We start from the raw sequence: 69,821 nt of genomic DNA, 5'->3' as shown, positions 1-69,821 counted from the left end.
GTGTTGACACCCAGGTTTGGCCAGCATCTCCTCCCCATGTGGCCCTGGGCAGGGTCCTTCCCCACCTCGCTTCAGTCTCCCCATGGGTACATTGAGGGGTTTGGATCTGAGCAGACCCCTTCCCTTCTAGTTCTCTCTCGGGGACCCCAGTAGATGAGGTGGCCCCATGGTACAACACCCAGTGTTTCTAGGGATTTGAGATGCTGGAGCCAGGCCTGGCAGGTTCCCTCACTTTGCCATAGACTCTTCACGGTCATTCCCCACCCGAAGGGTGCCACATCCGAGCTGTCAGCCCAGAAGTCCCGCCTGTGGCGCCTCCTGCCTGGGCCAGCAGGTGTCCCCTGGGTAGCCCCAGGCTCCCTTTGTCCCCTTACATTAACCAGGCTGTGCGTCATGCCTCACTAAGAGCTCACGAGCAACGTCAGTTTTGCAAAAAAGAAAACAACTCAAGACTCCTGTTCTCTGGTAAAGAGTCTGGTGGGGACCCAAGCACTGCTGGTGCCCCTTGGCAGCCCAGGGCTGAGTGGTACTCAGATGCTGCAGTTCAGATGTAGAGTGGAGGCACTGTTTGAGCAGGAGTCCATTAAGCAGATCAAATCTCCCTCCTCAACCCCTAAGACTGTGGACCATCCTGAGCTGTGGCTCTCACACTGGGTTCTGGGGAGTCCTGGGACCAGCAGGTCAGCTGCTGTGAGCAGTGATGGGGAGGTATCCCTGAGTGGTCCAGCTGGCTCTTTGATGTATTTTGTAGCTCAAGTGGCTTCTCTTTCAGGTGCTTGAGATATTCGTCTTTGGTAAAGAGTTTCACGTCAGAGAAAAGATTCTGCTGATAGAAAGTTTGCAAGTTTGCAAACCACTGGGCTAGTGGGTGGTTCTCGAAAGGGGTTCCCTGAACCTCAGCATCAGCATCACTTGTTAGAAATGCAGATATCAGGCCCCCACCCCAGACTCACTGAATCTGAATCTCTAGGGGTGGGGTGGGATAGCCTTTGTTTTAGGAGCCCTCCAAACAGATTTCATTTTCTTGGGCTCCAAAATCACTGCGGATGGTGACTGCAGCCATGAAAGTAAAAGACACTTGTTCTTTGGAAGGAAAGCTATGATAAATCTAGACAGCATATTAAAAAGCAGAGACATCACTTTGTTGACAGAAGGTCCATATAGTCAAAGCTCTGATTTTTCCAGTAGTCGCATCCAGTATGGATGTGAAAGTTGGACCACAAAGAAGGCCAAGCACCAAAGAATTGATGCTCTCGAACTGGGGTGCTGGAGAAGGCTCTTGAGAGTCCCTTGGACTGCAAGGGGATCAAACCAGTCAATCCCAGAGGAAATCAACCCTGAATATTCACTGGAAGGACTGATGCTGTGACCGAAGCTCCAATACTTTGGCCACCTGATGTGAAGAGCTGACTCATTAGAAAAACCCCGATGCTGGGAAAGATTAAGGGCAAGAGGAGAAGAGGGTGACAGAGGATGAGATGGCTGACTGGCATCACCGACTCAACAGACATGAATTTGAGGAAACTCCTGGAGACAGTGAAAGGCAAGGAAGCCTGGCGTGCTGCCGTCCGTGGGGTCACAGAGTCAGACACGACTTAGCGGCAGAACAAACAATGACAAGCAGGTGATCCTAAAGCTCACCCGAGGCCGAGAACTCACGGGAAGATGATTTCTGAAGGCCAATAGTAACAACAACAACATCTGCTCTGTGGGAGGCACTGAGCTAAGCTCTTCATGAGTGTTTTGCTCCCTCCATCCTTACCACAGCGCCCTCCAGAGTGGGGGTGCTGGGATTCTGGGCTTGAAGAGAGGAAGCCTGTGATGGTAGAAAGTGGGGAGGGGGCGGGGTGGAGATGGGGGTTAGTTCCCGACACCTGAGTTTCTACCCCAGCTCAGCCTCAGGTTTGCTGGGTGACTTAGGCAAGCCACACCCCATCCTGAGCCTCAGTTTCCCCAACTCAACACTGTCCTGTTGGGCTCCCGTGGTTGTGTGTTTCCCACACGTCAGGGGCACCTGGAGGTCTGGGAATGCAAGAGGCTGGGCCCCGGCCCTGACCTCCTGCGCCTGCAGGCCCAGGGTGGGCCCCCGGACGATGGTGCGGCTGGCCAGGACCACTTTCAGAGGCCCCTGTGATCTCAGGGTCCGCGCGCTCCACTCTCCACAGGCGAGCTCAACCAGACCGAGTGTGACAAGCAGACGTGCGAGTGCGACAGGAGCGTGGTTCTGTGCCTCCAGAAGCAGACATACAGGGAGGAGCACCGCAACTATCTCAACATCTACTGCCAGGGCCCCACGCCCAACTGCAGCATCTACGAGCCGCCCCCCGTGCCGCCCTAGGTCCCCTGGGGCTGGCGGAGGAGCTGGGAGGAGGCTCTGGCCCTGGGGGCCAGGCGGATGGAGCAGGTGGAGGTGGGGGTGGATCGGGAGCCCCCGGTGCATCTGGCCGCCTCCCCCCGGGAGCCTTCCGGTGGTCCAGAGGACTCAGAAAGGTCTGGGCCCTGGCCCTGGCCACCAGGCTCCTCAAGCCCAGCCCTGGGTGTGGCTTCATCCTGGATGCAGCAAGGGGGCGGTGCGTGCCTTGTTGGGGTCTCCCCCAAGTGTGGAAGGGATCGGGGGCCTCTCACTGACTGAGCCAGGCACGAAAGGGTGGATCCCAGAGTCTTCAAGACCTGCAGCAGCCGCATGGGCCCAGAGCTCAGTGTGTCCTAGGGCAGCTCCCAGGCAGACGGAGTGCTGGTCACAGGTCTGGGTTCTGGGGGCCCCTCGCTGCTCCTGCAGGATGAGTTGGGGTGATCCATGCTTTGGGGGGAGCAGGATTGTTAAAGGGGCTTTGTTAAAGAGCAGGTGGCCCCATCCTGGCCTTCATCGTTGGCACATGAGTCCCGGCCCAGATCGGATAGTCACAGGGCTTGGGTCCCAGCCCTGAAGTCCAGCCTCAGTGACCCAAAGAGCCTCTAAGCAGGCTCCTGGGCCCTGAGAGAACCCACATGCACCACCCCCACCCTGCCCCAGGTCCACAGGGACCCAGATGGGGGCACACACAAACGTGCACCCCCAGGCAGGCCTTCCTGCCTCTCCCGCTGACCCACTCAGCTCAGAGGAACAGCCTGGCCACGACTCTGCAGCCCTGAGCACTCTGAGGAAGCCCCAAACCCAGCGTCCCCAGTCTCTGACAAACACACAGGCCAAAGGGTCACGGTCTAGACGGCCAGGCCCTCCCCCGCGCCTCCCCCTACGCAGCAGCCAGGCCAGGGAGTGGAATGGGCCAGAAGCCTCTCTCCCTGGACGAGGAGGGACAAGGCTGCAGCGTCAACTCAGAATCCCGCTGCATGCGGAGGGCGCCGAGAGCTGGAACCCAGCTTGAGGAGGAGGAGACAGAGGCAGGAGGGACCAGGGCCAGGCAGGAGGCCGTGGGGAAGATTCAAGAAGGGGTAGACGGGGAACAGGATGAGGACAGGGAAAGGAGGGGGGAGCGGGGAGACACGGCGGGGGGACCAGACTCCAGACCAGAGCGGTCTTGGCAGGAGAAGGGGACGGAGGAGCCTTGGGGACAGGGCCCCGCGGGCCGGGGGGCCACCGGCTGGGGAGGGCGGAGGGCCAGGCCCGGCAGGCCGCCTCCCGACGGCGCCAGCATTGATGTCTTCCCAGGCGTGCCCAGGCGTCAGCAGCCTCCGGGTGCCCAGGGCACCCCGCCGCGTCCTGCCTTCTGTCTTTGTCTGGCATCAACCCCTAAGGCCCAGTGGTGCAGCACTGTGACCCCAGGGATGCTCAGAACATCCACCAGGAACCTCGGCCCTCCCGGGGGCCCCGAGGACTTACAGTCCCCAGGGGAGGGCTGTGGGAGTGGCGAGAAGGTCTACAAAAAACCACGACAGGACTGGACCGAGCCCCGCAGAGCTGCAGCTTCTAGGATGCCTGCCCTGGGGGCTAGGGTCAGCACTCACCGAGTGCGGGACCACCGCTCACCCCCTGCTGTCCTGCTGGCCACAGTGGGTGACGGCTGTGGCCCCCCGCATGCCCTGACCCCACGTGCCCAGTCGCCAAGATCCTCCCGGGAGCCCACCTTTTCCTCACCGTCCCGGGCTGACCCCCGACTTCTCTGAGCTGAATCTCCACCCCCGCTGCCCCCACAACCCAGGCAGGGATGGAGTCAGGATGGGGAGTCCCCCAGAGGAGGGGACCACAGAGGCCTGGGCCCCTTGCCCATGGAAGCCCTAGCTGGGCCCCTCCACACACAAACACACCCTCACCTTCCTGAAAGTCTGGGTGTTGGGAGGCATTCTGCTGCTAAGGGGTTCTGCCTGCCCCCTCCCTCACCCCAGACTCTCCCAAGTGCTGCGACCCCAAGAGACTGTTCCCAGGACTCGACGTCCCCTCCTCAAACTATTAAAACCCTCCTTCCTCAACTCCTCGTCGCTGGATCCTCCCTGGCATGGCACCCACTGGCCAGGCGTCAGGGGAAAGCACAGCCGTTCCCTCCTGGGTCTCCGGCTCTGGGGAAAACAGGTTCCTTGGTGCCTAGCGGTGGGCATGGCCTGCTCCCTCCCTGCCTCTGGCCTGACAGAAGCAGCCGCCCTCCAGCAGAAGTGCAAGTGTTGGGAGGGTTGGAAAGTAGGGCTGTGGTCCAGCAATCGGACAACACGAGCAACCAGTGGGCTGAGAGCTTGCCGGCGTCCAGTCCACGACACTCTCCATCCATCCCATCTTTTTTTTTTCTGTTGGAGAACTGAGGCCCAGGGAGGGCAGGTAACTTGCCCAAAGTCAGCCAGGCCATTAGTGATGGTGCTGGGCTCTGAATCCTCAGCCTCTGACTTTTCATGTCACCTCTTTGCACCTTCTTAACGAGGACTCGGGCCGCTGGGGCCAGTGGGACAAGTGACTGAGAGCCCAGCAGGGTGCCAGGTCCTGGGTCCTGGCTTGACCCCTTGCCTGTGAGGGGCGTCGGTTTCCCCAAGTGCGGAGACCAGAGCAGCTGTTTCAGAGGCTCCCCAAAGCTGTGGATTTTCCCGCGACACCCAGGGGTGACCTCTGGGGAAGGGGAGGCTGAGCAGACAGGAGTCGGAGGCCTCCTACTCATCCTTCCATGAGCAACCCTGCTTTTCCTGCAGTACCTACTGCCCCTTCACAAGAGCTACTGCAAGGAGAAGAGGGACTCTTCGGTCAAAAGGTTGAAAAGCCCTGGTCATGGTCATCCATTGATTGGTTCATTCATTCAGTGAACCTGTCCTGTTGGTCTCCTATGGACCAGGCTGGGCTTTACAGTAGACACTGCTGATCAGACACAGCTCCTGCCCACAGGAAGCCCACAGGAAGCCCACAGTCTGGGAGGGGGAGGCAGACATGTGGACCGACATCCTTGACATATGGGGCCAGGTGGTGTCAGGTTGGAGCCCAAGCATGTCTCTGCCAGTCCCGGAAGTGGCCCCGGAGTGGGTGGGGTGGAGCTGGAACGGTGTATTAGATGCCTCTGAGGTGGCGAGGGAGAATGGGACCATGGATTTTGAGGAAGGACTCTGCTTAACCCAGTCTGGGTGGTCTTTCTCTCCTCAGGTTAGTGAGGCCTTTGATGCTAAGGCTTGAGGAGGATGAGGGACTTCCTTCCACTGGTCTGAGGGCGGCCACCGACAAAGACGCTCTCCTTGACCACAACTTGGGCAGGCTCTTGCGAGATCTTTTCTCAACCAGGGCTCCACATGTTTTAGCAAGAATCTTGCTACGTCGGTTCACTGAGCACCCCCACCCACCCACGGTATCTGATCAAATCTCTCATCCTCCACTCCTCCCCCCACCAGTGACATCAGATCACCCCCATGCTCTTTCTCCAAGAATCCTGTTTGGTCAGTTCAGCAGAAATTCCCTACCCTCTCAGGAATTTTCCATCCCCACCTCCAACTCCTGCTGTAAATCCCCACTTAAGAAAACTCAGGATCTCACAGTGCTGTACAGTAGAGGTTAACACAACATTGTCAAGCAACTATACTCCAGGAAAAATATAAAACTGAAGATTTGAAGTCATATTTGGAATTGAGCCCAAATCTATACTGGCCCCTGTTGCGAGAGTTTTTGAATAAAAATCTGTTTTGGCAACTTTACTATCCATCTCTGGTTTTCTAGGAGCTGTGACTCAGATGGAGGAGTCAGACTCACCACTGGACCCTGGGATCTCTGCCAACTAAAAACTGTCACTTGCCACGTGCTTCCATAAGAAGGAAGCCACCAGACACTGCAGCCGCTGACTTTTGACACTCCCTAAAAGGAGTTCGGGGTGGAAATGAGCCTCAGGAATGAGGCTCTCTGTGCTCTGGGAAAAAGTGGCAGAACAGGTCTTCAGATAGCTAGATACTTTCAGGAGAAGATTTTATGAGCCCAATTTCTAGCATCTTCTCACATATAGAAAAGCGTGAAAGTCACTTATGGAGACATCTGCTCCTCATAACTAAACAGCAACCTTCTTGACTCACGGGCATCTTTCGTAAAATGTGTGCTTGGTGGTGCATAACTCCCTTCACCAAAGTCACATATATTCTGACACCTTCCCTCTTTAACTCTTTGGAGCATTTCCTCAGCACTATTTCAGACACTATAGTTCTCATTTTGCCCCCAATAAAACTTAACTCACATCTCTCACACTGTGCCTTTTAAAAAATTCGACACCTCTCACTTTCAGTGGGAAAGCATGGTACATCCTCCTGGGTTATTACATCATAGTCCTATTCATGGTCTTTGAGCCATTTTTCACTTCTTGGTTAGACTCCATTTGCCTTTATGCTTTGTTATCTGCCTTTAAACCCGAACAGATTCTGCCATCCTGCACATTTTATTAATTCTTCTAGTTTTCTCCAGAAATGTGGCTACAACTCTTTAAATTAATGTTTCCAATTTTTGTCCCTTCCCTCTTTGTTGTAGCCACACGTTCCAGGAAACAAACTCACTCAGAAGGACAGTGCAGATGGTGGAGTGCAGTCTATTACACCGGCGGGCCCAAGGCAGAGTCTCCTCTTAGCCAAGGACCCTGACCAGCATCTGTGAAAATCTTTTATACCCCATGTGCACGTGTCTGAACCCACCACTCCAAATTCCTTGAGACTTACATAAACCAAGGAAAATACAATCCCAATAACCCCATCATTCACGTGCTATGTGCTCATGTGGTCAACAGTTAAACAATTAGCCAATAATCAATAAACCCGAGGTTACACTCTGATAGATACAGAAAAATTTATGGCCTGTCTGGAGGAAGGGGTGATTAGTGTATGTTTTCTCTTAGGCAATGAGTAACCTAGATACGATCTTCAAGGTTCCCCTGTCTGGAGGGGGTCTTATCCTTCTGTTGTTGTTTTCATGGGCACTAAACACAGAGTTCAGAGTCCATTGGAAAGGTGGCCGAGCAGGATCAGCATGAACAGGCCTAAGATGGAGTCCAGGCCCTGTGAATTCCTTCTTCATCTTGACTTGCAGTCACTGGGAACTAAAGCCAACTGTCCAGAAACTTATCGGAACTTTCTAAAGAAACCCTGGGACCTGAAGCTGGATGCGTCTATGCTCTTCTCCAAGACGCAAACGTGACTGTGACCTTAATGTCTGTGCCATCAACAAAGATGCTTCAAACTGCAAACCAGGAAGACCAACAGGTTGCCACTGCTCTCCTCACTTCACCATCTACAGATGCTTCAAGTTCAACATCTCAGTTGGCTGCCCTCTGGACTTAGAAACTAAGTTTAATTGCTCTACTCATTAATCTCTGTTTTTCTTCTCTTTTTTTTTCCTAGAAATCCCCCTCGTTTAAAAGTTTGATGGTTCGTTTACACCATCCAGAAAATACCCTTTACTGCCAAGTCTCAACAGATGGTTCCACTGGTCACTAATGAACAAAAAATGATCAATTGATAAGTGAACTGCTGAAAAAAGTTTGCTATGACTAATGTGTTCTCTTGGCAGAACTTTATGAGCCTTTGCCCTGCTTCATTCTGTACCACAAAGCCAAATTTGCCTGTTACTCCAGGTTTTTCTTGACTTCCTACTTTTGCATTCCAGTCCCCTATAATGAAAAGGACATTTTGGGGGGGTATTAGTTCTAGAAGGTCTTGTAGGTCTTCATAGAACTGTTCAACTTCAGGTTCTTCAGCATTACTGGTCGGGGCATAGACTTGGATTACCGTGATATTGCATGGTTTGCCTTGGAAACGAACAGAGATCATTCTGTCATTTTTGAGATTGCATCCAAGTACTGCATTTCAGACTCTTTTGTTGACTATGATGGCTACTGCATTTCTTCTAAGCGATTCCTGCCCACAGTAGTAGATATAATGGTCATCTGAGTTAAATTCACCCATTCCAGTCCATCTTAGTTCACTGATTCCTAAAATGTCAATGTTCACTCTTGTCATCACCTGTTTGACCACTTCCAACTTGCCTTGATTCATGGACCTGACATTCCAGGTTCCTGTGCAATATTGCTCTTTACAGCGTCAGACCTTGCTTCTATCACCAGTCCCATCCACAACTGGGTGTTGTTTTTGCTTTGCCTCCATCCCTTCATTCTTTCTGGAGTTACTTCTTCACTAATCTCCACCGACCTGGGGAGTTCATCTTTCAGTGTCCTATCTTTTTGTGTTTTCATACTGTTCATGGGGTTCTCAAAGCAAGAATATTGAAGTGGTTTGCCATTCCCTTCTCCAGTGGACCACATTCTGTCAGACCTCTCCACCATGACCCACCCATCTTGGGTGGCCCCACATGGCCTGGCTTAGTTTCATTGAGTTAGACAAGGCTGTGGTCCGTGTGGTCAGATTGGCTTGTTGTCTGTGATTGTGGCTTCAGTCCGTTTGCCCTCTGATGCCCTCTCTCAGCGCCTACTGTCTCACTTGGGTTTCTCTTACCTTGGACGTGGGGTATCTCTTTACGGCTGCTCCAGCAAAGCAGTCGCCACCCCTGACCTTGGACATGGGGTAGCTCTTCTCGGCCACACTTCTGCACTGTCGCAGCCACTGCGCAGTGCCAAGAGAATGCACTGGTCATAGCAAACACCCTCTTCAATAACAACACAAGAGAAGACTCTACACATGGACATCACCAGATGGTCGACACCAAAATCACATTGGTTCCATTCTTTGCAGCCAAAGATGGAGAAGCTCTATACAGTCAGCAGAAACAAGACCAGGAGCTGACTGTGGCTCAGATCATGAACTCCTTATTGCCAAATTCAGACTTAAATTGAAGAAAGTGGGGAAAACCACTAAATCAAATCCCTTATGACTATACAGTGGAAGTGACAAATAGATTTAAGGGACTAGATCTGTTACACAGAGTGCCTGATGAACTATGGATGGAGGTTCATGACATTGTACAGAAGACAGGAATCAAGACCATCCCCAAAAAAAGAAATGTAAAAAAGCAAAATGGCTGTCCGAGGAGGCCTTACAAATACCTGTGAAAAGAAGGGAAGCACAAAGCAAAGGAGAAAAGGAAAGATATACCCATTTGAATGCAGGGTTCCAAAGAACAGCAAGGAGAGATGAGAAAGTCTTCCTCAGTGATCAATGCAAAGAAATAGAGGAAAACAATAGAATGGGAAAGACTAGAGATCTCTTCAAGAAAATTAGAGATACCAAGGGAACACTTCATGCAAAGATGGGCTCAATAAACGACAAAAGTGGTAGGGACCTAACAGAAGCAGAAGATATTAAGAAGAGGTGGCAAGAATACACAGAAGAACTGTATAAAAAAGATCTTCATGACCCAGATAATCACAATGGTGTGATCACTCACCTAGAGCCACACATCCTGGAATGTGAAGTGGGCCTTAGGAAGCATCACTACAAAGAAAGCTAGTGGAGGTGATGGAATTCCAGTTGAGCTATTTCAAATCCTGAAACATGATGCTGTGAAAGTGTTGCACTCAATATGCCAGCAAATTTGGAAAACTCAGCAGTGGCCACAGGAATGGAAAAGGTCAGTTTTCATTCCAATCCCAAAGAAAAGCAATGCTAAAGAATGCTCAAACTACTGCACAATTGCATTCATCTCACACTCTAGTAAAGTAATGCTCAAAATTCTCCCAGCCAGGCTTCAGCAATACGTGAACCCTGATCTTCCAGATGTTCAAGCTGGTTTTAGAAAGGCAGAGGAACCAGAGATCAAATTGCCAACATCCAATGGATCATCGAAAAAGCAAAAGAGTTCCAGAAAAACATCTATTTCTGCTTTATTGACTATGCCAAAGCCTTTGACTGTGTAGATCACAATAAACTGTGGAAAATTCTGAAAGAGATGGGAATACCAGACCACCTGATCTGCCTCTTGAGAAATTTGTATGCAGGTCAGGAAGCAACAATTTGAACTGGACATGGAACAACAGACTGGTTCCAAATAGGAAAAGGAGTACGTCAAGTCTGTATATTGTCACCCTGCTTATTTAACTTCTATGCAGAGTACATCATGAGAAACACTGGGCTGGAAGAAGCACAAGCTGGAATCAAGATTGCCGGGAGAAATATCAATAACCTCAGATATGTAGATGACACCACCCTTATGGCAGAAAGTGAAGAAGAACTAAAGAGCCTCTTGATGAAAGTGAAAGAGGAGAGTGAAAAAGTGGGCTTAAAGCTCAACATTCAGAAAACGAAGATCATGGCATCTGGTCCCATCACTTCATGGGAAATAGATGGGGAAACAGTGGAAACAGTGGCTGACTTTATTTTTCTGGGCTCCAAATCACTGCAGATGGTGATTGCAACCATGAAATTAAAAGATGCTTACTCCTTGGAAGGAAAGTTATGACCAACCTAGACAGCATATTAAAAAGCAGAGACATTACTTTGTCAACAAAGGTCTATCTAGTCAAGGCTATGATTTTTCCAGTAGCCATGTATGGATGTGAGAGTTGGACTATAAAGAAAGCTGAGCACCAAAGATTGATGCTTTTGAACTGTGGTGTTGGAGAAGACTCTTGAGAGTCCCTTGGACTGCAAGGAGATACAAGCAGTCCATCCTAAAGGAGATCAGTCCTGGGTGTTCATTGGAGGGACTGATGTTGAAGCTGAAACTGCAATACTTTGGCCACCGGATGCAAAGAGCTGACTCATTTGAAAAGACCCTGATGCTGGGATAGATTGAGGGCAGGAGGAGAAGGGGACGACAGAGGATGAGATGGTTGGATGGCATCACCAAGAGAATGGACATGAGTTTGAGTAGTCTCTGGGAGTTGGTGATGGACAGGGAGGCCTAGCGTGCTGTGGTTCATGGGGTCACAAAGTGTTGGACATGACTGAGCAACTGAACTGAACTGAACTGAAAAAAGTTTGCACAATGTGAGAGTTGCAAGTTAAGTTTTATTTGGGGCAAAATGAGAACTGCAGTCTGAGCCTTAGTGTTTCATCTAGCTTTGAGAATCTGCTTTGAGAAGGCAAGGAGAGAGCTAGGTCTGTATCGGAGTTTTGCAACAAAGGGCAGGTAGTGAGAAACATCAAAATTTTATTGTAAATGAACTAAAACCAGGTATCCCAAGTTAAGGAATTTAGTGCTTTTCTATGTATGGAGAGATGCAAGAGTCTGGCACACTGAAATCATTCCTTCGATGGGCACATCACCTATCTGGGTCTAGCATCTTGTGTTTTCACACCCTGAGTCTCCCCAGGGCTCACCGCAGGGAGTGGCTGCGGTCTGATGGCTGCGGTCTGATGGCTGCTAGGTGGCAGGCATTCTTTCCTTCGGAGTTCCCGTAGGGCTCAGCGGCTCACCATCCTTAGGGGCTGCAATCACTGAGGACTGTGACATCCTTTGTCTACTGATCTGGCAGGAAATATTCCATTTCTCAGAACTCATAGGGTTCAGGAGAAACACAATCTCCTCCTTCCCTGAACGAGAGGAAGGAATGGCAAAGACTCTCTCTTCGACCAAACTTCAGTCAGGCTCCTCTGAGACCTTTTATCAACTCACCCGCCACCTGTGGGCTTCTGCATTCATCTCTGCATCATTCCTGGGTCTTAGCAATGCATGCAAGGTAAGTCTCTTCAGTCGTGTCCAACTCTGTGCGACCCTATGGACCATAGCCCACCAGGCTCCTCTGTCTAAGGGATTCTCCAGGCAAGAATCGTGGTATATCAGTTTAGTGAAGATTCCCACCTTTCCTCAATATCTGATCAAATTTCTCACCCCACCTCCCCTGCCCCCCTACCCAGCTCACAGGTGATATCTGATCACAATGACCTCTCTTTAGGAAGAATCCTGTTACGTCAGTTTAGTAAAAACCCCCTACTCTCTTAGCAAGTTTCTATCCACTGATTCCCCCCACCCTTCTCCTTAGTTAGAAATCCCCACTTTTCTCTGTTCTGTTAATAACTGAGCCCAGGGACCTTCACTGGTGGCCCAGGGGCTAAGACTTCACGGTCCCAACGCAGGGGGCCAGGGTCCGACCCCTGGATGGAGAACTAGATCCCACACGCCACAGCTGAAGACGCCCATGTGCACAACTAGGACCGAAGCTCCTGCATGCGACACCTAAGGCCTGGTGCAGCCAAATAAATGGAAAAAGAAGAAGAAGCCCTGAGTCCAGTTCTATACTGTCCGTTTCCCCCTGTTGCAGTAGTTAACAAAATCTACTCTCACCACCTTAACTTTTGTCCGATTTTCTACATCATCTCTGCCCAGAGCTTGGTCAGCTTCCATTTTCACTCCTGTTCTTCAGACCCTTCCCGGGAGTGGCTGTCAAGCCTTTTCTAGAACTTGGGTGACACCTAGTGGTCATGATAGATGATGATGCTGTTTGTAGCTCAGTTGGGTCAGACTACAACCCCATGTTACCCGCCAGGTTCCTCTGTCCATGGAATTCTCCAGGCAAGAATACTGGCGTAGGTAGCCATTCCCTTCTCCAGGGGATCTTCCTGATACCCAGGCTCTGAACCTGGGTTTCCTGCCTTGCAGCTGAATTCTTTACCGTCTGAGCCACCAGGGAAGACAACGGATCATGATCAGTTACCTCCTAGGCTTTGCTCCACACCTGTTGCCCCTCTGGGTCTGAACCCAAAGTGAGACACGCTGCCCAGGCTGGCAATTCCCAAGAGAGCACTAGGAAATCATTACTGTCCCTGCACCTTATCACCGCCATCAACACCACATCTCACAAGGAGCAGACGGGGCTCAACATGGGCTCTGTGGTTCAAGGGCCACTTGGCCGTGGGCTAGTCACCCCACCCCTCCCAGTCTCCATCTCCCCTTCCTGTAAAATGCGGGCAATAATGACGAGCATCGTGGGGTCTGAGAACCACACGAGGCCATGGAGGTGAATGCTCCCAGCACAAGGCCTGGTGTCGAGACTGGAAAATCAGTGCTGGAGACTGGGGCCCTGGGCTGCGTGTTGGGACAGAGGTCCTGATGGCCAGCTCAGCAAAGGGCGGCAGGTGGAAGGAAGGAAGATGCTGATGGGGATGGATGGCCTGTGACCTTCTCTGGCAAATGGAAACCTGGCAGAACAAAGCTGTGGTTTAGCCAGAAAATCTGGCTCTCTGCACAAGACTGCTGGGGGTCAGGGAGGGGAATGATGAGGGAGAGGCTGGGGGACCAGGCAGGGGAAGGATGAGGGAGAGGCGGCAGGAAAAAGAAGGAGGCAGCTTGGTGCCCTAGATCCATGGCCAGGCGCCCGACGCCTGCCCGTCTCTGACCTGACCCAGTCTGCCCAGCTCTCCATGCTCGGGGCCGGCCGTGAACGCAGGGAGGTGGCCCTGTCCTCCCCGGAGGCTGGCACAGCAACACTGCTGTCAGCTTCCCTGGCTACGGCTTCTAAAGAGCAGCTGATGCCGCCAGCTGTGACAACCAGCAAAGCTGCGCATGGGGAGGCAGGGGTGTGTGCACGAGCCTGGAACCCTGCTGGCAGTTTGGGGTCTCAGGATGTTGGGGCCCAGGGAGCAGAGCAAAGTGTATTAAGCACTTACTGCAGCCAGCACTGGGCTCAGAGCTCTGTGTGTGCCAACTCAGCTAACCCTCCTCGCAACCCTATGAGGTGGGGGCCATTCGTAGCTGTTTCTAGGAGGAAACAGGCCCAGAGAAGCCAAGTTAGTTACTCAAGGTCATGCAACAGAAGCAGGGTTTGAATTCCAACTCCAGAACCTTAGCCTCAGAGAGTAGCCCATTGACAACCCCCTCATTGTGAGAAAGGGGATGGGAAACAAGAAAGAAGACACGGGTTCCCATTTCAGCCCCACGTGCTGGCTCAGACCCTCTGCCTCCATCTGTGAAATGGGAATGAATATGTCCTGAGATCCTGCTGCTGACCAACAACATGAGGACAGGTGAAAAGGGGCTTCAGAAAGGGTCAGTTCATTCAGTTCAGTCGCTCAGTTGTGTCCGACTCTCTGTGACCCCATGAATCACAGCACGCCAGGCCTCCCTGCCCATCACCAACTCCCAGAGTTCACTCAGACTCACATCCATCAAGTCAGTGATGCCATCCAGCCATCTCATCCTCTGTCATCCCCTTCTCCTCCTGCCCTCAATCCCTCCCAGCATCAGAGTCTTTTCCAATGAGACAACTCTTCGCATTAGGTGGCCAAAGTATTGGAGCTTCAGCTTTAGCATCAGTCCTTCCAAAGAAATCCTAGGGCTGATCTTCAGAATGGACTGGTTGGATCTCCTTGCAGTCCAAGGGACTCTCAAGAGTCTTCTCCAACACCACAGTTCAAAAACATCAATTCTTCAGTGCACAGCTTTCTTCACAGTCCAACTCTCACATCCATACATGACCACTGGAAAAACCATAGCCTTGACGAGACGGACCTTTGTTGGCAAAGTAATGTCTCCACTTTCTAATATGCTATCTAGGTTGGTCATAACTTTTCTTCCAAGGAGCAAGTGTCTTTTAATTTCATGGCTGCAGTCACCATCTGCAGTGACTTTGGAGCCCCTGAAGATAAAGTCTGTCACTGTTTCCCCATCAGTCAGCACCTGCCCTTCTCCTCCCAAGCCCTAAGGTAAGGCAAGGGCACGCCACGCTGTTCCTGGTGCCTCCAGGCGTGTCACAGTGCTGAGCCGCGGGAGTGAGGACCAAGTGCATCAGTGAGTTAGACCGCACGACAAACCACACCAAAACTTAATGTAAACAGGGCCTTATTTAGCTTGCACTTCCACAAGGTGGTGGCTTCGCCAGGGCTCAGCTGGGTGGTTGTTTTGGCCTCACTGAGGTTCTCTGTCTGTGGTCATCTGTGAGCTGGCTTTGCAGATCCTTGACGAGCACTCTCACAGGTCTGAGGTCTCAGCCCAGACAGCTGGGCGGATGACCCTGACCCTGGCGGTCTCCCATCCTCCTGCAGGCCTCCCTGGGCTTTTTCTCTTGGCGGTGGCAGTGTTCTGAAAGGGGGTGTGCCCCGGGCCTCCTGAGTCCTCGCTGGGGAACTGGCGGACCACCGCTCTCATCGTGTTTTATGGACCATACTAAGTCACAAGGCCAGCTCAGAGTTCAGATTCACAGTTGGTGGGGAAGCAGACTCTACCTCTTGATGGGAAAAGCTGAGCATTTAGGACAAGGAAGCCTGGCGTGCTGCACCCCATGGGGTCGCAAAGAGTCGGACGTAACTGAGCGACTGAACAACAGACCGAGAGGTGAGGATACAGAGAGGTAAGAACAATGGTGGCTTTTTTTGTTTTTAACCAAAGAGTCTTCATTATTTTTTTTAATGATTTGGCTCCCTCAGGTCTTAGTTGCGGCACATGGGCTTAATTACCCTGTGGCTTTGGAGATCTTAGTTCCCTGACCAGGGTCGAACCCACATCCCCCGCACTGGGTGGCAGAGTCTTAACCACTGGACCCCGGGGAAATGTCCAGCTGTGGTCATTTTTGCAATCTCCCCTACAAGCTGGGCGTCAGAATGATCAGAGTCCACCCAGACTGGCTCGCTTTAATATTTATTAGAATTTATGTCTTGTGACCAGGGGCTTCTAAACGTGACCAGCAACCTTGGATCCCCCTGCCTCACCCGCCCCAACTCTCTCTCCATCACTTCAGCGTCTTCCTGGCCGTGACATCCGGTGGCAGCCGTGGGCATGGATGTTCCCAGGCTACGTGTCCTGAGAGCTGAGAATGGCACTGACGTTTTCCTACCTTGGGGTTTTCAGAAGGCGGGACTCCAGCAAACGAGAAAAGAGTCCAGGTGCACCTCTCAGGGCCTTGGCATGTGCCCAAGACCTTGGCTCCAGCTGGATCTGGGATGTGGGTCTGGTACCCAAGTCTGCCCAGCATCCCGATCTTGGGGTGGGGATGAAGGGAGTGCTTAAGGCAGATCCTGGGGCCTTCTCCCCTTTTGGAATCTTCCTGGGGTGGGGGTAGGGGCCATCTCTCTACCTTGTCACTTTGTTTTGTAGCTTCTTAGCCCTTACTGTGGTTGGAACATGTCATTTATTTATATTTATGGTCTGTCTCCCTCCATCGAAGGCCCAGATTCCGTCTTTTGCACTTTTGATCTCCAGCCCTCTGATGCCGAGTGACAAAGGAGTACCCGGGCCTGACCAGGGGCCCTGTGGCCTCGCTAGCACTGGGGCCTGTGCTTGCCGCAGTGGGGCCGGCTGGACAACTGCTTGAAGTTCTTCTCGTAGGTGGGCAGGTTCTCTCTGAAGCAGTAGGCAGACTGAGTGTCACACTCGCAGGCCCGCAGCCCACAGAGGCAGCTGACGCCGGGACCAAGGGCACACTCACCTGCAGGGAGACAGTGGGTCACGGGGGCTTCCAGCCACCCCCAGGGTTGGTTCTAAGGTTGGGGAGAACTGGGAGCTGGCGGCAAGGGGTCAAGGGTTGAAAATTGAAAGGAAAAAGGAACTGGGAGTCCTTCTCCTGCATTTCAAGCCCTTCCACCATCACAGCTGGACATGCCCTGAAGAGATACCTGGAAAGAAACAGGAGATGGGGCAGGTGTGGGCTGCACGTGAGGGGGGGAGCACTGAGTCAGCGTCCCCAAGCAGCTCCCAGGGCAAGGACACAGAACCCATCTTCTCAGAACTCAGCTCCTATTTCCAGCAGCTTACCTGGCATCTCACGTGGAAATCACTAGCATCTCCAGTATAAGATGCCCCAAAGGAAGCTCTTGATGTAAGTGCCCCTGCCCTACCCACTGATCTGGCCCTCCACCCACACTCTCAGCTTAAGAATCAGTACCACCTCCAACTCAAGCCAGAAAACAAGCAGCCAACCTCGATTCCTGCCTTCCTTTCACTTCCACATTCCATCCACCCAAAGTTCCATGGATGTCTCTACGTTTAAAATATTTCACGCTGTGCCCTCTTCTCCCCGTCTTCTTGGCCATGACCCCCTCCCTGCCATCACCAGCTCTCCCGCCCTAATGGAAGGAAATAAACAGGGACTGTCTTGGAATGAATAAGGTTCACTCTCTTGCTGAAAGCCCTGCTGTGGTTTCCTACTGTTTGAACCAAGACATCCCAAATCCTTGCCACGGACTCTGAAGCAGGCTTGCCGTAACAGGGCCCCTGCCCGCCTCTCCACCCTCACAGCCCTCACGCTCACCTTCCCTCTGCTCCGGGAACACTGGCCTCTGGGTTGGTCACATGCTTTGGTTGGTCTTGACCCAGGGCCTCTGCACTTGTACTTGCTAGTTTGTCTGACACACTTCTCTCCAGGATCTTCAAGTGGCTGGAGGCATCCCACCTTTGGGTCTTGGTCAAATTTCCTCTCTTCAGAGAGGATCTCCCTGACCACTCCAGCTAAACTTCTCCAGCCTCTCTCCCTCGCATCCCCGTTTGTTTGATACCCCGTACTTTTCACATCTCTCACTCCTCTGATTTGTTTACCTGGTTGTGTCTGTCTCTCCTGGACTAAGTGTAAGCTACGTGAGACTGAGGCTTTTTCTGTCTCGTCCCTCCCAGTGTCCCCAGGGTGCAGAACAAATGCTGGCCCACAGTATGTGCTCAACTAACAGTCCTTCAGTGAATGAAGGAAACGTTAATGGGCCTTTGGGATGGAGTGTCTGCACTGCGGCCAAATGACCACTAGGTGGGGATCTTTTATTTAGCAGTCAGAGTTGTCCGAGCTGTGGTGCTGTGTGTGCGTGCGTGTGTGTGTGTGTGTGTGTGTGTGTGTGTGTGTGTGTGGTGTTCAGTTCAGTCGCTCAATGATGTCTGACTCTCTGTGACCCCAAGGACTGCAGCATGCCAGGCCTCCCTGTCCATCATCAACCCCCAGAGCTTACTCAAACTCATGTCCATCACATCGGTGATTCCATCCAACCATCTCATCCTCTGTCGTCCCCTTCTCCTCCCACCTTCAGTCTTTCCCAGCATCAGGGGCTTTTCAAATGAGTCAGTTTATCAGATGGCCAAAGGACTGGAGTTTCAGCTTCAGCATCAGTCCTTCCAATGAATATTCAGGACTGATTTCCTTTAGGAGGGACTCGTTGGATCTCCTTGAAGTCCAAGGGACTCTCGAGAGTCTTCTCCAACACCACAGTTCAAAAGCATCAATTCTTCTGTGCTCAGCTTTCTTTATATTCCAACTCTCACATCCATACATGACTATAATTCCCAATCTCTTTGGCACCAGAGCCCAGTTTTATGGAAGACAATTTTTCCACGGACTGGGGGTGGGGGAGGAAGAGATGGTATCAAGATGATGCGAGGGCATCACACTTATTGTGCACTTTATTTCCATTTCTATTACATCAGCTCCACCTCAGATCACCAGGCATTATTAGATCCTGGAGGTGGGGGACCCCTGGCATAAGGGATATCTAAGGCAGCCTCCTTCTGGATAACTCCATTCTCTTTTGAGGGTTTGGGGTGAGGAAGTGAGGCAGCCAGATCCCCTGATGTGTTGGCCTTGGGCAAGTTAGTTTCAGTATCATTTATAAAACGGTGATAAAAACAACAGCATCAAAAATAAACAATGCCGTCTACTTCAGGCATCATGAGGACCTTCATTGTTGTTACAGATGGAGAGGTCTGGATACGCCTGGAACACAGAGGCTGCTATTACGCTGTTACTATGACGATGCTGCACATGTTGGAAGAGGAAGGCCCCTCTGAAGCTGGGCCAGTGCTGGCTACAGTCTGCTTTCTTTCCTCCTCCCTCTCAGAAGTCCACAATTCCTGCAGGAAGCTGTCCTCCTCCAGTTCGATGGAGCCTGGGCTTCTCAAGACATGTTGACACCCACCTCATGCCTCAGTAGCTCTCCACTCACCCTCAGAAAATGCACCAGGAATGGTTCCTGCTGTTCCCACTGCTCCTGGTGCCTGGATCACCTCTGCCCTCGCACATGTGTGACAATTCTACGACACCCACGGGGCCCCAGCTCCCCTGGGGCTCCCCGAGAGCCCCCGTCCCATCCGTGTCCAGGTCTCTCACCTGTGCCGCGCACAGCTGCCCGCTGGATTCCCTCCCCAGGCAGCCGCCGGGTAGGGGCTGCCGGGTCATGTGGCTGCTGCACGCAGTGGGGCTACTTGGGTGCAGGGCTCCAGCCCATCCAACCTCTCTTTCCTCCCAAAGGAAGGTGTCTGGTGCCTCGAGCTGTCCATCACCCGGGTGCTGCCTCTCTGGAAACCAGAAGGGAGTCACGTTTCCCACACTTTCCTCTTTCTCCCCCTTCTCTCTTTCTGTTCCTCTCTTGGTCTCCTTTTCTTTCCCATCTCTTCTTTCTTCCATCTCCTTTCAGCAAGCCTCCCTCTTCCTTTCTCACCACGTCCCTTTCTTGCTTTGTCTTCTGGTCCTTTCCAAAGCATGAAGCGTAAATTCTCTCCTGATGATCAGCTCTACGTCTAATGACTGGCCCGGTCCCCAGGCCTTGGGGACTGACAGGGAGCCGCAGTCTATTGCTGTGGGCATCCCACAGCCGTAGTAGGGTCAGGCCTGCCACTGTCTAGAAGAGGCAGCCCTGGGCCAAGAAATGCCATGCCGGGAAGTCATCTTTTAACAACAAGCCCAAATCCAGACCCAGCATCCTTCAGTTTGTTGATGAAGAAACTGAGACATGAAGAACGGAACTGATAATGCTTTCTCATTCCATGAAACAGACTGAAATACTTCCAGCTGGGCTTCCTAGGCAGCGCTAGTGGTAAAGAACCCGTGTGCCAATGCAGGAGACATCAGAGACACGGGTTCCATCCCTGAGTTGGGAAGATGCCCTGATGGAGGGCATGGCAACCCACTCCAGTATTCTTGCCTGGAGAATCCCATGGACAGAGGAGCCCGGGGGGCTACAGCCCATGGGTTGCAAAGAGTCGGACATGACTGAAGCGACTTAGCACACACACAAGCACACACTTCCACCAATGAGATGGGAAGGTCTGTGCTCCTGAGTGGGCTAACCTAGGCTGCCTGCCAGGCCACTCCCTGTTTGCACCTCTGCCCTGGTCTCTAACCTCTCTCCTTGGGTGCCCCTGTTTTAAAGCCCAGGGCTTTAAATACCGCCTGAGCACTACCCACTCCTCACTTCTCCCCGCAGAGACTCCCCAGTTCTCCCTGCAGCCCTTTGAGCTCCAGACACCAGTACGCGTGTGTTCACGTGACCCCCCCTCCCCACCCCCCCACCCCCGAGCGTCCGATGTGCATCTCAAACCCAGCACGGCTCATCTAGGCTCTTGCTGTGATTGCAGAGTCTGTGCTCTGCTATGCGCACGAGCTGGTAGACGCACGGTTACTCACGGATGCTCAGACCCACGATGTCAGAGTCAGCCTCCCTCGCCTCCAAGCCTCACACCGACCCCGACAGCAGGTTCTGTCGGTTCCCCTCCCAAGTGCGCCCAGCGTCTGACACTCCGCCCCAGCTACCGAGCCACACAACGGTCACTTCTCCCCAGTGCAACGGAAACAGCCCACTAGTGGCTGCCCCTCTTTCTTCCCTTGCTCCCCAACTTCTCTGGGCAGGGGCCAGAGTCTTCTTTCTAAAGGAAAATTTGAGCTGATCACTGTCTGCTTGAAGGCTTCCCCCTGCAACTGAAGGAGCAGGGGAGCCCCTCACCCCACGGCCAGGCCTTGCCAGACTCGTTTCTCATGGGACAGGCACCCCCCCACCTCCTCCGGCTAGATGCCACCTCCCTCGAGAGGCCTTCCTCCACACCTGAAGGAGCCATCCACCCCCCACTGCCGCCCTCATTCCGTAGCGTGTGGCCTTATTTTAGAGGTGTCACAGCACTGTCGCTACCCGAGTGTATCTTTCTTTCTGAATATTTCATGGACTGTCTCCCTGCCTGCACACAAGCTCCTTTCGGCCACGGAGTTTGTCTCTTTCTTGCAGATCTTCGGTGCCAAACACGCGGTAAGGGCTCCATCACCGTATGCTGCCACCTCGCTGGCTGGGCTTAGACACAGACCGCTGGGCAGTGAACAGAGCCCCCATCCCAAGAAACAGGGAGTCAGGTTCTGGATCCAGATCTGCCGCTTGCAAGCTCTGGCATCTCAGGGAAGTTGTTCCTCTCTGAATCTCTTCCCTAGGCTTTCAAATGAGGGTACAGGTTCATGTACAGACTATTTCATGAATTTCTGCACTCATTCCATCATCAAACAGATATTGAGTTTCTAACATATGCCCGGCCTTTGTCCAGGAAGCAGGGGGACAGGTCTGAGTGAGTGGACCCCACAATTGCATGGCTTCGGGCATCATTCTCTGTGGCTTTATGAGAGTGAGCACCCACCCCCTCCCCGGGGCTCCCCAGAGGGTTCAGCGGTAAAGCCATGTCTCTCCCCCAGTGCAGGAGACATGGGTTTGATCCCTGGGTCTAGAAGATCCCCTGGAGGAGGAAATGGCAACTCACTTCAGTATTCTTGCCTGGGGAATTCAAGGGACAGAGGAGCCTGGAGGCGGGCTGGCTACAGTCCATGGCGTCGCTAAAGAGTCAGACACGACCGAGCATGCATGCACCCCACCCCCACCCCCAATAAGTGCTCCCCAATCTCCTGGAGCTCAAACTCCAATTGAGGGGAGAGTTGATCCATAAGTAAACAAATAACTGAGCAAGATGAGATGGTGGCAGGTTGAGCCAGATTCTAGGAAAGGAAAAGGATGATGCGTCAGTGAGTGGAGGTGTTGTTGTGAGCAGTAAACTCAGCAAAAGAGAAAGATCTTTGCAAACTAAAAACTCCAGTGGTTACCTGGTTCACCCTCTGCCTTGGGCAGAGGGCAGAATCACAGGCTCAGAGATGGAGGTGACAGAGGGGCCTCGGGCTGGAACTCTGGCTCTGCCACCCACGGCCGGGCCCCTCTCTGCCCAACAGATGCGGGCACACATGGGTGGAGGGGGCATCACCACTTAAAATCCCTCGCGAATTCCAAGTGCTTATGCAAGCCCACTCAAGACAGGACTAACGGCCTCCCCGATTGCCTGAGGGCAGCCGTCACCACTCCGCAAGTTGGCCCCAGGGCTTGGGTTCCAGGCCTTTCTCTGCACTGCTCTCCCACTGACATTTCGAGACATGGACAGACCAGGCTGTTTTTCTCCTTTCCCTTCGCTGCTCACACCAACCACATCCAGGAGCAGCCGCTGGTTGCTAGGCAACCTGGAACTAGGCTTGGGTGCCAGATTTCAGAACTGGGAGGCTTGGGAGGTGATTAACCCTTGCAGGGCAGTTCTTTGAACTGCAGTGTAACTGAGGATTGTGGTGGGGGCAGGGGGAGAGCTTTCATCCTATAAGGGGTTAATGACATTAGTTCAAGGGGAGACCAATGCAGAAATCTCAACGGTAATAAAGAAAATCCCAGTGCTTAACTACGATGTAAAGGGGAAAAGGAAACTAGGGTTAAAAAAATAAAAAGAAATCTCAACTTCTGAAAGGAAAGGTATTAATTACGCACCCGCTCTGGGTCAGACCTCTGAGTTGGGGAGTTTTGGGGAGTGCTCAGTCTTTTGCAACCCCATGGACTGTAGCCTGCCAGGTTCCTCTGCCCATAGAATTTTCCAGGCAGGAATACTGGAGCAGGTTGCCATTCCCTTCTGCAGGGGATCTTCCAGACCCAGGGAGGGGAAGTCTCCTGCATCTCCTGCCCTGGCAGGCAGGTCTTCCCACTGGTGCCGTCTGGGAGGCCCCTGCGTTGGGTTACCTCAGTCGATTCCTTAGTGACCTTGGTGGCGTCGCTTAGCTGTGTCCAACTCTTTGCAACCCCATGGACTGCACCTGCCAGGCTCCTACATCCATGGGATTTTCCAGGCAAGATTACTGGAGTGGGTTGCCATTTCCTTCTCCAGTGACCTTAGAGACCTTAGAGACCTTCGGAAGTACTGATTAGTACTTTACAGAGAAGGAGACTAAGGCCCAGGGTGGTCATGCAATTAATCCAGCTGGAAAAGGTGAAGCTGGGATTCAGGCCCGGCTCTGCCTGACTTCAAAGCATTTGCTGTCTCTGGGCCTTTCAGCGAAGTACACGGAGCTGGAACAGGAAGATCTGGGGCACTGCAGGGCGACAAGCTCCTTCAGCTTTCCTTTGCCCCCTGGGCCGGAGCCGAACATTCTGACCTGCGTGCTTTAGATAACAAGATTTGCATTTGTGTGAGCCCCCCAGTCCAGCCCCTCCCAGCAGTCTCACGCCAGCGGGGAGGGCGGTGGGAGGCAGGAGCACCAGCTGGGGTTGGACGACCTGGTCTGAGTCCCAGCAGTCCTTTCACCGGCTGTGTGGCCTTGGTCATCTCACCTCACTCTCTGAGCCTCAGGGTCCTCCTCGACAACGGGGAGGACAGCGCCCACCTCAGAGGCTTACTGTGGACTCGTAGAGCTGAGTGCCAAGCCCACTTCAGCTGCCGATGGACTTCAGCTACGGCGAGTGCACCTGCTTTACAGATGCAGAAACAGGCCCAGAAGACTCCGGCCAGCAGTGTGTTCCCGAGCACTGGACAGTCTCAAGACACATGAGACTGAGTCTGCATGGAGCCTGGGTCAGCCCTTCCCCGCCTCTGGGCCTCAGGCTCCCCATCACTGCAGCGAGGGGTTGACTGGGCTGGTCTCCAAGAGCACTGGCAGCAGGGCCCCGGGCTGCCTCTCTCTGTGCCCCTGGCCCTGGCACAGTGCTGGCCCTGCTTGGGTACCCTGGGGGTACTCAGTTGATACTAGGCAAGGGAATAGATGTGCTTGGGGTTCACTCGGGGTCTCAGCACACCAGCAACAGACCCAGGATTAGGAGCCGGGCCGCCCAGCTCCCAGCCCTGTTCCTGGAAATAGGGACTTGGCAAGCTGAAGCTCCAATACTCTGGCCACCTGATGCGAAGAGCTGACTCACTGGAAAAGATTGCAGACGGGAGGAGAAGGGGACAACAGAGGACGAGATGGTTGGATGGCATCACCGACTCAATGGACATGAGTTTGAGTAAACTCTGGGAGTTTGTGAAGGACAGGGAGGCTTGGCATGCTGCAGTCCATGGGGTCGCAAAAAGATGGACGTGACTGAGCGACTGAACAAAGGTGGGGCTGGGAACAACAGGGCTCAGCCTGGTACTCACTGGATAGCGCAGCTGCAGAAGGGGTTGCTAGTGCCCTGGTGAGGATGGGGAAACATCCCTCTTCGCTAACTCTCTTAGACAGGCGCTGGACTCCGGGATCCCTGGCCAAGCTTCAAGAACTGGCCACCGCGAACATTCCAGTCCAGCTCCGAGACCCTGCCTGCACCTCCCGCCACCAGAGTGATGTGCCAAGCAGGCAACACTTCCTGTGCCACATACTGGGGCTCCGGCCTCTGCTCCCGGGTCACCTTCCTCCATCTCCCGGGGTCCCTGGCTGTGGCTCCGGTCCCCACGGCAGAAGGTGAAGCGGGTTGCTAAAGAAGCTGCTCCAGGTGCAGAGGACCCAGGCCCACAGGCACTCTGAGTACGGCCCACCCACAGGAGCAGAGGGCTTGGTCTGGGGCATGGGACCACAGCGCAGGAAGAGCCTTGGCACCTACTGAAAACCTGCTTCCCTCTTCAGAGCTCTGTTCCCCTCCCTCCTCAGTCCCTGTGCTTTACGGGGCATGGGGGAAAGAGCTCTTAGAGCGTATCTTCTCTCCAAAGGATGCCTTTTCAACCACTCTAAGGTGACACCTGACATGACAGAGGTCAAGGTCAAGGTCAAGGTGAAAAGAGATGAGAAGAAACCACGTGAAGGCAAGACCACCAGCCAGACGGAGAGGAGTCGGGGCAGCTTTTCTGCGTGCCCCTCCCCAACCAAGCGACAGCCGGGCTCACCCCGTTTCCTACCCCCACCCCCAACATGTGGGGTCGGGAGGGACGAGAAACTCGGTGCCACCACTTGCGGAAGCAAGCCATCTCTGAGATCATCCTCCTCCAGTCCCCCCTCGCCCCCCATCCCCCAGACCATGATCCCGCCCTGTGTCCTGGATGTGGCGTAGGGGCCTCACAGTGGAGACACTTTGCTTTAGGCTGGAGGGTGGTCAGGAAGGCTTCTCACGCTCACATGGGAAAAACGGGGTCCCTTCCCCGTCGGCAGTCGCCCGAAGAGGGGAGAGCGGAACAGGAGACTTGGCTGAAGCTGGGCCTCCCACACACTTCCAGCTTCCTGCTACTGGCACCGGGCAGATCAAGCCAACCTGACTCCGTGAGTCCGGAGCCTGAGCTCTGGGTTGGGGGAGCTGGAAGATGAAGGCAAGGGAGGTGTTCTCCCCACCTTTGGAGGGGACAGGTGATCTCCAAGACACACTCACAGCTCTGAGTAAACACGCAAGGGAGGACAGTGGTTCCCGCGACTCCACAGGGCTGAGCGGAAGGTGAGTCACACACGCAAAGGGGCGTTCAGACCACCCGTCCTGCCGAGCTGAACAGCGTCTGAGACAAGTCTGTGGCCTGCTGCCTGCAAGTGAGCTTGCGCTTTAGATCCAGCCTGCCCTACCCAACCCCACCTGCCCCGGATCACACTCTGAGAGGTTGGAGCCCCTCCCTGCACGCTGGACACTCAGCGCTGGCCCACCCTGTCCTTTGTCCTCCTCCCTGAACGGCCTCGATGCCAGGTGGGCTCCCTACCCTACCCCAGAGCTTGGCACGCAACCCCCTTCACAAATATTTGTTCAACTGAAAGACAGCCGAGCCGCTTTGTTAACACACAACAGACATTGGGAAGAAGCTTCTCAATAGCAACAGCTGCCAAGCGCAGCCGCAAAATTCAGTGTAATCTTCAGTCAACAACTACTTATCGAGCCCAGGAAGGAGCCCGGGTGGGCAGCGGGGACTGTGGGCTGAAACCCGCACTCCAGGGGAGGGAGCTGGGGACACAGCTGTGAGCAGGGACCCGGGGCAGGGGGAACCGGGGCGGCGGGGGGGGGACCCGGGCTGGACTCTCAGGAAGCACAGATGCTCAGAATTGCCACTCTCCCTCCCAAAGCACTTGGGAAAAAAAAATCTCCTTTTCCCAAAGTTCTCTGGGTCCACGAGGCTGAACTTTGAGAAAGGCCCAGATTCAAGGACATTCTGTGCAGAGAGGACTACTCACAGATCACGGTCCCGTTGACCACACGGAACTGGTAGCCGTTCAACACGGGCTGGCAGCCAAGGTGCTTCACCCTCTCGTAGCAGCAGTCATGGGCCAGGCAGCACCTGCGGGCCAGACAGAGGGAGACGGCGGCTTTCCTGAGGACGGCCCTGGGAGAAGGCGGGAAAGGACTCATCCACCTCCTTCCCAGATGACAATGTACAGAAGGCAGGGAGGTGACTTCCTGGTGGTGTTAAAAGTCATAGAAAGAGCCCTTCTCTACCTACTGCTGGCTCATGAGCTCCTCATAGTGACCCTAGGAGGCGCAGTCCTTGTCCCCATTCTGTGCGGGAGGAAACGATGTTCAGAGGTGAATTTCCCCCAAATCTAGGCTCCCGTGATGTATTCATTCATTTAATGACTTGCCGTCGCTATTCAGTCCCTACGTCGTGTCCGACTCTTTTCGACCCCATGGACTGCAGCACGCCAGACTTCCCTGTCCATCACCAACTCCCAGAGTTTGCCCAAGTTCACGTCCATTGAGTCGGTGATGCCATCCACCCATCTTACCCTCTGCCGTTCTTTTCTCCTTTTGCCTTCAATTAGTGACTGAGCACCAACTACGTGCCCAGCCCTGGGAGAGGCTCTGAGCAGACAAAGTTCAGCACATCAGATGTAATCCTTCAGTCTCTGCGCACTTGAGGCTGAGAGCCGGTGCGGCGGCAATGGGGTAGATGGGGCGGGGGTGACACTAGAGGAGAGAGAACAGCTGGGGATGGCCCCCGCCCGCCTCCCCAGCCAAGCCAGGGCGGCAGGAACGCAGAGACGGGGACTGGCCGATCCGCTGGGCTGGACGCTCAGTGTTCCTCCGTCACCATGTGCATCTACGCGTGGGCTCCTGGTTGTCATCTTTGGCTAACGGTGTTGGAATGCTCATCAGCCTTAGGACTTGGAAGGGGACGCACAGAGCATTAAGGGGCCTGGACGTTGAAACAAGAAAACTCTGGTGCAAATCCTGACTCCGCCACTCAAGGGGCTGAAGGTCTTCCGGCTCTGTGGCTTTGTTCAGTGGGCCCCTCACCACTGTCCCCTGTAAAATGGAGATGGTGGTCTGGCCTCGACCATGCGCTAGGAGGAGTCAACCAGGCCCTGCGTGCAGACCACCAGTCCCAGGGCTCAGCGCGTGCCGGGCATTTCGTCAGTGTTGGACTCCCTCCAGGGCTCTGGGGTCTTCCTGGCTAGAACAATCTGTGGTCTCATGAGCCCAGCCCAGAGCACTCGAGCTCCAGGGGTGATATTCAAGCCCTACTGTGGGGCTATATTCATCCACATTACGGTGAACATGGCCAGGAACATTTTGCTTCTCATTTCTTTAAATAAAAAGATGCACAGACCGTCCTGTTTTCTACTTCCCTGTTCCCTCCCCAGATAACACCAACCTCCACCTTTTATGGGAACTCACACCCCCCCCTCCCCATCCTGAGAAGTAGGCCTGGCAGCCGGGTCTGTGCCACATGTCCTCACCCAGATGGACAACTTCTCCAAACTGGGCCACTCAGATTCTCTCTCCTTCCTGCAGAATGGAATCAGGATGGGAGACAGCGGGTCAGTCCTACTGCACTGATAATCCTAAAACGTGAGGGCCCAAGAAAAGACGGCATTTGCCCTGAAGACTGAGAGCTCTGGGTTGCCCACATTTTTCTAGAGCTCTGGGCAGGGCTGACCATACGATCTGCAAAGCCTGGTGCAACATGAAAACGAGAGGGTCCCTTATTCAAACACCGTCCAGCATTTCAAGATGGTGACAGCAGAGCAGTGAACCTCCTGCAGGCCCCAGACCACAGGAAGCCAGCCCCAGCCCTGGGCTCCGCGAGACCTCCCTCCCACTCCCATTCAGTTTTGTCCTTCTGCTCAGGCTCACCCGAATCAGTTTGCTCCTTGCAATTTGCAAGTCTGAACATCCTCTCTGTCTTCAAGAAAGGATTTCGATGCGAATCAAATGACAGAAAGCCTCAGAGCCTCTGCACCCACCTGTCAGTGTTATCCACGGGGGTCCCCTTGCCCCCAAGCCCGCAGTAGCAGCCATATCCGTAATATGAGAAGAAGGCGCTCCGCCCTGTGATGTGCTTGACCATCCTTTGAAACTGCCAGAAGCTGCTGTGCGTGGGGGCCATAACTGACAAGAAGCAAATAAGGAAGAAGGGAAGACGTGATGAGAAAGATTGCTTTCACATCCCCTAGCCAGAGCCCCCTAAACTGGACACCAGCCCCTTTAATGGGGACGAGAGAGGGTCAGTCGGCCACATCACACAGCTAGTTTCTTGCTAACCCAGGAGGAGAAGCCAGTTTCCAGGATGTTCAGGACAATGCTGTCAACTACAGTCTTCTTCCCACAGTGAAAGACCACCATCCCGTGCAGAATGATGTTAATCATTAACAAGAAAGGTTCAAAGCCAGAAATGCCAGCAAATACAGGTGGCCCAGTAGTAAAGAATCCCCCTGCCAGTGCAGGAGGTGCAAGAGATGCAGGTTTGATCCTCGGGTAGAGAAGATCCCCTGGAGGAGGAAATGGCAACCCACTGCAGTATTCTTGCCTGGAAAATTCCACGGGCAGAAGAGCCTGGTGGCCCACAGTCCATGGGATCACAAAGAGTCGGACGTGAATGAGCATAAACATACACACACACACACACACACAAACTCAGTAATTTTTACTTCTACAAAGTGCTTAAGAAAATGAGGAGTATATATACATATATATATAGAGAGAGAGAGAGAGAGAGAGACAGAGAGGAATGTTTGCTGCAGCATTATTTGTGATATCAAAAAATTGGAGACTACCCACATGCCTACTGACAGGGAGATAATAACTAAATGATGTCTTGAAAACATGCTACTTTTAATAGCAATATCACTAGGCAGTGGGACTCGGAAGTAGGTGGAGAAAAAAACAGGCAACATTTATCTTAACTACTTTTATGCTGCCTGATTGATATATATATATATATTTTTTTTTTTTAACAACAAGCCTGTATTACTTTTCTATTGAAATGTTGGCAACATATGTATGCAAAGGCCTGAGTGTATGTCAGTCTCTCAGTCGTGTCTGACTCTTTGTGACCCCATGGACTGTAGCCCGCCAGGCTCCTCTGTCCATGGGATCTCCAGGTACGAATACTGGAGTGGGTTGCCATTTCCTCCTCCAGGGGATCTTCCTGACCCAGAGATCAAACCCACGTCTCCCACTCCAGGGGATTTTCCAGACTCAGGGATCAAAGCTTTGCCTCTTTCGTTTCCTTCACTGGCAGGTGGACTCTTTACCACTGCACGACCCGGGAAGCCCAGGGCCTGAAAGGATGTTTATCAAACTCTGAAGACTGTTCACATTGAAACGCATAAGGGTCTGTGAAAGATGAGAAGGGATTTTATCTTGTTACTCCACCCTAATGTACTTTACATTTTAATTACGAGTGAATCTTAGTTTTACAATAAAAATAAAATAAAAACATGAAGAAGAAAACCCAAAATGGGAGGTTTAGGGAGATTTTCCCAGGAGCCCTCCCATCTCTTCCTGTGACTTTGGATGCCTTGTGGTCCCACACACTGCGGAGGGGGCCCAAGCCCGGGGGCGGTCTCTGCTGCCGGAGCAGTACCTGGAGAGAGGGTAGGACCATACTGAGACTCCGCTCTTGGGGTACACGGAGCAGGGGGCAGGGGGCGGTGTGCAGCAGTGGTCCTGCCTGCACACAGACCCCCTGCCTCTAACATCATGATCTTGAAAACTGACTTCCACCACTGACTAAGTGAACCAGGGACCCCGTTTTTGACATTTTGACTTGGGAACCCAAAAGTGATTGTTTCACAGCTGAAACGGATAGAGAAATGGATTTGGGCAAATCTCCACTCATCTAATCAAAGCAACAAGTCAGAGGGTTTTCCAGCAAACCCAACACTGCTTCCCAGTAAGTTCTCTTTCACTTTGCAGAGATCTGTAATCCAATCTCCTGAAAGCAATGACTTATAATTACCCATTATTCCATAAGTCACCATAAGAATGCCTTTCTGAGGAGAATTAATCATTCCTATGGTGTTGGAGAAGACTCTTGAGAGTCCCTTGGACTGCAAGGAGATCCAACCAGTCCATTCTAAAGATCAGCCCTGGGTGTTCTTTGGAAGGAATGATGCTAAAGCTGAAACTCCAGTACTTTGGCCACCTCATGTGAAGAGTTGACTCATTGGAAAAGACTCTGATGCTGGGAGGGATTTGGGGGCAAGAGGAGAAGGGGACGACAGAGGATGAGATGGCTGGATGGCATCACTGACTCGATGGATGTGAGTCTGAGTGAACTCCGGGAGTTGGTGATGGACAGGGAGGCCTGGTGTGCTGCGATTCACGGGGTCGCAAAGAGTTGGACACGACTGAGTGACTGAACTGAACTGAAACTAGCTAGATGTATATCCACGCTTTTGTTCTGGAATCCATAGGACTTTAAATGAAGGCAACTTAAGATGCAGAAAACAAACTAGGGTTACCAAGGAGGCAAGAGGAGAGGGGTAAATTGGGAGACTGGAACTAACACATACATACGACTGCATATAAAACACATAACTAATAAGAACCTACCATACAGCACTCTACTCAATACTCAGTAACGACCCGTATGGGAAAAGAATCTATACAAGAGGGGACATGTGTACACACGTGTAACTGTGCTCTGCAGGGAAACTAACACAGCACTGTAAATCAACTCTACGCCAATAAAAGTTAATTTAAAAACAAGTACATAAAGGCAACTAGCATCCAAAGACTCCTGAAAGGTATGTGTGTGGTACAACAGTGCTCAGATGCCCTCTTTCTTAGCAAAACCTTTGATTTTCTAAATGTTCTGTGAGATCCCAGCACTGGGCTGAATGCTTTTTGCAGGAGACGCAGAAGCAGGAGGACTTCGGTGGGGGCCCACTTCACTCCAGATTCCCCTTTGGGCGACGTTTAACTCCACTCACCTGACGCCACCTGAGAAGGGGTCGCCCCAGACACAGACACAGACAGACAGTGGGTGACACCTGGGAGCTCACCCCGCTGCGACTACTTACGGCAGGAGGCAAAGACCACGAGAACCCCGAAGACCTTCATTCCTGAGGAGCTCAGGCGGCCCGAGGCGCCACGACCACACCTTCCTCTGTTGCCGAGGGCTCTGCCCGATGAAGTCCTATTTGGGGAGAAAATGACCAAAATGCAGGGTGCCACGTGGTGGTGAAACCCACAAGTCCGGTGCAGGTCCTCAAAGACCCTCAGTGGGGGCTCCGAGCAGACAGACTTTTCCAAACCTAATCACCTCTGAATACGATACCCCTTTGGGTATTTAGACCTAAGTATAAAGATAAGAATGGTTCAGTTGTTTGAAAAGTCCAAGTTTTTTTTTTTTTTTTTTTAATTTCTTTCTTTGGCAACACTAAGCCTTCATCCTTTTTCAGTTTTCTTTTGAAGAGTCAATATTTCCTGAGGTGCCAAGTTGACAAGCAATGCCATACGGCTCGTGATGGAAATCCAGTGTGGGAAAGTCTGGCCCCATTTACAGGGCAGTCCTCCTGGGTTTTCCTTCCTTGATGACCAGGAAACTTATCCAATAAACGTAGCCCCTCTGAATCCCAGTTTCCTCTCCTAAAGAGACTAAAATTGCCTATCAGTCATTTCAAACATTTATGAAGAAATTAGTTGGAATCTTAAAAAAGTATACAAATGAACTTATTTGCAAAACAGAAATAGCCTCACAGTCATAGGAAACACAGTAATGACTGCCAAAGAGGGAAGTGCGGGGTGGATGGATGAATCAGGAGCTTGGGATTAACAGACGCACACTATTGTAAATAAAACAGACAACCAACAAGGACCTTCTACACGGCACAGGGCGCTCTACTCAGCACTGTAATGACCTACGTGGGGGAAGAAGCTGAAAACGAATAGATATATGCATAACTAGACGGGGCTTCCCTGGCGGCTCAGACGGTAAAGCGTCTGCCTGCAGTGCAGGAGACCCAGGTTCGATCCCTGGGTCGGGAAGATGCCCCAGAGAAGGGAATGGCTATCCACTCCAGGATTCTTGCCTGGAGAATCCCATGGACAGAGGAGCCTGGAGGGCTGCAGTCCACGGGGTCGCACAGAGCCGTACATGCCTGAGCGACCAACACATACACGAGTCACTCTGCTGTCACCTGGAACTGAGGCAGCACTGTAATGAATTACAGTTCAATGAAAAAGAGAAAACACTCAGCAGATCACTGTCACATCTATTATTCCTAATACAGTAAATTCTTTGTAAAGAAGAAATAAAAAGAAATTAGTAGATGCCAGGTGCTATCTTCCTTAAGGGCTTCACGTGTGTTCCATCATTTAATCCTCGCAATAACCTGAGAGACTCCATTATCAGTTTCGAGATGGAGAAACTGAGGCCCAGTGAGTTTGGACAACTTCCTCCTGCTCACACAGCCCCCTACTGCACAGACTTGTGGAGATCAACTAAATAAGGCAAGTGAAACAGATTGGCACCATAAAATGCTGTTCCAGGTGACCACACCCTCTTGTTACCATTAGCAATGGTGCATGCGTACCTGCTCAGTCATGCGTGACTCTTAGCAACTGCATGGACTGTAGCCTGCCAGTCTCCTCTGTCCACGGGATTTTCCTGGTTAGAATACCAGAGTGGGTTGCCATCCCCGCTCCCAGGGTGGGTCTCCCAGACTTCGGGATCGAACCTGCATCTCGTGCATTGGCAGGCAGATTCTTCACCTCTGAGCCGCCTGGGAAGGTCATTAGCAACGGTAATGGTAGCCATAGCTGGCACACTTCTCCCAGGATGGCAGAGAAGAATGTGGGCCCAAGGTCCCATGTCCTCACATAGAGTCCTGTGGCAAAGTTTCCCAGAAAATTTCAAACAAGCGTCCTGCTCGAGCATCCTGGGAGAATTTGTTACTTTTGCCCTTACTGGCAAGATTCGGGTAGATGTTGAGAGGCTGGGCCCTGACCGGGCCTGGTCCCAGCCAGCCTTCATCTCAGATGCTGCAAGGGATGTTTTTAAATTAGGTTCCATCTTACAGGCTGACTTCGTTTCTTTTGAGTGTGAAAAAAAAAATAACTGTGTGATGGTTTAGCCCATGATGAAGCGACTCATATGTTTCAAAAGAGCGAGTGATGACACTTTGGTGAGAAGAAGAAAGGGACCTGGGTACATTTCTGGTAATGAGATAGTACAGGCTCTTAATAAGCATCAACTATTCCCTGGTGGCTCAGCGGTAAAGAGCCACAATGTAGGAGGCCTGGTTTTGATCCCGGGGTCAGGAAGATCCCCTGGAGGAGGAAATGGCAACCCACTCCAGTATTCTTGCCTGGAGAGCCCCATGGACAGAGGAGCCTGGAGGGCTACAGTCCATGGGGTCTCAAAGAGTCGGACATGACTGAAGCAACTTAGCACACACATGCCTTCTTCTAAGGAGACAAGATTGTGGCCCCAGGAGGGCCTCCAAGCTGGTTGGAGACCAAATAGGTAAATACAGACCATATCTGGATCAAAAGCACCCCACGGGAAGAGAGTCTGCTTGGCTCTCCATTGCTTCCGGAATGCTTGGCACAGTCTCTGGCAGGCCCCCTCTTTAGGGATGGGCTATCAGCTGCTCCTGACGCTCTCACTCACTCACTGGGAATTGCCTCTGTCTGCTCCAAGGTTGTGACCCTGCCCGACCATGATGGGAGGAGTAGCCCCTGGAGGAGATGATTTAAAGGGCCAAGTCCCCAGGATGTGGAGAAAAGGGGATTCTTGGGCACTGCTTGTGGGAATGTAAATCGGTGTAGCCTAGCCATGCGGAGGTTTCTCAGAATGTTAAAAACAGAACTACCATCATCAGTTCAGGTCAGTTCAGTCGTTTCTCAATCTCAATCAATCTCAATCTGAATCTCAAATGAGATTCAGTCTCAGTCGTGTCTGACTCTTTGTGAACCTATGGACTGCAGCACGCCAAGCTTCCCTGTCCATCACGGACTCCCGGAGTTTACTCAAACTCATGTCCATTGAGTCGCTGATGCCATCCAACCATCTCATCCTCTGTCGTCCCCTTTTCCTCCCGCCTTCAATCTTTCCCACCATCAGGGTCTTTTCCAATGAGTCAGTTCTTCACATCAGGTGGCCAAAGTACTGGAGTTACAGCTTCAGCATCAGTCCTTCCAATCAATATTCAGGACTGATTTCCTCTAGGATAGACTGGTTGGGTTTCCTTGCATCACTACCATACAATCCAACTATTCCACTTCTGCGTAGTTATCCAAAGAAAACAGAAACACATATGACCTTTATAATCAGTGCAGCATTATTCACTATAGCCAAGATATGAAGCAACCTAAGCATTCCTTAACATGTATATGTAATGAAATATTGTTGTTCAGTTGCTAAGTCACGTCCAACTCTTTGCAACCCTATGGACTGAGGCCCTCCAGGCTCCTCTGTCCATAGGGTTTTCCAAGAGAGAATACTGGAGTGGGGTGCCATTTCCTTCTCCAGAATGAACTAAATTGTTTGCCATTTGCAACAACATGGATGGGCCTAGAGGACATTAGGCCAAGTGAAATGTCATACAGACGAAGACAAATACCATATGATTCCACCAAATGTGGTATCTGAAAAACAAAACAAATGAGCAAATAAAACAGAAACAGAGTCACAGATACAGAGAACAAACAGGTGGTTTCCACAGGGAAGGGAGGTGGAGGGTTGGGCGAAGAGGTGAGGGCATTAAGAGACATGGATTTCCAGTTATCAAATGTCACGGGGATGTAATACACAGCATAAGGACTATAGTTAATACTACTGTGATAATTTTGTGTGGTGACAGATGGTTAACAGACTTATCATGGTCACCATTGCACAGCGTGTTTCATCAGCCACTACGGTATACTCCTGAAATTAACATGATACTGTATGTCAACTATACTTCAATAAAAAAATAAATAAAGGGCGGCCCTATTGTCTCCTTCCGGACATCTCCAAAGGACAGCCCAGGCCCTGAGCGCCCTGGGGGACCACCTGTGGCCTCAGCAGCTGCCTCCAGGTGTCAGCTTCTCCTGCTCCCCAACTCTGTGGCATCCACTTTTGCACAGGTGTTGTCTCCAGGGAGCCTCCCGGGGCTGCACCCCTCCACCTGAGCCTGGGTCCAGGGAGGCCAGTCTAGGAGAGTGATGTGTGTGCCCTCTAGTGGCTGAGTAAATAAATGCCTTTGACCTCAGAGAAAGGAGCCCTGGACTCAACTCCAAAAGGAAGGAGGCTTTAGGGGGGCCTTGAATGTTCCAGTTGAGCTATTCCAAATCCTGAAAGATGATGCTGTGAAAGTGCTGCACTCAATATGCCAGCAAATTTGGAAAACTCAGCAGTGGCCACAGGACTGGAAAAGGTCAGTTTTCATTCTGATCCCAAAGAAAGGCAATGCCAAAGAACGCTCAAACTACCGCACAATTGCACTCATCTCACACGCTAGTAAAGTAAGGCTCAAAATTCTCCAAGCCAGGCTTTAGCAATATGTGAACCGTGAACTTCCTGATGTTCAAGCTGGTTTTAGAAAAGGCAGAGGAACCAGAGATCAAATTGCCAACATCCGCTGGATCATGGAAAAAGCAAGAGAGTTCCAGAAAAACATCTATTTATGCTTTATTGACTATGCCAAAGACTTTGACTGTGTGGATCACAATAAACTGTGGAAAATTCTGAAAGAGATGAGAATACCAGACCACCTGATCTGCCTCTTGAGAAATTTGTATGCAGGTCAGGAAGCAACAGTTAGAACTGGACATGGAACAACAGACTGGTTCCAAATAGGAAAAGGAGTTCATCAAGGCTGTATATTGTCACCCTGTTTATTTAACTTATATGCAGAGTACATCATGAGAAACGCTGGACTGGAAGAAACACAAGCTGGAATCAACATTGCCGGGAGAAGTATCAATAACCTCAGATATGCAGATGACACCTTATGGCAGAAAGTGAAGAGGAACTAAAAAGCCTCTTGATGAAAGTGAAAGAGGAGAGTGAAAAAGTTGGCTTAAAGCTCAACATTCAGAAAACGAAGATCATGGCATCTGGTCCCATCACTTCATGGGAAATAGATGGGGAAACAGTGGAAATAGTGTCAGACTTTATTTTTCTGGGCTCCAAAATCACTACAGGTGGTGACTGCAGCCATGAAATTAAAAGACGCTTACTCCTTGGAAGGAAAGTTATGACCAACCTAGATAGCATATTGAAAAGCAGAGACATTACTTTGCCAGTAAAGGTTCATCTAGTCAAGGCTATGGTTTTTCCTGTGGTCATGTATGGATGTGAGAGTTGGACTGTGAGGAAGGCTGAGCACCGAAGAATTGATGCTTTTGAACTGTGGTGTTGGAGAAGACTCTTGAGAGTCCCTTGGACTGCAAGGAGATGCAACCAGTCCATTCTGAAGGAGATCAGCCCTGAGATTTCTTTGGAAGGAATGATGCTGAAGCTGAAACTCCAGTACTTTGGCCACCTCATGTGAAGAGTTGACTCATTGGAAAAGACTCTGATGCTGGGAGGGATTGGGGTCAGGAGGAGAAGGGGACAACAGAGGATGAGATGGCTGGATGGCATCACTGACTCGATGGACGTGAGTCTGAGTGAACTCTGGGAGTTGGTGATGGACAGGGAGGCCTGGCGTGCTGTGATTCATGGGGTCGCAAAGAGTCAGACACGACTGAGTGACTGAACTGAACTGAAGTGAATGACCTCAAATTTGTTTTCTGCATCTATTTACTCCTCACTGCAACCCTTCCAGGTAGGACCTATCATTTCTTCACTTGAGAGTTGAGAAACCAACTCAGAGAGGAGACATGACCTGAAACAGATCCACGCGGCTTACCAAGTTGGGGGTGGGGGTGGCGTGCAGGACAAGCCCATGGTCCCAACTCCAAATCCATGTTCCTTCCCCCTCGCTTGGCGCCCCTGCCTAGACCTCTTGTCCGTGAGGCCTTCTGGAGGCTACAGAGCTTTTCCACAGACACTGACCTCCACAGCTACAACTTAGGCAAGACAGACGTGGTCCTCTCCCTTTGACTAATCATTTACGGGGGATTTGAAGCAAAGCCAAGGGCACAGGATCAGAGGCACAGAGACTTGATGAAGGGGGAGACAGAGCAAGTAGGCGGGTCCCTAAGAGCGACTCTCTCAAACCCATCAATTCATCTTCCGTGGGCAGTGATAAAACATTGCTCGGTTTTTTCTCCCCATGGAGAACAGAAGGAGGAAGGAGCCTGCAAGGTCCGTAAGGGTCACCATTATGCTGTTCACCTGGAGTCCAGCTAGCCCTGTGCCGGGCACTGACTAGCACTAAAAATACGGCTCACGTGTATCACGTTGACTTTCTACGTGGCACAATTCTGAGCACTTCACATGTATTTAAACATTAAGTACTCGTATCTAGTCCTCAGCTAGATAAGTACTGTCATTCTCTTTGTTTTTCTGATAAAGAAAACTAGACGTGGAGAGATGTGCAGTAATCAATATTGGATCGAATGAATGAATGGTCTGAGTCCTACCATGCTTCAAGTCTCATAAATAAAAGCAAAGCTACAACCATGGAGGACCAGAATGAGGCCAAGCCTGGCACACATGATCAACCGCAGTTCACGGACAATGGGATGGAGACTGGCAGAGGTTAGGTGTGTTGCCCTGCAAACTGACAGAGCCAGGGCTTAATCCAGGTGTGTCTGAGTCTACTTTGTTTTGGTTTTGTTTGCCACATCACGAGGCTCATGGGCTCTTAGTTCCCCAGCCAGGGATCGACCCCATGGCCCCTGCATCTGACCATCAGGGAAGTCCCCAGGTGTGTCTGACTCCAATCTCAGCACCCCGAACCCCCTTAGCAGTTCTCTTGCTCACCCGTGGGTCACTGAGCCAAGCCCTCTAAGTATCCAAAACACAGCTGAGAAAACAAAACTGACAACCCTGAGCATCCAAGCACACGGCACAAGGCTCTTACGGCAGACAAAATTCTAGCAAGAGAATCAGCCTCTTTTTCTCAGACCCAGAAGTAGGACAGGCATGACAAGCAGTGGCTGCTCTTAGCAGGAGGCAAGGGAGAGAGAGGAGTGATTAAAAGGATAACTGACCGAGCCCGTGAACCTGGGGCTGTGAGCGCGGGGCAGATGGCTGCAGTCACGTCAACAGTGTCTCACCTGGGGTGTAGTTAATGTCTTCCAAGCCCCAGGAAGACGTTGCATTGTGCAGAGTCGGCCACTTCTTGGCAGAGCCACTGAAGCTCCCCGAGCCTTGGCGTCTTCATCTGTGGGGCGGAGACAATAATCTGGCCCCCCATGGACTGCCGGCAAGACTCAGCAAGCTCCCGATGGTAAAAGCACTTGGTCAACAGTAGCCAAGGTGAGTTACCATGTCTGGTATGCTTTGCTGAAGGACACTGAGAAGCAGGCGATATATTTTTGGATATTTTCCAACCATATGGCAGAAATAATATTAAAAAAAAAACAGCAGCAGTGCTTCAAGGGGCAAATTTCATTCTCTAGAAACTTCTCTTGCAGTGCCCTCAGGAAGCTGATTCATCGGGAGGCACGACTGACTGTGCCAGTCTCTTGGCCTCTTTACCAGAAGACCCACCCAGTGGACCTTCTGCTTCAAGGCTATCTGTGATCTCAATAGACATGTCTAATGAGATGGAGGACAGACAGAGTGGGACACGGGGGCACAGACACCAAAATCCACAAGTCTCTACTTGAAAAACAAACAAACGAAAAGGCCAATTGGTCTCTGGGAACAAGCTGCTAAGGAACCGAAGCTCCTGCCTTCAGCCCAGCCCTGGGAGAGGCTATTCCCACTTCAAGCCACATACCCTCAGTGGGGGTACCAATGGGCAACTTGCAGGATCTCTCATAGAAAAGTCAGTTTGTGCAATCAACATGACCACTGCCGTTACTCTAATTCCCATTTGCTACACACCTACCACAAAGCAGGGGACACAGACACAGGCAACTTCCTGCCCACAGGGAGCTCATAACCGACTGAAGGGGAGGTGCCCTGTGAGACGAGAACCACAGGGCAATGGACTTAACCCTCACCGAGCATTTACTGCTTGCCACACACTGTGCACTGTGCTAAGACCTTTACATGCATTATCTCATTTCAGCCTCACAGCAATCCTATTCTTATCATCTCCACTCTAGGATGTGAAACTGAGGTCCAGAGAAGTTAAAGCATTTACCCAAGGTGGCCAGCTAGCCACCTAGCTGGTGGCTGGAATTCAGACTCAAGTGGTGGAGCTGGAATTCAGACTCAAGCCTTGATCCCAGAGGTCACGCCTGCCACCTCTCTTCCAGCACAAGAGGCGGGTACAGGGCAAGTGCCAGGTGGGAATGCCAGGGGGGGAGATGAGGCTGCAGGGTACACAATGGGCTTCAGAATCAGCCAAACTGGGGTTCAACACTGCTCTGCCAATCGTTAACTTGGGGGGCTCTGAGGCTCAATTGTTTTTTGCAACTACATTGGTAAGGAGGAGAGTGATGAAGATCAGAGGAGCTGACCTAGTAAAGTCCACGGTGCCATCTTTGGCATGTTCCACTGGACTGAAAGGGATTAGAGAAAGCACAGGATGGCGTGGGGGGGCAGGTATGGTCAGGAAAGGCTTTAAGAAAGTGGTGATTTTTAAGAAGAGTCTCGAAGGGTCAGTGAATTTGGATTAACTTCAAGGAAGGGACCAGGGTCAGGGCAGGCAAGCATGAAGACCCTGAAGATGAAAAAGCTGAGGGTGCATTTGGGGAACAAGCTGGCTGGAGCCCAGGAAGAGGGCTGGGGAGCAGAGAGACCCAGGGCTGTAAAGGAGGTGAGTCCACATGCAAACCCACCGGGCAGTGATCCGTGGCCATGTTTACTGAGAATCCACTTTGTTATGTGTGCCAGAGACCCGGCATTGCAGGGTTCATCCTTTAAAGACATCCTCTTCAAAGAAGGAGGTGAGACAAAAGCACAGAGTCAGCCTTCTCTTTAAAAAGCAGGCAGACACAGCAACTGGTTGGCCGGCCTCCCCTGCTTCCCTTCCCTGCAGCCTCCCCCACCAGAGCTGTGCATTCCACGGCCCCTGCGAGCAAAAGGCACAGGCCGCTAAAGATGAAACAGACCCCGGGCATAAGCACGGTTTCCCTGTGCGCCCACACGGGGACACATCCACACCCACAAACACACTCACTCACACACACACAAACAGGGTGAGAAGCCAATTTGATTTTCCAAAGGATTGCATAATCCTTAGGTGATATTAAAATAGCTGATGAAGAATCCACTTTCATCTTTTTTGGGGTGGGCGTTGAAGGGCTGAAGAGCCTGGCTTAGATATTTTCTGACAGAATCATTTACAAGAAGCAAGCCAGCAGCACAGAGCTGCAGAACCATCGGCTCCAGAAACCTCCACCTTCTGCACCCTCGTGGGTCCTTAGATGCCTCCCTGCGTGTGCAGGGCGGGTGAGGGGGTGACCCGCACAGGAAGCCTACCCAGCCCAGGCCCCTCTCCAGCTGCTCCCACAGATCAGGTGCTTCTTTTCTGAGATGGGACGAGACACCTCTACTGAAACAACCCCCCACCTTCCCCAGGCTCCCAGAGAACTTCCGGTCCCTGCCAGTCACTTGGCTCATAATCACGTCCGGCCTGCACTGCTCTTCCAGCCTTGACTCAGACTGTGCTGAGAAGGATCTGATTTGTAACTCCTTATGGCTGTGCGACTTGTCTTCTCAGCCAAGTGTGAACACCTTGCTGGAGGGTCGGGGCCGTGCTCCATTAGAGTCCTGGGTCCACATATCCGAGCTAGCCACAGCAGCAAATGTATCGCCATCAGGCTGCACAGTGAATCTGAACTCCTTCTTCTGATGATATACGGCTCTTGAATGTCTCCTAATAATATCTTCTAATAATCTGTGTGAAAGTGTTAGTTGCTCAGTTGTATCCGACTCCTTGTGACCCCGTGGCTTGTAACCCACCACATTCTTCTGTCCATGGAATTCCCCAGGCAAGAATACTGGAGTGGGTTGCCACGCCCTCCTCCAGGGGATCTTCCCAACTCTGGGATCGAACCCAGGTCACCTGCATTGCGAACAGATTCTTTACTGTCTGAGCTACCAAGTCCTCGGATGATACAGTTGCTAGTCATTCCTTTGGAATTTCAAGAGTCTAGAACAGGGCCTGGCAGACTAAAGAGTCCAGGGAGGATTCCTTCTGAGGCTCCCTTAGTTCCATCTTGGAAGAACACTTTCATCTATTAAGTTGGGATTTGAAGGCTAGGTGGGCATGAGGCAAAGGAAGGGGATGAAGGGTTGTGGAGAGTGGCGAAGAACGTTCCAGGCAAAGGATACAGCAGAAGCGAAGGGCTGGAGTGTGGCGAAGCTGCGGACCGGTGGGGACCCGCGGACAGGGGGCAGGCTTCAGGGCAGCCCTGGAGCAGCCGTTGGTCTTAGAATCAGAGGACGGGTCCCCTCTCACTGGAACCAGAGGGAGAGAGAAAAGCAAGGAGACAGAAGTAGGCGAGTCTGCGGCTCTGAGGGCAGAGAGCTGAGGAAGCTTCCATCTGACGGCTTCTATTTTCTCTCTGAAGAGGGAGAAAGGTTACCTTCTGAGCAGGCGGAGGAATGGGGAGAGGTGAGAGATTCCAGGAGAGAGGACAAGGTTTGAAACAGCCCGTGGGAAGAAAGGAGTCAAAACTGAGCTGGAAGGATTTCTGTGTTAAGGCTGAGGGTCCAGTTGAGGTTGGAGACCGCATATGTCCATGACATCACCGCCTGTCAGGATTTCTTCAGGACCTTGGTGTGGGTGGACTGGCTGGGATTTCATCTGGTGGGAGTGATGGAAAGACCACAGGACGGGGCACGGACTCTGGCGAGGGAACAGCTGAGGCAACGGAGCTGGGATTCGACAGGGTAGGGAAGACGCAGGGTGATGGGGAGAAAGCAGAAAAGGCCATCAACAGGCCTCTGGAAGGCCTTGGAAGACAAGCATGGTAGAAGTGGCTGGAGTTAACCAAAGCTGAAGGAGTGGTCAGGAGGGTCAGCCGGCTGCAGATGTAGTTACAGGAGGGTTTTGGATGTGGCCTGGGAGTGGCAGGCTGATGGGGAAAGGAGGTCAAGAGGCAGGTGTTGGCAGGGCGACACTGAGATAAGGCACATACATCAGGCGGACAAGGGGTACCAGACCCAAACAGATGCCCTTACAACAGCGGCTGGGATTCGCGGGTTCCCAAGAATCAGCCAGTTCAGCAGCTTCATCTGAAAACCCGGGACACTGAGGTGGGTCAAGGCCTGAGCCACTTCTCACAAAAAGGGTTTGAGGCAGGCAGGAGGCCGCTCCCAGCCCCAGGCCAGGGCTCCTCTCCCCTGGTGCCCTCTCCCCCTAGGAGATGAGCAGCCAGGCAAGCCACGTGAGGAGAGGAGACAGGGGAGGCCAGGCACGGGTCCCAACCCCCTCACCGCTACCGCTACCGCACCCAGCCCCTCCCCACCCGCTCTGGCCGGTCAGACCGGAAGCACGTGGCCGCCCAGCCGCGTGGTTGCCCGGGAGACCCGGGCTGTTTACCCGCGGGCTGGGCCCTGCCGCCTACAGCAGATGGAGCCGCGCGGGGAGGTGAGCGCGGCCGGCTGGGCCGCTGGGCGGGCCCCGGGGGCTGTCTTCTGCCTCCCCGGGGGCCTGGAGGGGCCAGACTCGAGCCCCGGAGGGCTCGTCCATCCCCCGACCCCGGGGAAGGCCTCCCCAGAGCAGGGCCCAGGGGCAAATCCCGGGAGACAGGCTGGGGTTCCAGGACGGAAGGGGCTACTCCCCAGGGGCAAAGCCAGCTCAGCTGGCCAGAGCTCACCGTTGCCGGAATGGGACGGTTCCCGGGCTCTGCTGAAGCCGAGGGGCCTTGGAAACCGTTGGGCCATGTCCTCCTGGCTGGGCAGTACAGACCGGACGCAGACTGAGGGACAGGCGGACGTCCTGTGACACGGGCAGAGGCCGGAACCCGCTCTGAGCCTCCCCCAGACCAGTGCTCTTTCACCCAAGTCAACTGGCACTTTCTAGAGGCTCTTTCTTGCCCCTCCTCCCACATTGCTCCTGCTGCCCAAGCTAGCTTCCTTCTGGAGCTGCCTGTACTTGGGAAAGAGTTGAGCTCTTCCGCTCCACCAACCCCTGATCCCTGCTCCTCACTGCTGTTGGAATCATCCCCAATTCCTTTTCCAAACCTTTGATCACTTGGTGGCCCTGTGGTCCTCTTTCTCCACTCCCCCCTTTTGAACGTGGCTCTCTGCACAGGACAGTGTATTCTAATCATTAGTCCCCGGCAGAACTGGGAATGGTACCAAAGTGTTCTCATTTTCAGGCCAACTGTCCTCTCCTGATTCTTCTGAGTGTTTTCATCCTGAAATCTTCACAAGGAGGGGTGGGAATTGGCAGGGGAGAGTATTAACTGATAAACATTTTTAGAAGACCAATTCAAAACAAATGTATGTATTCTTGGTATATACCAGCAGATGGTATGTGGGTGCTTATTATTTTATTGCATTTATCGTAGGCTTAGATTTGGGTTGTGAGTGATATAGGGTGGTTTGACCTGCTAGGGGGAGGTCGGAACCTTTGGGAAGCAGGAATATGACTTTAGCTTCTCCAGTCAAAATTCTCCTTCTTTCCAGCTGATTTGGTAATTAATCCTAAGAAATGGGCACCTGTCCTTTGGCGGTTCCTTGGGAACAGTTATCAATGTTTGTTTTCTGACTCCTAGCAGGCCTCTGGGTACAGCTATTATGTTTTAAGTAAACAGGCCACTTGCCTATTCAGCTGGCAGCTTGACGGAAGCCTACGCCTAGATCCTGTCAAAAATCACTTTGTGGTTGAGAATGTGCCAGGCCCAGAGGTGGTGAGCTGAGCTGAGCAGGGTTGACGACGGCTGTGGCAGAAGCCTCCCAGGTAGAGTGTGAGACCCAAGGTGAGACTCTAAAGGCACCGCTGGCCCAGGTCCCCAGACACCTGTCTCCCCCACCTCCCCTCTCCCTGCGGGGGAAGCTGGGGAGAGCTGGTGTTCCCTCCACGTAGCAGATGGTCCCTGCACTCGCGAGGAGGCAGAGGGTTATGAAAGCAGGTTCGATGGAACGCTTTTACCTGAAGGAGGTGTTAATCTCTAAATAACCATGAGTGGGCTTAGAGGAATTAGTCATAATTGAGGATTTTTTTCCCTCTGAGATAGCTCAAAGTCATGTTATCTTATGACCAGGGTGTCTTGACTATGACACCCCCTGAACATGGATAATTATATAGCACCAAAAGGTATAGAAAGTGCATGCACACAGTCAAGTTTTACTGTTAAAAATAATCCAGCAGAGAGCCTGCGAGAACACATGACTTTCCCCATCAAAGTTGTTAAGGAAGAGGTTTCTAAGTTACCAAACTTACTGACAGTTAAACCTTCCCCAGGCATGTGTGGGAGTTAGAAGCCAAGTCTGTGATAATTCTGTAGAAGCTGTGGCGAATTAATAGCCCTTCCTTGAGTGGGGGAGGGTGGGCAGAGAGAGGGAGTCCGCTTCCCAGTTGAGCTTCTCTTTGGCAGAACAGTTGGGCAGTTCTGACCTTCCTGTGCCGCCCTGAGTTCAGCTGCAGAGCTGCTTAATTACAAGCGAAAGGCTTTAAAATTGAAGGGGAAAAAACCCCACATTCTTCACAGTTGATCAGAAAATAGATTAAATTAACAAGGAGTTGGGCAGGCATTTTTTTTTTCTTTTTTTTAATGCCGAGAAGGCTCCCAAACTCCCCAGCAGCCAGATTGAGTGTGAAAGACGAAGTGGGAACTTGGGAGTGTGGAAAGGCTCAGGCTGTGAGCAGAGTGGAGTACACACAAGGGCCTTGCAGTTAAGACAGAGAAGACTTTGAGCTGAGTAGGACTTCAGGAATACATAGGAATGTTGCGTGTTTGTTTTAGCTGTGGTTTTAGTAGCGAGGAAGGCCAGACACCCTCAAATTAGGCAGTGATAGTAATATGCACAGAATGGGAATACTGGGGTGCAGAACTAAGAGGCTTGAGTTGAATCACTCAGGGTTGTGTGATGAAGGCAGCTTGGAGTAAGTCAGCGAGAAGTAAGTATATGATTAAAGTATGGGACTGGGAGGACTCCCTGGTGGTCCAGCGGTTAGGACATGTGCTTTCACTGCTGAGGGCCCAGGTTCGATCTGTGCTCAGAGAACTAGGATCCCACACACCTTGTGGTGTGGCCACAAATAAATAAATAAAATGTGGGAGAAGAAGGGACACATGAGAACACTTTTTTGGAGACAGTTGCATATGCAGTAGCTCGTTGGAGTCCACCTTTTGGCATTTCTGAGCAGTGAGGGGGTAGACATGCGTCCCGTGAGTCACCCAGCTAGTGAGAGGTGACTGGGAGGGGACCCACCGCAGGACCCCCTGGAGAAGAACTCTGAGGCAGCTGGTAAGACTTTGAGACCTTAAATAATTGAAAGCACTAAACAAACAGGAAACCAAAAGCAGAAAGCCGAAGCCTTTACAAGTCTGGTTTTTACAGCCTTGCCTACTCTGCCTCATATTACCGTCCTCCTGTTGCAGACAAAGAGACTAAGGTTTAGAGCTAGTTACATAATGTTTTCAAGGTCACGCAGCTACTCCTATAGATGAAGAAAGCAATGTACCAGAAATGTCAACAGCTACCAAAGAAACAGAACGTGATCGGTGGTGGGGGAGAGGCCAAGCTTGGTCCTTGAGAACTGGGTATTACGGACCTGGGTTCTGTTTCTCAGGCTGGCTTGATGGCCTTGGGGCTTCACTCTTCCTTTCTGTTTTGTTTGTTTGTTTACTTATCTAGCTGTGTCTGGTCTCGGTTGCATCATGTGGGATCTTTGATGCGGTGCACAGACTCTGGTTGCAGCATGCAGGCTTAGTTGCTCCATGGCATGTGGAATCTTAGTTCCCCAAGCAGGGATGAAACCCACATCCCCTGCGTTGCAAGGTGGATTCGTAATCACTGGACCACCAGAGAGAGTCCCCACACTTTGTGTGGCTCATGAGCTAACAGGGCTTCCCTGGTGGCTCAGACAGTAAAAAATCTGCCTGCAACACGGGAGACCTGAGTTTATTCTGGGTCGAGAAGATCCCCTGGAGGAGGGCATGGCAGCCTACTCCAGTACTCTCACCTGGAGAATCCCCATGGACAGAGGAGCACGACGAGCCTGCAGTCCATGGGGTTGCACAGAGTCGGACACGACTGAGCAGCTAAGCACGAGCTAACAACCGTGTTTAATGGTTGAGAAAAAGAGAAGACTCTTCCGTGCCACATGAAAACGATACGAAATTCAAATGCCAGTGTCCATAAAGGCAGTTCTCTTGGAGCAAAGCCACACCCGTTCATTTCCACACTGTCGATGGTGGCTTTCACACTACACAGGCAGAGATGAGTAGCTGCGACAGACTGTGGCCCACAGAGCCAAAAATATTTACTCTCCAGCCATTTATGGAAAGGGACTGCCGACCCCGGTCTGGAAGCCGAATCCTCCCTGAGTTCTGGCCAGTGAGTGGACCAGCAATGGGGTCTCCTCTCCTCCCCTAGCCTGGTGACTGGGGGCAGCAGAGGGTCATTGCATGAAGTGACGTGCACCGAGCCACACAAGGTTGAATGAAAAGAAGCTCTGAGGAGATGGGAAAAGAGGGAGGAAAGGATGGAGGGAAAACCGGGGTGGCAGAGAGGGGCTCTTCCCCAGTGAGGACTGGGCCCCTCCTCTGTAAGGAGTGCACACCGCTTGTGGGTCTAGCTTTCAAGTCTTAAGTGAAGCTGAGCGTGGTTTCCTGGCTGGGCAACCGAACAGGATTCCTTGCCCTCTTTGGAACAAAGGGAACCCCTGGTGGCTCAGACTTCTAGTCAAGAATCCACCTGCAATGTGGGAGACCTGGGTTCTATCCCTGGGTTGGAAAGATCCCCTGGAGGAGGGCATGGCAACCCACTCCAGTATTCTTGCCTGGAGAATCCCATGGACAGAGGAGCCTGGCCAGCTACAGTCCATGGTGTTGGAGAGTCAGACATGACTGAGCAGCTAAGCGCTCCTGCGTCGTAGGCAGTCTCCTGCATCCCGAGCGGATTCTTCACCACTGAGCTACCAGGGAAGCCCAGGCTCTCTCTGGTGCAGTACTTTTATTTTTGTCATAGCAGTTGTTGCTCTTTCAAAAGATCTATTTGCTGTGGGTTTACCACCAGTCTCTTCTCACTGTAATATTTTGAGTTGCAGGGACTTGGGTTCGCTGATACCTTCCAATGCCTGGAGTGAATGAATGAATGAATGAATTGCAGCTTCTAGAGAGAAGCTGCTCTGTACCACCCCTCCCCCTGCCCCCACTGTGGCTGGTCGTTATTCTGGCCCCTGGGGAGTGGGACGGCTCAGGTCCAGAGTCCCAGAACATTTAACCCATGGCCTCCTCTTTTCTCCTGCTTCCTTAGGGCTGTTGAGAAGCCATGGCCACAGAAGCCCCTGTGAATATAGCCCCCCCTGAATGTAGCCCTGTTGGCAGCACGGCGACCGACAGCTTCCCTTGGCAGCCAGACTCACTAAACATGCATGTCACGAGGCCCAAGTCCGCCAAGGGACGTACTCGGCCAAGACTGCACAAGCGCCTGGGCATGGAGGGGTGTTCTGGCCGTGCCCCAGCTTCTCTACCTCCAGCAATTCCCTGCGAGTCGCCGAGCAGCCATAAACCCGGAGCCTGCACCCCTGGATCCCCAGATCAGGGAGCCCCCGGCGAGATCCCGGAGCTGCTGCAGCAGGCGCCCTTTGGGGTGTCCTCTTCCCTCAATAAATACCCAGTCCTCCCTTCCATCAACAGGAGGACCCTGGAGGAGGGCGCCCTGGAGACTGTCGCTAAGAAGGCCGGTTCCCTGCAGCTCAGCAGCGCCCAGGCTCTTTCCCAGGAGGAGGCCTGCACCATGAAGATGGGTGAAAAAGATCCCCAGGCTCAAACCTGTTCCCCAGAGAGGAGAGTCCTCGTGCGGACCGAGAGACAGACCTCCTCCAGGGCCGGAGACCTGGAAGAGCCATCAGATCAAGAGCCAAGACTGCTGCTCGCCATCCGCTCACCCTCAGGCCGAAGGTTCGTCCGCCACTTCCGGCCAGCTGATGCCTTGCAGACCGTCGTGGCCGTGGCCGAACACGAGAACAAGGCTGCCTACCGACACTGCAGCATTGAAACGATGGGCGTGCCCAGGAGACGTTTCTCTGACCTCAGCAAGTCTCTGCAGGACTGTGGAATCCCCAACAAGTCGGTGCTGGGCATCTCCCAGGAAGAGGGGGAAGGTTGGTCCTGAGTCCGCAGCCATCGAACCGGGGTCCTGGGTGTCTCAGCGAGGCGCGTGCATGGGTGCCACAGCCTCCCCAGCAGCTTGCTTCCAAGTGCCATATGGACCTGGTGCACCTGCGGCTCCTGGGATGCCCGCCCTCCAAGCATCTTCTTCGGAGCCATGAAATCTACACACACACCAAATGCGTTAAGAAGATTCTCTTCCTGTTGTTCCGTTCTCTCCATCGCTGGAGTGAACTGGCAAGTGACCAAGGCTGTTCCCTGAAGAGCTGTGCCCAGGCCTCCTTTGCTGCTCAGGTCCTTCCTGGAGCACCTGGTTGCCTTTACAATGAACTTGCACTCGCTTGAAGCCAGTGGTTCGCCTTTCTGTATTTGATGCAGGATTAAACACTTCCCAGAGAGGATTCTGGTCTGTTAAATAACCAGGGTTGAGGAAGTACTGCACTGGCATTTGCGTTTCTTGCAGGCATCTTTAAGAAGCAGGCAGTTGACCTTGTTTGGGGAGCAGCCCCTCTGCCAGGCTTGGGTGGCTTGGGTTCTTGGGGATTACCGTTCGTATGAGGTGGTTTCAGGGGAAAGAATAGGTCTTTTGCTAATACAGATCCCCCAGCACATCAACATTTCCGAGAGAGCCCAAGAGCTGGAAAATAAATCCCTTCCATAAGCAGCGAGTAGCCAGGAGCCACTTAATATTTTTAACAGAGTCTGACCAGGTTTACAATTTTGGGTAGCTGCTCTCTGTGCACAAAACTTCCCCCAGACTGAGAAAAGCCAGCAGCATCTGACATCCTTGGCATTTGTCAGTGGTGGTATTGTTTGTTTTTAAACGACACAAAAACCCACAAGTCTGCACAAGTTTGTAGGAAAGGCCCCCTTGGCTGATCTGGGTGTGGATATTCTGTTTTATCCCCCAGTTTCAGGGTCTCCCAACTTCAGGCACAGAAACGCCCTGGAGATAACACAGGTGCCCCGTTCTCCGAATTAGAATCCCCTGGAGGGAGAGGGCGCCTGGGTTTGGCGTCGCTTTGCCGCACCTGTGCTGAGACCACGTGCCCAAGTAAGTGTCTGGTCGATCAGCATGACGCCTGCAGCTGTGTGGCAGGCCCCCAAGCCTTGTTTTTCCAGCTCTGAAGTGCTGACGTGGAAATCTGCCAAAGCTTCCTCGTGTGGTGAGCTCAGCAAGGCTCCCATGTCGCATCTGGATCCCCTTTATGGCCAAATCACCATTCAGAGCGGGGAACACTTGTCCTCCCAGAGCCCTGCTGTCAGGAAGCCCTGAGTACTGATAAGCACCCCTACTTGCTAGGTACACAGAGAAGGCAGGACTTCCAGAAGCACAGCAGCAAGTGCATGTCAGGACTTCTCTGGTGGTCCAGCAGATAAGACTCCAGGCTTCCAATGCAGGGAGCGTGGGTTCAATCCCTGGTCAGGGGACTGAGATTCCACGTGCTGCCAAAAAAGCAAAACAAACCAAAACCAGGTGCATCTTATGCATAGATAAGGCCTGCAGTTGGAAATGTTACTTCCAGCAAAGCGATAACGCAGCCCTGGAGATTAACACCAGCATCATTTCTCTGAATAAGGCTTGCCTTGTCCCAAACTGCATCCCACACCACCCAGATCATTCTAGAATAGGCTATTTTGGAATGTTTTGCAACATTTCTTAATGCCATTTTGGTTAGCCACTCCTCTGATTGCAAAGGTCAGCCAGGGCGGGCAGTGCCTTGGTCAGGCCCCCGCCACTGGCCACATCCTCCGGCCACTGACCATGCAGAGGGGCAGGGGCCAGGTAACTCACGCCTGGTACTCACAGTCCAGGAGTTTCGCCTCCCACCCAGGACTGGAGCACAGAACTCTGCCTCTGATTTCGGAGGCTAGAGGAAGAGCCTCCCACGAAATGACACCTACTCTGTGGTAAGAATAAAATCCCACCCACCTGGGACTTGGTAATTTCTCCAGGCAGGAAATCTTTAGAAAACTGCAGTGAAATGGAGCATGCTTGAAGGAGTTAGAATGTTGTGCACTTGGGGATTTGCTGCTGCTACTAGCTTAGAATTTTGGGGTGGTGGGAAAAAATTGGAAAGCATAAAGCATAGAAATATTTTAGTATTTTTGGGGATCTGTTAATAAAGCTAGATTTGAAACTCCTTAATAGGCTTTTTGTGTGTGTGTGTGAGAGGGGACAAGACAGGACAGTGCTAACAATAAAAGTCAATGTACATGAAAATGAGTTGGCAGAGAAGTGCGTCTTCTTAGTTCAGCCCAAGACTTCAGCCACCACACTTGGCTCGTGGACAGACAGCTGCATGGACCCGGTCTGCAGTTTTCTCCTTGGCAAAGCACTTGGCTCTGCTATGAGTTCCACGTCTTCTTTCCCAGGCACTCCAGATGTCTCCCCTTCCCAAAGCTGCTGATCTCAGCTCATAGCAGAGCACTGTGGTGGTTTAGTCACTAAGTCGTGTCCAACTCTTTGCAACCCCATGAACTGTAGCCCGCAGCACCTCTGTCCATGGGATTTCCCAGGCAAGAATAATGGAGTTGGTTGCCATTTCCTTCTCCACAGGGGCTCTTCCCAACCCAGGGATCAAATCTGATCTCCTGCATTGCAGGGGGTCTCTTGCATTGCAGGCAGATTCTTTACCAACTACGCCAGCAGGGAAGCCTATCAAAGCATTAAGCTTGTTTGTATGGAAAGAGACTTCTGAATTTCTCCCCCAGATCATTCCAGTACTCACTCTCCTCTTGAGGTTGTCAAGAACAGACTGTATCAGAATTTTAGAGTTCTTGGCTCTGTAGGTGGTACTGCCCATCAGATGCCCTGGCCCCGTGGGCTGAGCTGAGCCCAGGACCCAACTCTTGGTGGCCCTGGTAGGTCTGAAGTTGGCCCCTTCTGCGGTAGACTTGAGTGACTCATTTAACCAACAATCACCCAAGGCTCGCCCTGTGCCGTGCTTGCTGGCCAACGATGGCACCCTAGCATGACAGCATTGGCAAGAAAATGTGGAACCACCTTAGACAGTGGACTCCAGGCAGGTGAAGGCGACAGCTGTTGTGGTATCTGGGAGGGCCCTGGAGTAAGGGCCAGGCTGGATGGCGTCTGGTCTTCTCTCTGTCTTGTTGAAACTCAGGGGAGCCTCCTCCCCACCTCTTCTAGCACTGGCCCTGGGATGATCGCTCATCAGGGACCTGAAGTTTGCACAGGATAAAGTATTGCATGCCAAGCCACTCCAGCGCATCCCCTGATAAAGTCCAGTAGGTAAATTCATCCTGGCAGCAGAAGGAACAGCAGGAGAAAGAAGTGACTCAGCCCGTAGAATCCAAAAAGTTTTCGCCAACAGATGGCAGGTGGTTCTGACACAACAGTCCCTGCCCTGAAAGTACCCAGGGACCCAGCCCCCAGCCGCAAATCCAGGGCAGTCTTGCTGAAGAGGCGAGGTAAGCGTGACCATGGACCAGCAGCCACCCCTGAGCACCCCATAAAAAGAAAATACAACAAGGCTTGATTCCAGTGCAAAACTTCCAAGACTAGATCACTCTCACTACCAGGAATGACAAAAGCAAGACCTCCCACACACGAGACTTTGCTTTTGTTCACACCCTACAACCATTTGTCTGATGGCAAAGAAAGCCACCTTGCCCCAAGATGCAAAAAAAGTTTCTCTTTACACATTTTTTAACTAAGGTTTCATCATAAGTTGAGATAAAAGGGTGCACGATTCCCTTTTATGGAACCACATTCCCTTTTGTGGTTCAGGGTATACTTAAGATGAGCCTTTTATGTAGTCGGTGGGTCTACTTTTAGGACTCTTAAACAGAATTGCAAAGAAAACTAGATCACTTTGCTTCAGCGTTAGTTTGGAAATCATTCTGAGAATAACAACAGGCATATCTGTTTTCTCAGTCCCATCAAGACAACACCCCATGATAAAGTTAAGACTTTGAGCATGTTTACCCTCGCCCTGAAACCGGAACCGACCAAACTCCACCAGAGAAGCAGAGAGGGCGGGGGGCCGCTGCGGAGGAGTTAGCTGTCCAAGAGGAGCAGACTTGGTGACTCACTCATCAGCACACAGGACAGTCACTCGCATTACAAACGTGAAGCTGGGTGTTTTATTTTGTGTCCACACTGGCGACGCGACGTTTTCCTTTCCTGATGAGGGCAGTTTCCAGCAGCCCTGGCTGACACCCCTCTGTGTGCCCCTGTCTTCAAACGCTTAAGGAAACAGCAGCCACCCTGATCGGCTGATGCACAAGCCCGGGTCTCTGGAAGTATTTTGGGACACACTTAGATCTCATCTCAAGAAGGTGAACAGCTGATATGACAGCTTCCGATAGGTTCAGTGAAGTGAGCCTCAGTCCCACGGTCCTATGGAGCTGAGCAGACTGTAGGGGTCGGGGTGGAAGGTGAGAGACCAACTCCTGGGCGTTGTTAGTAATCAAGGACGAGATGGTGGTAGCTTGGGCCAGGGTGGTAGTCATAGACGGATTCTGGATACATGATCCATTTTCTTAAAAGACAAGATAGTTTGACAAGTTGTGATTTACCTGAGTGGACTTTGTTATTGTTCAGTTGCTCAGTTGTGTCCGATTCTTTGCAACCCCATGGACTTCAGCACACCAGGGTTTCCTGTCCTTCACCAACTCCCAGAGCTTGCTCAAACTCATGTCCATTGAGTCAGTGTTGCCATCTAACCATCTCATCCTCTGTCACCCCCATCTCCTCCTGCCCTCAGTCTTTCCCAACATCAGGGTCATTTCTAATAAGTTGGCTCTTCGCATCAGGTGGCCAAAGTATTGGAATTTCAGTATCAGTCCTTCCAATGAACATTCAGGACTGATCTCCTTTAGGATGGACTGGTTGGATCTCCTTGCAGTCCAAGGAACTCTCAAGAGTCTTCTCCAACACCACGGTTCAAAAGCATCAATTCCTCAGTACTCAGCCTTCTTTATGGTCCAAGTCTCACATCCGTACATGATTACTGGAAAAACCATAGCTTTGACTAGTGTTGGCAAAGTAATGTCTCTGCTTTTTAATATGCTGTCTAGGTTGGTCATAGCTTTTCTTTCAAGGAGCAAGCGTCTTTTAATTTCATGGCTGCAGTCACCATCTGCAGTGATTTTGGAGCCCAAGAAAGCAAAGTCTGTCACTGTTTCCATTGTTTCCCCATCTAGTTCCATGACATGATGGGACCAGATGCCATGATGCTCCTTTTTTTAATGGTCTGCCTGCAGCTGGCTGGGCACGCCTGTTAACAGTGGGCTGGGGCCGGAGCAGACCCAGGACGCCTGTCGGTGGTACCCACCAGCCAGGGCAGATCCACGGTTCCACCTCTCTGCTAGAGGGTGGATGTCAGAGAGGGGCAGCTATCAGCTGGCCCAAGGCCCTACAGCACAGATCTCCTCATTGCCAAGAACAGAAGAACAGGTGGGCATGGAAATTATGAAACAAGGAGCTTTGTTAATTGCACCAAAGACAGTGGTTTTATCTGCCCTCTTGAGAGGAAATGCACCCCAAATTGGATGTTGAATTTGGATGAATGGAATGAACAGAGGCAGGGGAGGGAGGCACGGAAGAGGTTTAGATAAACAATGTATTATTTTACTGAAACAAGGATTTCTTATAGACTAACCTTGGCTGGTAATCACACCCCTAGAGTTAGATGGTAATTGAGTTAAACTGTACATTAAGTGAAGCAAACATTTTAGTTGCATCTCTTAATTAACACAATTAATAGCTTTGAGTTCTCTATACACTTTATCCGAAAAACTTCATGCATTTCCTTCCTATGCACGTTGGCTTCTGGTCAGGGTTTTTCTCCAGCCCAGGGATACCACAGGGTCAACCCAGACTCGGCTTCCATGGGCCATGTCCCGAAGACTCTGGATCCAGACCCTGTAGAACTTTGTTAGCCTCTCCAACTCAGGCCTGGACCTCAGCTCGATTTTGTCCATCTTTTTTTTTTTAATTGTTTATTTCCGGTTGCCCTGGGTGTTTGTCACCACGTGGCCCTTCTCCAGTTGCAGTGAGCGGGGGCCACTCTTCCCCTGCAGTGCGCAGGCTCCTCACTGCAGCGGCTTCTCTTGTTGCCAGCACAGGCCCCAGGCACGCAGGCTTGGGTAGTTGTAGCCCAGGGGCTTAGCTGCTCTGTGGCATGTGGAATCTTCCTGGACCAGGTGTAAAACTTGCGTCCCCTGCATTGGCAGGCAGACTCTTACATGCTGTCCCACTAGGAAAGTCTGCTTTTTCCCTTCTTAATGAAGTTCCTAACAGGAACTCATCTTATTTAAACTAGCTGTAGTTCAAAATATATTTATAGGCACCTACAAAGGTTCGTCTAGTCAAGGCTATGGTTTTTCCTGTGGTCATGTATGGATGTGAGAGTTGGACTGTGAGGAAGGCTGAGTGCCAAAGAATTGATGCTTTTGAACTGTGGCGTTGGAGAAGACTCTTGAGAGTCCCTTGGACTGCAAGGAGATCCAACCAGTCCATTCTGAAGTAGAACAGCCCTGGGATTTCTTTGGAAGGAATGATGCTAAAGCTGAAACTGCAGTACTTTGGCCACCTCATGCGAAGAGTTGACTCATTGGAAAAGACTCTGATGCTGGGAGGGATTGGGAGCAAGAGGAGAAGGGGATGACAGAGGATGAGATGGCTGGATGGCATCACTGATTCAATGGATGTGAGTCTCAGTGAACTGTGGGAGTTAGTGATGGACAGGGAGGCCTGGCGTGCTGCGATTCATGGGGTCGCAAAGAGTCGGACACGACTGAGCAACTGATCTGATCTGATCTGATAAGACAGGCATGTATTAAATCTATGAGGGAAACAGAGCAAACCCAAGTTTCCTTCCTTGAGGGAGGTTGCATTCTAATGCCTGAGACAGAAAAGAAACAATATATATAATAAAAAATATATCGAGTAGTATGATAGATAAGGATACAGGTGATGGAGAATAGAAAAGCAGAGCAGGGTGAGGGGGATCTGGAGAGCACGGAGGTTGTAGAGGATGCGATCTTACACAGGGAGGTGGTTGGTCCAGGCAGAGCTCATAGAGAAAGCAATGCCTGAGCAGCAGAAAACTTGAAATGAATCAACCATGCTCCTGGGAGCAGGGGGGTTGGGGGTGAGGATGCCAGGGACCGGGAGCCTGCTCCGGGCAGAGGGGATGCCCAGGTCCCAAGGAGGGAACATTTCTAGCCTGCTGGAGGGAAGGGCAGTCAGTGTGGCCAGAGGGAAGGGTGGGTAGAGCTTTCAGAGATAGGAGTGGGGAGCCAGAGCCCCCGGGACCTTTAAGGTGCTGTACCTCCAGGTACAACGGGAGCCCCTGCAGGGCGCCGTGAGAGGGTCGACCTGACGTGTACACTCAGATCAGCGCTCCGGCTACTGCGCTGAGACCAGACGAGAGCGAAAGACGGGAAATCAAGTGGAAGCTGTTACATCCACAATCCAGGCGCGCGTTGGAGACCAGAGAGGTGGCCACAGATGTCGTGAGAAGCAATCAGCTTCTGGGTATCTAATCCCTTTACCTTTTAAAGAAGTGATACTTGATTTTATTGTAGAGATAGTAGTAAAGTAAATGCTAACCCTCGGTGTGTATCATCATCATAAATGACTTTTCCAGGCTGAAAAGTGAAATGGCTCCAGAATCCATTATACTCTCCCTCCAAAACAAAGCACATGGGAAACTTGAAAAATACAGAGAAGATTGAAGGGAAAAACTGAAAATCACCCATAATCCTTTCAGTCAGAGATAACCATTGTTAATATTTTGGTATATGTTATCTGATTCTCAAAGATTACATTATTTTGCACATTATGTTCTTGCCAATAGGCACACAGGCATATTTTTAACATTTGTAAACCCAGTAAAACCAGCAGAACTATATTCCTTTTCCAGATTTCTATAGTCTTCATAATTATTATAAGATTGAATAAGATTTCAACGTGTTGATCTACTGTAAATTATTAAGTATTTCCTTTTGGGGAAACATTTGCACTTTGCCAGATTTTTTTGGTTTTGATTCAGAAGTCAAGGCTGGAATCTTCTTTTGTGTAGCTTTTTGCAGCTTTTGAATTATTTATTTAGGACAGATTTGCAGGAATAGGATGTGAAAGTGAAAGTTGCTCAGTTGTGTCTGACTCTTTGAGACCCCATGGACTACACAGCCCATGGAATTCTCCAGGCCAGAATACTGGAGTGGGTAGCTATTCCCTTCTCCAGGGGATCTTCCCAACCCAGGAATCAAACCCGGGTCTCCAGCATTGCAGGCGGATTCTTTACCTGCTGATTCTTTACCAGCTGAGCCACCAGGAAAGTGCAAGAATAATCGAGTGGGTAGCCTTTCCCTTCTCCAGCAGATCTTCCCGACCCAGGAATCGAACTGGGGTCTCCGGCATTACAGGCAGATTCTTTACCAACTGAGCTGTCAGGGAAGCCCTGATAGACTTCTGCCACTCTGATATGAATAGGATAGGTTGGTGCAGTTATATATACACAAAAAAACCCTTCATTTTTCTGCTTTGCTTTTTGAAGGGTTATATAACAAGGACCTAACAGTTTCACTGCGGCTTCTTTTGTTTGGAAGTTGCTGTTTTTTCAAATTTACTTTTGTTGAAAATAGAACCTAAAAGTTTTTTAAACATATGTTTCATGTCTTTCATTAGTCTTAACACCTTTTACATGTCTTTCAAAATATTTTTAATATTAAAATTAAAATTCAAGGTGCAGTTAATTTGTTGTCATAGTCTGGGACACTGTTCCACTATTCCAGTACTTCCTTCCAGCCAAGGAAACTGGGGACTGATGGCGGAGGTCTGAGAGAGAATTTATTCTTAATATTCATATTTGTTGATACATGCATTTTTGGTGACAGAAACATTGTAGTTTTCTCTATATGGAGAGAGAGTCCCGACCTAAACTACCTTTGTGTTGGGTTTTTATGACTCAAATCTTGGTTGAATGCGTGTCTTCTCATTGAGCCAACAGACTGGACATGTAGATGCAGCAGACACGGAGCGCAAAGGTGGATCAGGCGGGTCTTTGCTCTTAGAGAATTTTCAGCCTAGTGGGAAGAGGCATGTAGATTTTTAAAAACCACGTGTGGTAAGTGTCATACCTGTCATTTGTCTCCTTTGACTGTCGTCTGAAACCACCTAGGCACCAGAGTGGCAGAAAACATGCCTATTGATCTGCAACGAGTAGTCTTGGAAGGAGGTCTCCCTGTTCAGCTGCCCAGGAGCCTGGTCAAAGCCATGAGTGACCACCCCGCCACAGTCTTCTAACTCCTTTTAATTTGGGTTTTAGAAAGAGGGTGGAGGCAGCAAAGGCCAGTGTGGGAGCGCAGGAAACCAGCTCCCATTTGCCCCCAATGCCGTCTGTCTGGAGGGGGGCCGTGGAGGGGACAGTCCGGGAACTAGCTGGAAATGCTCCCGGATGCGGTCCTGACTGGGCACGATGGGCCAGCATCCTCCCCCGCCAATGCCCCACCAGCCACGGATCCGGTACCAACCCATCTAGATTCCTCAGTTCCGCCTCCAGGAGGTTCAGAGGTGAGCTTGGTGCTCAAGAGAGACCGAATCAACATACAGACTCAGAGGCAACCTGCCCCTGGGTGTCCAGGCAGAGGAGAGGGGACCGGTGTGTCCAAGGGTGGGGGCGTGCAGCTGGGAGACAGGGGTGAGGCTGCGAGCTCTGGGCACGGTTCAGACCACCCCCAACCAGCCTTTGACTCGGCACGGCCATGTCGCCTCCCAAGCAGCTTTGAGCTCGACGGCTGTGTCCAGTAGGCAAACAACTGAAGACTGGGCTCTTAAAGGGGGTCCCAGCATCCCAAAGGCTCTGGAAGGGTTTTACAGAGATTCACCCCAGATCTTCTGGGGATGGAGCCTGGGAAGGACACTTTTAGAAGCAGCCCCAGGGAATGGTAAGGGTTCCCAGGCTGTGAGCTGCTTGGCTGGGTCATTCCAAGGTGCCTCCCAAACCTGTGGTCTCTGATTCTCTTCAGCGCCAGCTCCGCAGGGCAGACCAAGGACTCAGTGACTAGCTGCCGAACCTTGGCAGGGGGCTTCCTCCTCCCTGCCCCTGCAGCCTTGGGCCCAGCCTTCTCTGCAGTTCTCCGTGGGGAGTGATCTCTCCATATTCCCCTCCCCCCAGCACTCCCGTGAGGGGTAGAAAGAGCACAGGATCTGACACCTAAAGTCCCCTCCTGCTGAGACGCTCATGGTCCTCCCGAGCCTCCGCCTTCCCGCTGCTCCTGAAGACAAGTGCATCTCGAGGGGCTGTGGTGAAGACTCAGATGAAGCAGCGTTTATTAAGAATGTTCTGACACCCGCAAAAATAGAGATAAATGCTCATTTCTGTTTTAGGACCTCCCCTCTTACTGTTGCCATTTCTCTCCTCATTTGCTCCACAGATGTTTACGGAGCAGCGGCTTCGTTCCAGGGACGGGGACGCAGGAATGAAGATGTGCTCACAGTCCTGAGGAAGCCGCCCACCCAACCCCCCAGCCCTGCACTGAGGAAGCCAATCAATGCACAAAAGACTGTCGTATCCCTGGATTAGCATGGCCATCTAAGCAGCGCCTGGCACACAGTAGGCCCTCGGTAAGCACTTGTGGGCGTTAGTGAATGCACTGAAGGATACAATGGATTCACAGATGGAGGGTGGGGGAAGCTTCTGGAGGCTCCGAGGGCCCGGTAAGGAGAGAACCAGCCAAGGGAGAAGCAATGTTCCAGAACCAGTGCACAGCTGGGCTCTCTGACTTCGAAACTGGCCCATGACTGGTGGACGTGTACACACTGCTATATTTAAAACGGATAACCAACAAGGTCCTACTCTATAGCACAGGCAACTCTGTTATGTGGCAGCCTGGATGGGAGTTTGGGGAAGAGTGGATACATGGATATGTACGGCTCAGCCCTCTTGCTATTCAACTGAAACCATCACAACATTGTTAATCGGCTATACCCCGATACAAAAAAGTATGTTAAAAAGAAAACTGGCCCGCCACTCATTCATCCTGTGTTCCTCTGTGTGCTTAGCAATGGAGCTGCCCATGGTAGCTGTCAACATCTCGGAAATGAAACTGCCTTAAAAGATCCTGCCTTCGAAGCAAAACAAAACACGTATTCAGCATCAAAGGCACAGAACTGGCTCGGGTCATTTGGGTCACCCAAGCCCTTCAGCCTGTTCCCAGTGACACATCTCCATTGTGCCATTCCCAAGGAGCTTGGCATGGCCTGCAAAGTCCCTGCGGTGCGCTGGCTAGAGCTGGCAAACACAGATTAATTCCGTCCATCTGCTCTGGTCCGCATCCACGTATTTCAGAGCACGTCCTTCACTACCTTAATCAAGATAATACATTTTTAGCGGTGAAGACAGGGAGGTTCCTGTTCTCAAAATGCTTCCCATTTTCACAAGAACAGAAGCTCAGTCTGCAGGCGAGATAGCCGCTGGATATCAGATAAGGAATCCAATACTTTAATGACCTTTGCTCAGGTTCCTTTTGGAGAGCACATTTCTGAATGAAAACACTGTAACCAGAGATGGAGTGTAATCCTAAGGACACTGGGGCCAGGGGGTGATTGCATCTGGGGTCCCTCTATGACCTCTGCCCTTAGATACATTCAAGAAGAGAAATAGTGCCTTGGGACCAGGAGGGTTTACCCCTTCCTGTCTGAAGGCAGAGGCTGGGCAGTCTCTCAATAGTCCTTCAGTTCTTTGGTTCTGCAGCCCACAGGGGCTGGATCTTTATTGCTCATAGCTGGAAATTTGGCTGAGAGTGAGAACTCCTGCCAAGCTGTAAGCATGAACAGGCTCCTTCCTGCAAAACGCTCAAAACTGAGGTTCAACTTCAACAACTACCACAGAGCCCTCTGACCCGGCCAACTCCCCAACCCAAATGGGGCTGCGTTTCTGTGCCATTTACACCTGGGGCCAGGTGAGCAATTGAGGTGCGCAGATGGCCTGCCCGAGCTCCAGAACCCCTGGCACTTGGAAAACAAGCCTTCCCTTGTTTAACCTGTGCCTAAACTGATGTTATGAGAGGAGAGGTGGTTATACAAGGGTGCTGTCCAAGTCGGATGACCTTTCCTTCTCCAGAAGGAGATCACAGAACTTGGAAATGTGCGGTGCAGACTGCACGCAGAGCGATCTTACTGCACTGACCTGATCACTCTGTTTCCCCTCCCCCTCCTCCGGCCACTGTTCAATCTCTATCCCACTAACCTGCTGTGTTGTTGTTGCTGTTGTTCAGTCGCTCGGTTGTGTCTGACTCTTTGCGACCGCATGGACTGCAGCACTCCAGGCTTCCCTGTCCATCACCAACTCCCGGAGTGTGCTCAAATTCATGTCCCAGAGTAAAGAATTCGCCTGCAGTGCAGGAGACCTGGGTTCGATCCCTGGGTTGAGGAGATCCCCTGGTGCAGGAAATGGCAACCCACTCCAGTATTCTTGCCTGGGAAATCCCATGGACAGAGGAGCCTGGCGGGCTACAGTCCATGGGGTCACAAAGAGTTCGACACGACTGAGCAACTAACACACTTTCATGTCCATTGCCATCCAACCACCTCATCCTCTGTCGTCCCCTTCTCCTCCTGCCCTCAATTTTTCCCAGCATCACGGTCTCTCCAAGGAGTCAGCTATTCGCATCAGGTGGCCAAAGTGTTGGAGCTTCAGCTTCAGCATCAGTCCTTCCAATGAATATTCAGGGTTGATTTCCTTTAAGATTGACAGGTTTGATCTCTTTGGTGTCCAAGGGATTCTCAAAAGTCTCCTCCAGCACCACAACCTGAAAGCATCAATTCTTTGGCACTCAGCCTTCCTTATGGTCCAACTCTCATATCTGTACATGACTAGTGGAAAAACCATAGCTTTGACTATACAGACCTTTGTTGGCAAAATGATTGAACTTGGGTCTCCTGCATTGCAGGCAGATTCTTTACCATCTGGGCCACCAGGAAGATCCCAACCTGCTTTTCTTTTCTTTTTTTTTCCTTTTACTTTCTGAAATTTTCTTATTTATGGATTTGCTTGTTAGCTGTTTTTCCAACCCCAGTATAAAGTTCACAAGGACTGGGAACTTGCCTGTCTGTACCCCTGGCACCCGCTGCCTGGCTGGTAAACATTTTGGGAAGAAGTGAACACAAGCCCCACAGGCCAAGAGCACATGCCAGGCACACTGGGTTTGGGCTTCTTGAAAATGGCAACCTAAAGGTCCGTCATCCACGAGGAAGTGGAATCATCAGCCTCCTGAGGTATCTTCTCCAGGCCAGGGCTGCTGCTTTACCCTCAAGCCACTGGAGGTAACTTGAACGGTATCTAAGCTGTCAGAGCAAAGTCAGCTCTTTGTGTAAGGAGGCCAGGCCACCCGGGCTCCACTCTCTGCCTCCCACCTGTGGCCAGGCCTCCTGGGGCAACGTCTCACCTCTCTGCGCTTCAGCTGCAGTGTTCCTCGTTGGGGTGGTTTGTGTGCCTAGCTCCAGGGTTGTGAGAAGTACCAGGTAACACACATGAAGCTGCCCTGGTGGTGCAGATGGTAAAGAGTCCGCCGGTAATGCAGGAGACCTGGACTGGATCCCTGGGTCGGGAAGATCCCCTGGGGGAGGGCATGGCCACCCACTCCAGTATTCCTGCCTGGAGAATCCCATGGGCAGAGGAGGCTGGCGGGCTACAGTCCATGGGGTCGCAGAGTCAGACCACGACTGAACGACGAACACACACGTTCACACAAAGCACCTAGAATTGAACGTGGCACACTGTCAACCATCTTGTCAACAACCCTGCAAGGAACATAGATAGAGCTGCTCTGGCTGGTGCTCAGATGAGTCGGAGGGGTGTTCCTGAGCGGGGCGCCTGTTCCCGATGGCAGGTGAGCCTCCAAGGGCTGTCTGTCCGCCTCCCCTCCCCCGCCCGCCCTCCCCAGAATCTCGGCCTGTTTGGGCTTGCGCGGCCCTTCTCGGCCCTCTGGTTACTCCACAGCGCCACCTGGTGTACTTCCTGGAAGAGCGCCTCATCCCATCCCAGACCGGTGTGCACCCCACGATGAAGTCAGCGGGCACACCAGGGCCACCTCCGCCCCTAACCCCCGGTCACAGACGTGAGTGAGAGCTACAGAACCCCCTGCCATGCAGCGTCTGAGCTTCTCCCTAAGCTGTAGAAAGAAGAGGAGAAGGGGCTGCGTTTTGCCCCAGGGTGTCCCACCCTCGGGCCTCAGAGTCTCTGTGCCACAGCTGAGGACTCCCTCCCATGGGCACCTGTGGGACCCAGGGAGAATTTCTAGCTGACTCGAGGAAGTGGCAGGAGAGTGGGGCTCACTTGTTTTCAGTGTGTGCTAAGAACCCTGGTAGCTCAGCTGGTAAAGAATCTGCCTGCAATGCAGGAGACCCCGGTTGGATTCCTGGGTCCGGAAGATCCCCTGGAGAAGGGATAGGCTACCCCTCCAGTATTCTTGGGCTTCTCTGGTGGCTCAGATGGGAATCTGCCTGTACTTCGGGAGACCTGGGTTCAATCCCTGGGTCAGGAAGATCCCCTGGAGCCGGGAATGGCAACCCACTCCAGTATTCTTGCCTGGAGGATCCCCATGAACAGAGGAGCCTGGCAGGCTACAGTTGGGGTCTCAAGAGACCCCAACACGACTGAGTGACTAAGCACAACACAAGAACCTCTTAGGCAGATTCTCATTTGATCTTCAGGGAATTTCTCTGAGGCCAGCATCATCTGCTCCGTTTCACAGATGGGGAAGTGGAGATTCAGAAAGGAAGTGTGACTGCCCAGCACTCGGGTGACTGATATTCAGTGACTACGGCAGGTCATAGCAGGTAAAGCGGGGGGAGGATCGGATTCAGCATCCAGTCTGTGTCAGCAAAGCCCAGGATGCCTCCACTCCCGCCTCCAGTTGAGAACTCCTGCCAGAGTTCAGTGTGTGGGTGTGTGTGTGTGTGTGTGTGGGTGTGTGTGTGCTCAGTCATGCCAACTCTGTGTGACCCCATGGACTGTAGCCTGCCAAGACCCTCTGTTTACAGGATTTCCCAGACAAGACTACAGGAGTGGGTTGCCATTTCCTCCTCCGGGGATCTTCCCAACCCAGGGATCGAACCCACGTCTCTTATGTTTCCTGCATTGGCAGGCAGGTTCTTCAACCACTCTTTAACCACCCAGGAAGCCACCACAGCTCAGAGCACATTGCGGTTCTAGGTCCCAGTGATTCTCTGCGTCGTTATCTCAGAAACGAGGAGACCTTTTAATGGCATTTAATATCCTCTAATCTTCCGTTACACAATTCCCACGCCTAGGACAATTTCTGGAGTAAATGTTTACCCTAAGTCTCCTAAGGAGGCTGAAATGGAAAGTGTGTGACGTTTCTCAAGGCCAGGCTGCACCATTCAGAGATACCCAAGCCCCGCACAGAAATTGGGGGTTGGGGGGCAGGGGCTGGCCCTTGAATAACAGGAAACATCTTGGCCTTCACCAGGCAGGAGGCTCCTGGTGGCCAAGGAGCGCGCGAACTTCTGCTTGAGAACGTCAGAGGAGGCCACGTAGATGGGGCTCACCTTGTAGCTGAGTTTTAAGTGATGAAACAGGAAGTTCCAGGCAGAGAAGGGTGGGTAGGGGACAGCCTGCCAGGCAGCGGGATGACTTTGGAGCCAGGAAGGGCCTGCCCTGCGTGAATGATGAGTGCAGAGGACCAGGGCTGTGTCTTTCTGGGGGGGGTGTTATGTGGGGTGATTGTCAAGGGGCCCTGACAGCCATGCTAAGGACTGTGCACTTGACCCTTGGAGGTCAAAGGGGAGCCTGCAGAGATTTTCAAAGAGGAGCATGCGTGTGTGCATGCTTAGTCGCTTCAGTCATGTCTGACTCTGTGTGACCCCATGGACCGCAGCCCGCCAGGCTCCTCCGTCCGTGGGATTCTGCAAGCGAGAATTCTAGAGGAGGTTGCTGTGCTCTCCTCCAGGGGGCCTCCCTGACTCAGGGATCTAAACTCGTCTTCTGCATTGCAGCCGGATTCTTTACTGCTGAGCCGCCAAGGAAGCCCCAAAGAGGAGTGTTCAGTTCAGTTCAATTCAGTCGTTCAGTCGTGTCCGACTCTCTGCGATCCCATGAACCGCAGCACGCCAGGCCTCCCTGTCCATCACCAACTCCCGGAGTTCACTCAAACTCATGTCCATCGCGTTGGTGATGCCATCCAACCATCTCATCCTCTGTCGTCCCCTTCTCCTCCTGCCCTCAATCTTTCCCAGCACCAGGGTCTTTTCAAATGAGTCAGCTCTTCGCATCAAAGAAGAGTGTATCATGACTCAAATCAGAAGCTGATTCTAGACAGGCCTCTTGGTGGCTGTGTGAAGGGTGGAGGAGGGTGAGATGGGGAGGCCCGCTTGGAAGGCCTGAGCTAAGGCTGTTGCCGCGTAGAGGAGGCTCGCTCCCGGCACTCGGTGGTTGACGAGGCCCCTTACAGAGGATGGCGGGGGCTCTGTTCTATTAGCCATGCAGGTGGGCCAGCAGTGCTTCCTGAGCGCAACCCGGACCCCCGGGGTGCTCGGAGGAGGGCCGGGCTGCCGTGAAACAGACCCCGTGGGCAGCCCACCTGCCGGCGGGCTGGGCTTTGTCCACACCGTCGCTGCAGTCGGCCTGGCCCCCGACACACCAGGCTGAGGCGGCTGGGACCTTCTGCGGGAGCCTAGGGCAGCCCCCTTCCCTGGCCCCTCCGCTCCTTCCCTAATTCACAGAAAGGGACACGTCGCCTCCCTAAATGAGGATGTCATGAATCTCCCAGGCAACAAACAGCCTAGTCACTGGCAGCGTGCCAGACTCTCGGGTGCCACCTTTGTGCAAAGTCTCTCTTTCAACCTCACGACGACTCCAGAGGGGTGGCTCCAGAAGAGTCAGCGAACGCCAGCATGACAGGAGGGTCCTTGCCGAGAAACGGGAAACAGTTTGGAATCATCTGAATCCAGAAATCCCAAACTAGCAGCTCTCTGATGCCCGGGGTACATCATCAGAAGCCTCTTCCATCCTTCTCACCTCTCTCATCCTCTCCACATCCCACCGGAAATTGGGGTTATTTTTAAGGCCCCTGGTGAACGCTTTCTGTCTATCAAAATGTCTGCTGAAAACCTATCACACTTTTCCTTTTAAGTTCTTCATTAATGGATGAGGTAGCCTTTCCCTGAGAATTTCTGCCCGACCTGGGCCGCGGCTCTGAGCTTTAATGAGGTGGTCTGTGGCTTTTCCAGTGTGCTCATTAGTGACACTTCTCAATTCATGGTTTTAAAAAGACATTAGATTCCTACAGGCACACATTGAATTTCTTCGCCCCTAACAATCTCACCCCTCTGTAACAAGGCCCTAGAGAGGGGCTAGGGGGTGAACGGTCTCATCGGAGAGTTTACTGCATGGAGCAGTGTGTGAGCTACAGCTGGTCCAGCTGCTCAGAGATGAGTCCAAGCAGGATTCCAGTGTGATTCTCTCAGGAAGACAGCTCAGCTGGCAAAGTGAACCAGGATCAGGATTCCAGACAACCATATTGGCAAATTTCCTCCTGCACCATTTGAAGGAAGGCTGCAGGATTAGCTGTTGACAGGTGCTTTTCAGGGGTGGAGATTTGTGTTGCTAAATTGAAGATGACAGTTCTTTGTTCTTCTATGAAAAGGCCAGCAGAAAGTCCGAGCCTCACTAGGGCCATTTGCCAGAGAGCTGTCTTGAGCCACGCCTGAGAAGGGGAGAAGGGGAAGGTCTTGGGATTTGGGCAACTCTTCCTCGTAAGTCAGAAGCCAGAGCGTGGCAGAGAGGAAAACAGCCTCAGGGCGTCACTGCAGCAGAGTGGGGACCAGGGAGCAGAGCCTCCGAAGCTCCTAGCAAATGGCAACCATCGCTTCCCTGGGAAACCTGGGATGCTCAGGAGATCTGGTTTCGCTCTGGTCTTATTGAAGCAAAGTCGGAAACTGCCTGGAAAAATGCCCATCAGGGTTCTGTGGCCCTGGCCTATCGAGGAATGTGCCGGGACGGCCCCCCTGAGTTACTAATAAACCTAAAGAATTTCCCCGAATAAGGTGGGAAGAGACCGCAGACATACGCTTTCGTGAGTCCCACTGCTGAACTGACCTGGGCTATCAGGAGATACCCCACACGCTACGGGGTGATGCAAAGACTCCAGCCTCAGCAGGAGACCCCACACCTCCAGGCTTGACTGTCACATAGAGCCTTTTTTTTTTTTTTTTTTAAGAAAAGGGGGGCTTCTCTGGTGGCTCAGTGATAAAGAATCTGCCTGCCAATGCAGGAGACACAAGTTCAATTCCTGATCCAGGAAGATCCTCTGGAGAAGGAAACAGCCACCCACTCCAGTATTCTTGCCTGGACCATTCCATGGACAGAGGAGCCTGGTGGGCTGCAGTCCATGCCTGAGTGACAGAACAACATCGACAGCAGATCATTGATTTACAATGTGGTGTTGGTTCCAAGTGTGCAGCAAGCTGAATCAGTTACACATGTACGTATGTTCACTTTTTAAGGAACAGATTCTTTTCGCATATGGGCCAGTAGAGAGTACTGAGTAGAGTTCCCTGAGCTACACAGCAGGCTCTTATTAGTTCTCTGTTTTATATGTAGTCCTGTGTATATGCCAATCCCAATTTATTCCTCCCTCTCCCTTGTTCCCTGGTAACCATAAGGTTGTTTTCTACAGCTGTGACTCTACTTCTGTTTTGTAAATAAGTTCATTTGTATCCCCTTTTTTTAGATTCCACATATAAGCAATATAGGGCTTCCCAGGTAGTGCAGTTGGTAAAGAATCTACCTGCAAAGCAAGAGACCCCAGTTCAATTCCTGGGTCAGGAAGTTCCCCTGGAGAAGGAATAAGCTACCCATCCAGTATTCTTGGGCTTCCCTGGTGGCTCAGATGGTGAAGAAACTGCCTGCAATGCAGGATGCCTGGCTTCCATCCTGGGTTGGGAAGATCCCCTGGAGGAGGGCATGGCAACCCACTCCAGGATTCTTGCCTGGAGAATCCCTATGGACAGAGAGCCTGGCGGGTTGCATTTCATGGGATCACAAACAGTCTGATACGACTGAGTGACCAAGCACACACACATGTAAGTGATACATGATATTTGTCTTCCTGTGTCTGGCTTACTTCACTCAGTATGACAATCTCAGATTCATCCATGTTGCTGCAAATGGCCATCATAAAAAAATCTACAAACTAAATTCTGGAAAGGGTGTGGGGAAAAGAACCCTCCTTCACTGCTGGTGGGAGTGTAAATTAGGACAGCCACTATGGAGAAGAGTTCTAACTGTTGCTTTTTGACCTGCATACAGATTTTTGGGGGGCTCCAAAATCACTGCACATGGTGACTGCAGCCAAGAAATTAAAAGACAGTTGCTCTTTGGAATAAAAGTTATGACCGACCTAGACAGCTTATTAAAAAGCAGAGATATTACTTCGCCAACAAAGGTCTGTCTAGTCAAGGCTTTTTCCAGTGGTCATGTATGGATGTGAGAGTTGGACTGTGAAGAAAGCTGAGCACCAAAGAATTGACGCTTTTGAACTGTGGTGTTGGAGAAGACTCTTGACAGTCCCTTGGACTGCAAGGAGATCCAGCCAGTCCATCCTAAAGGAGATCAGTCCTGGGTGTTCATTGGAAGGAATGATGCTAAAGCTGAAACTCCAGTACTTTCACCTCTTCATCTGAAGAGCTGACTCGTTGAAAAAAACCCTGATGCTGGGAAAGATTGAAGGTGGGAGGAGAAGGGGACGGCAGAGGATGAGATGGTTGGATGGCATCACTGACTCACTGGACATGAGTTTGAGTAAACTCCAGAAATTGGTGATGGACAGCGAGGCCTGCTGTGCTGCAGTCCATGGGGTCGCAAAGAGCTGGACACGACTGAGCGACTGAAATGAACTGACGGAGAATAGTATGGAGGTTCCTTAAAAACTAACAGTAGAACTACCATATGACCCAGAAATCCCACTCTTGGGCGTATATCTGGAGAAAGTCATAATTTGAAAGCATATATTCACCCCAATGTTCATTGCAGCACTACTTACAATAGCCAGGACATGGAAGCAACCTAAATGTCCATCAGCAGAGGAATGGATAAAGATACAGTACAAATATACATTGGAGTATTACTCAGCCATAAAAAAAGAACAAAATAATGCCATTTGCCTGGAGCCTTTTTGAGCCATTTCCTTCTCAGCAAAGTGAAGATGTTACCACCTGCCCGGCCCACTTTCCAGAACTGTTCTCTGGAACCAAAGGGAGAGAATAAGTATGGTAGCGTGTTGTATCCTGTAAAAGCCTGTGCCCATGCCATGTGAGGAGGTTAAAGGTCATAGAGGTTGCCGGTCACCTGAGCCAAAGAGCTCACGGGACTCACTTTCACCCCCGAGTGAACCTGAATCCCAGAGTCTCCCGTCCTGCTTGACCAAATCCCTGCCAGGAGAGTCCTTAGAGCTTGGATGTTGATCTTAATTTCCGAGTCCCTCAAATATTCATCTGAAACTGGCAAATCTTTACAAGGGTGAGCACTCAGAAACGAGTGAGAAAGCATCTCCCACACTCGTGCCAGAAAACATCCCGTGTCCTCAGGAGGTGGGAGTATGATCCAGGCACCCCCGCCTGGACCCGGTGCATGGAGCAGGATGGAGCCCCCCACCCCCCGTTTCATGACCGTCCACCAGAAGGTCAAGGTTAGAAGGCTCCTGAGCCACTTCCTCTTGGCAGGGAGGTAGACGTCAATGCCAGCTGTCTCCAAAACCAAGGGCAGTTGCAGGGCAACCAGGTGGTCATCTGCCCAAAGATAGAAAGCAACCCTTTACCTAGATTCCGCTTCCAGAAGGGACTGGCATTTTGCTCTTGGAAAACGACTTCCCGGCTGGGAGCTGACCTACATCGCCGCCCCTGCCCACACCAGTAATTGTTTACCACGGGGAGCCTGTTCTTCGGCCACCGGCCGTTCTCTGGTTTCCAGCCTGTTAATTGGTTTGCAGTGGTTCTGTTGCAGCAACCATACAGAATCCCGCTCTGGGGTCTGTCCACTGGCTACCCTGAGGGAGTCCAGGGAGTCCCAGGTAGCCCCCAAAGGCACTGC

General features: G+C 51.8%; 3 protein-coding genes across 7 annotated transcripts in view; 2 read left to right on the top strand and 1 right to left on the bottom strand.

Annotated features, from left to right (window-relative positions):
* The window catches only part of PLA2G2F (phospholipase A2 group IIF), a 12,478-nt gene extending 6,385 nt beyond the window's left edge, over positions 1 to 6,093 (top strand). The window contains exon 5 of the mRNA XM_027521699.1: positions 2,166 to 6,093. Coding sequence (XP_027377500.1) covers positions 2,166 to 2,338 — 173 coding nt within the window. The 3' untranslated portion in view covers positions 2,339 to 6,093. The remainder of the gene's footprint in view (positions 1 to 2,165) is intronic.
* A 9,790-nt stretch (positions 6,094 to 15,883) lies between these two features.
* On the bottom strand, positions 15,884 to 43,789 carry PLA2G2C (phospholipase A2 group IIC). Of its 3 annotated transcripts, none has more exons than XM_027521681.1 (5): positions 43,634 to 43,789; positions 43,267 to 43,388; positions 28,404 to 28,548; positions 26,394 to 26,497; positions 15,884 to 16,682 (listed from the first exon to the last, which is right to left on the bottom strand). In XM_027521681.1, the coding sequence occupies exons 1-5, from the start codon at positions 43,762 to 43,764 to the stop codon at positions 16,516 to 16,518; spliced, it is 669 nt and encodes a 222-aa protein (XP_027377482.1). In that variant the 5' UTR covers positions 43,765 to 43,789; the 3' UTR covers positions 15,884 to 16,515. The 3 variants fall into 3 exon arrangements, with proteins under 3 accessions (XP_027377482.1, XP_027377489.1, XP_027377493.1); XM_027521688.1 differs by lacking the exon at positions 43,634 to 43,789 and adding an exon at positions 31,467 to 31,582 and having other exon boundaries at positions 43,267 to 43,348; XM_027521692.1 differs by lacking the exons at positions 43,267 to 43,388; positions 43,634 to 43,789 and adding exons at positions 31,467 to 31,582; positions 38,602 to 38,925.
* Positions 42,956 to 50,884, top strand: UBXN10 (UBX domain protein 10). Of its 3 annotated transcripts, none has more exons than XM_027521666.1 (2): positions 42,956 to 43,037; positions 47,879 to 50,884. In XM_027521666.1, exon 2 carries the CDS (start codon positions 47,894 to 47,896, stop codon positions 48,737 to 48,739), a length of 846 nt encoding a protein of 281 aa, XP_027377467.1. In that variant the 5' UTR covers positions 42,956 to 43,037; positions 47,879 to 47,893; the 3' UTR covers positions 48,740 to 50,884. The 3 variants fall into 3 exon arrangements, with proteins under 3 accessions (XP_027377467.1, XP_027377460.1, XP_027377474.1); XM_027521659.1 differs by lacking the exon at positions 42,956 to 43,037 and adding an exon at positions 43,931 to 44,373; XM_027521673.1 differs by lacking the exon at positions 42,956 to 43,037 and adding an exon at positions 44,219 to 44,354.
* Positions 50,885 to 69,821: the final 18,937 nt, after the last annotated feature.

This window comes from Bos indicus x Bos taurus, chromosome 2, assembly GCF_003369695.1.
Source record: "Bos indicus x Bos taurus breed Angus x Brahman F1 hybrid chromosome 2, Bos_hybrid_MaternalHap_v2.0, whole genome shotgun sequence".
Lineage (NCBI taxonomy): Eukaryota > Metazoa > Chordata > Mammalia > Artiodactyla > Bovidae > Bos > Bos indicus x Bos taurus.
The sequence above is the reverse complement of the archived record's forward strand: the minus strand, read 5'-3'. Positions and strand labels throughout refer to the sequence as shown.

Excerpts from the sequence above, each read along its gene's own strand:
- PLA2G2C (XM_027521681.1), bottom strand. The coding sequence starts at position 43,764 with ATGAGAACACTTTGGTACCATTCCCAGTTCTGCCGGGGACTAATGATT. Across the intron at positions 43,389-43,633 it reads GGGCCACCAAGTGATCAAAG|GACGTCCGCCTGTCCCTCAG; the intron begins GTTTGGAAAAGG and ends CCCGTGTCACAG. Across the intron at positions 28,549-43,266 it reads ACCGTCCCATTCCGGCAACG|TTATGGCCCCCACGCACAGC; the intron begins GTGAGCTCTGGC and ends GCTTCTTGTCAG.
- UBXN10 (XM_027521666.1), top strand. The coding sequence starts at position 47,894 with ATGGCCACAGAAGCCCCTGTGAATATAGCCCCCCCTGAATGTAGCCCT.